At 39.9% G+C, this 72089-nt stretch overlaps 1 protein-coding gene and 2 non-coding genes across 3 annotated transcripts; 2 read left to right on the plus strand and 1 right to left on the minus strand.

Annotated features, from left to right (window-relative positions):
* Positions 1 to 36048: 36048 nt before the first annotated feature.
* Positions 36049 to 36156, minus strand: LOC130948944 (small nucleolar RNA R71). The gene has a single exon (XR_009073300.1). It is a non-coding gene; the product is annotated as a small nucleolar RNA R71 (small nucleolar RNA).
* Positions 36157 to 43868: 7712 nt separating this feature from the next.
* LOC130947495 (small nucleolar RNA R71) lies at positions 43869 to 43976 on the plus strand. The gene has a single exon (XR_009072695.1). It is a non-coding gene; the product is annotated as a small nucleolar RNA R71 (small nucleolar RNA).
* A 19372-nt stretch (positions 43977 to 63348) lies between these two features.
* On the plus strand, positions 63349 to 65946 carry LOC130976395 (uncharacterized). Its single transcript, XM_057901254.1, has 4 exons — positions 63349 to 63429; positions 63628 to 63727; positions 64523 to 64596; positions 65755 to 65946. Exons 1-4 carry the CDS (start codon positions 63349 to 63351, stop codon positions 65944 to 65946), a joined length of 447 nt encoding a protein of 148 aa, XP_057757237.1.
* Positions 65947 to 72089: the final 6143 nt, after the last annotated feature.

Here is a 72089-nt window from a genome sequence, read left to right on the forward strand (position 1 = left end):
AATCAAATCTTTTTCAAAATCAATTTCTTTCCTTTTTCAAAGATACTTGCTAACAATTAATGATTTGATTGAACATTTCAAGTATGTTGCCTTTTCTGTTGAGAAAGGTTTAATGTTTGAATCATATCTTTTCTTGTTAGGCAAGTCATTAATTTTTAAAATCAAATCTTTTTAAATTGTTTTTCAAATCATATCTTCTCAATCACATCTTTTTCAAAAAAAGTTTTCAATCATATCTTCTTCAAAATCTTTTTCAAAATGTTTTTAAAATCTCTTACTTAATTTTCGAAAAATCTCTTTCCCTCTTCTCACATCCTTCTATTTATGGAGTACCACTCCTCCTCAATGCACAATTCGAACTCTATCTCACTAAGTTCGAATTCTTCTACCTCTTCCTTCTATTTTTCTGTTCTTCTAACACCTCAAGGAATCTCTATACTGTGACATAGAGGATTCCACATTTTCTTGTTCTTTTCTCTTTCATATGAGCAGGAGCAAAGACAAAAGCATTCTTGTTGAGGCTGACCCTGAACCTGAAAGGACCTTGAAGCGAAAGCTAAGAGAAGGTAAGGCACAACTCTCTGTAGAGGACCTAACAGAAATCTTCAAAGAAGAAGAACCCATGGCAGCCGAAAATAACAACAATGCCAACAATGCAAGGAAGGTGCTGGGTGACTTTACTGCACCTACTCCCGACTTCTATGGGAGAAGCATCTCTATCCCTGCCATTGGAGCAAACAACTTTGAGCTTAAGCCTCAACTAGTTTCTCTAATGCAACAGAATTGCAAGTTCCATGGACTTCCATTGGAAGATCCTCATCAGTTTTTAGCTGAGTTCTTGCAAATCTGTGACACTGTCAAGACTAATGGGGTTGACCCTGAGGTCCTTTTGCTGTAAGAGACAGAGCTAGGATATGGTTGGACTTACAACCTAAAGACAGTCTGAACTCTTGGGAAAAGCTAGTCAATGCCTTCTTGGCAAAGTTCTTTCCACCTCAAAAATTGAGTAAGCTTAGAGTGGAAGTCCAAACCTCCAGACAGAAGGAAGGAGAATCCCTCTATGAAGCTTGGGAAAGATACAAACAATTGATCAGAAAGTGTCCCTCTGACATGCTTTCTGAATGGAGCATCATAGGTATTTTCTATGATGGTCTCTCTGAACTATCCAAGATGTCTTTGGATAGCTCTGCTGGAGGATCTCTTCATCTGAAGAAGACGCCTACAGAAGCTCAAGAACTAATTGAAATGGTTGCAAATAACCAATTCATGTACACTTCGGAAAGGAATCCTGTGAACAATGGGACAAATCAGAAGAAAGGAGTTCTTGAGATTGATACTCTGAATGCCATACTGGCCCAGAACAAGATATTGACTCAGCAAGTCAATTTGATTTCTCAAAGTTTGTTTGGAATGCAAAATGCACCAGGCAGTACTATGGATGCTTCATCTGAAGAAGAAGCTTATGATCCTGAGAACCCTTCAATGGAAGAGGTGAATTACATGGGAGAACCCTATGGAAACACCTATAATTCTTCATGGAGAAATCATCCAAATCTCTCATGGAAGGATCAACAGAGACCTCAACAAGGTTTCAACAACAATAATGGTGGAAAAAACAGGTTTAGCAATAGCAAGCCTTTTCCATCATCTTCTCAGCAACAGACAGAGAGTTCTAAGCAGAGCCACTCTGACTTAGCAACCATGGTCTCTGATCTAATCAAAACCAATCAAAGTTTCATGACTGAAACAAGGTCCTCCATTAGGAATTTGGAGGCACAAGTGGGACAGCTGAGCAAGAAAATTACTGAACTCCCTCCTAGTACTCTTCCAAGCAATACAGAAGAAAATCCAAAAGGAGAGTGCAAGGCCATCAACATGGCTGAATTCAGAGAGGAGAAAGAGGCAGTGAACGCCACTGAGGAAGACCTCAATGGGCGTGCACTGACCTCCAATGAGTTCCCTAATGAGGAACCATGGGAATCTGAGGCTCAAAATGAGACCATAGAGATTCCACTGGACTTACTTCTGCCATTCATGAGCTCTGATGAGTATTCTTCCTCTGAAGAGGATGAGTATGTAACTGAAGAGCAAGTTGCTAGATACCTTGGAGCAATCATGAAGCTAAATGACAAGTTATTTGGTAATGAGACTTGGGAGGATGAACCCCCTTTGCTCACCAAAGAACTGGATGACTTGTCTAGGCAGAGATTACCTCAAAAGAGACAAGATCCTGGGAAGTTTTCAATACCTTGTACCATAGGCACCATGACCTTCAAGAAGGCTCTGTGTGACTTAGGGTCAAGTGTAAACCTCATGCCTCTCTCTGTAATGGAGAAGCTAGGGATCTTTGAGGTACAAGCTGCAAGAATCTCACTAGAGATGGCAGACAATTCAAGAAAACAAGCTTATGGACTTGTAGAGGACGTTTTGGTGAAGATTGAAGACCATTACATCCCTACTGATTTCATAGTCCTAGAGACTGGGAGGTGCATGGATGAATCCATCATCCTTGGCAGACCCTTCCTAGCCACAGCAAAGGCTGTGATTGATGTTGACAGAGGAGAATTAATCATTCAAGTGAATGAAGAATCCTTTGTGTTTAAGGCTCAAGGATATCCCTCTGTCACCATGGAGAAGAAGCATGAAGAGCTTCTCTCAAAACAGAGTCAAACAGAGCCCCCACAGTCAAACTCTAAGTTTGGTGTTGGGAGGTTCCAACATTGCTCTGAGTATCTGTGAGGCTCCATGAGAGCCCACTGTCAAGCTACTGACATTAAAGAAGCGCTTGTTGGGAGGCAACCCAATGTTATATTTTATCTATTTTCCTTTGTTATTTTCTGTTTTTTTGTAGGTTGATGATCATGAGAAGCCACAAAATCAATTGAAAAAGCAAAAACAGAATGAAAAACAGAAAGAAAAACAGCACACCCTGGAGGAGAACTTGCTGGCGTTTAAATGCCAGTGAGGCTAGCAGATGGGCGTTTAACGCCCAGTCTGGCACCATTCTGGGCGTTTAACGCCAGAAAGGGGCACCAGACTGGCGTTAAACGCCAGAAAAGGGCAAGCACTTGACGTTAAACGCCAGAAATGGGCACCAGCCCGGCGTTTAATGCAAGAATTGGCATGAAGTGCATTTTTGCACGCCACTTGGTGCAGGGATGACTTTTCCTTGACACCTCAGGATCTGTGGACCCCACAGAATCCCCACCTACCCCACCACCCTCTCTCTTCTTCACCCATTCACCAATCACCTCAATACCTCTTCCCCAAAAACCCTTCACCTATCAAATCCCATCTTTCTCTTCACCACTCACATCCATCCTTCATAATATCCCACCTACCTCACCATTCAATTTCAAACCACTTTCCCTCCCAAACCCACCCATAATGGCCGAACCCTACCCCTCTCTTCACCCCTATATAAACCCATCTTCACTCCTTCATTTTGACACACCCTACACACTACTTCTTCCCCTTTTGGCCGAACCACAAAGCCATCTCCCTCTCCTCTATTTCTTCTTCTTCTACTCTCTTCTTTCTTCTTTTGCTCGAGGACGAGCAAACCTTTTAAGTTTGGTGTGGTAAAAGCATTGCTTTTTGTTTTTCCATAACCATTTATGGCATCCAAGGCCGGAGAAACCTCTAGAAAGAGGAAAGGAAAGGCAAAAGCTTTCACCTCCGAGTCATGGGAGATGGAGAGATTCATCTCAAGGGTGCATCAAGACCACTTCTATGAAGTTGTGGCCTTGAAGAAGGTGATCCCCGAAGTCCCTTTTAAACTCAAAAAGAGTGAATATCTGGAGATCCGACATGAGATCCGAAGAAGAGGTTGGGAAGTTCTTACCAACCCTATTCAACAAGTCAGAATCTTAATGGTTCAAGAGTTCTATGCCAATGCATGGATCACCAAGAACCATGATCAAAGTGTGAACCCGGACCCAAAGAATTGGCTTACAATGGTTCGGGGGAAATACTTAGATTGTAGTCCGGAAAATGTAAGGTTGGCATTCAACTTGCCCATGATGCAAGGAGATGAACATCCTTACACTAGAAGGGTCAACTTTGATCAAAGGTTGGACCAAGTCCTCACTGACATTTGTGAAGAGGGCGCCCAATGGAAGAGAGATTCAAGAGGGAAGCCGGTTCAACTGAGAAGGCATGACCTCAAGCCGTGGCTAGGGGATGGTTGGAGTTTATCCAACGCTCAATCATTCCCAATAGCAACCGGTCCGAAGTTACTATAGACCGGGCCATCATGATTCATAGTATCATGATTGGAGAGGAAGTGGAGGTTCATGAGGTTATAGCCCAAGAACTCTATAAGGTGGCGGACAAGTCCTCTACCTTGGCAAGGTTAGCCTTTCCTCATCTCATTTGTCACCTCTGTTATTCAGTTGGAGTGGACATAGAAGGAGACATCCTCATTGATGAGGACAAGCCCATCACTAAGAAAAGGATGGAGCAAACAAGAGATCCTACTCATCATGAAATCCCTGAGATGCCTCAAGGGATGCACTTTCCTCCACAAAACTATTGGGAGCAAATCAACACCTCCCTAGGAGAACTGAGTTCCAACATGGGACAACTAAGGGTGGAGCACCAAGAACATTCCATCCTCCTCCATGAAATTAGAGAAGATCAAAGAATCATGAGAGAGGAGCAACAAAGACAAGGAAGAGACATTGAGGAGCTCAAGCACTCCATAAGACCTTCAAGAGGAAGAACAAGCCGCCATCACTAAGGTGGACCCGTTCTTTAATCTCCTTGTTCTTTATTTTCCTGTTTTTCAAATTTTATGCTTATGTTCATCCATGTTTGTGTCTTGTGATCATTAGTGTCTTAGTGTCTATGCCTTAAAGTTATGAATGTCCTATGAATCCATCACCTTTCTTAAATGAAAAATGTTCTTAATTGAAAAAGAGAAGAATTGCATAAATTTTGAATTTTATAACAGATTAATTATTTTGATATGGTGGCAACACTTTTGTTCTCTGAATGTATGCTTAAACAGTGCATATGTCTTTTGAATTTGTTGTTCATGAATGTTAAAATTGTTGGCTCTTGAAAGAATGATGAAAAAGGAGACATGTTACTGAGGATCTGAAAAATCATAAAAATGATTCTTGAAGCAAGAAAAAGCAGTGAATACAAAAAAAAAGCGAAAAAAAAAGAAGAAAAGAAAAGAAAGACGAAAAAAGAAAGAGAAAAGGAAAAAGAAAGAAAAAGAAAGAAATAAAGTTGTGATCCAAGGCAAAAAGAGTGTGCTTAAGAACCCTGGACACCTCTAATTGGGGACTCTAGCAAAGCTGAGTCACAATCTGAAAAGGTTCACCCAATTATGTGTCTGTGGCATGCATGTATCCGGTGGTAATACTGGAAGACAGAGTGCTTTGGGCCACGGCCAAGACTCATAAAGTAGCTGTGTTCAAGAATCATCATACTTAACTAGGAGAATCAATAACACTATCTGGATTCTGAGTTCCTAAAGAAGCCAATCATTCTGAATTTCAAAGGATAAAGTGAGATGCCAAAACTGTTCTGAGGCAAAAAGCTAAAAGCCCCGCTCATCTAATTAATACTGATCTTCATAGATGTTTTTGGAATTCATTGCATATTCTCTTCTCTTTATCTTATTTGATTTTCAGTTGCTTGGGGACAAGCAACAATTTAAGTTTGGTGTTGTGATGAGCGGATAATTTGTACGCTTTTTGGCATTGTTTTTAGTATGTTTCTAGTAGGATTTAGTTAGTTTTTAGTATATTTTTATTAGTTTTTAGTTAAAATTCACTTTTCTGGACTTTACTATGAGTTTTTGTGTTTTTTTGTGATTTCAGGTATTTTTTGGCTGAAATTGAGGGACCTGAGCAAAAATCTGATTCAGAGACTGAAAAGGACTGCAGATGCTGTTGGATTCTGACCTTCCTGCACTCGAAGTAGATTTTCTGGAGCTACAGAAGCCCAATTGGCACGCTCTTAACGGCGTTAGAAAGTAGACATCCTGGGCTTTCCAGTAATATATAATACTCCATACTTTGCCCAAGATTTGATGGCCCAAACCGGCGTGCAAAGTCACCTTCAGAATTCCCAGCGTTAAACGCCAGAACTGGCACCAAAGTGGGAGTTAAACGCCCAAACTGGCACAAAAGCTGGCGTTTAACTCCAAGAAGAGTCTCTACACGAAAATGCTTCAATGCTCAGCCCAAACACATACCAAGTGGGCCCGGAAGTGGATTTTTATGTCATTTACTTATCTTTGTAATTCTTAAGCTACTAGTTCTCTATAAATAGGACCTTTTACTATTGTATTTTTCATCTTGAGATCTTTGAATCTTTTGATCACTTTAGATCTGAGATCACGTTTTGGGGGCTGGCCTCACGGCCATGCCTAGACCTTGTTCTTATGTATTTTCAACGGTGGAGTTTCTACATACCATAGATTAAGGTGTGGAGCTCTGCTGTACCTCGAGTATTAATGCAATTACTATTGTTCTTCTATTCAATTCAGCTTGTTCTTATTCCAAGATATTCATTCGCTCTCAAGAACTTGATGAATGTGATGATTATGTGACGCTCATCATCATTCTCACTTATGAACAAGTGACTGACAACCACTTCTGTTTTACAAGCAAACAAGGCTCTAATGTTTATCTCTTGGGTTTTTTAACCGGAATCTTCATGGTATAAGCTAGAATTGATGGTGGCATTCAAGAGAATTCGAAAGGTCTAAACCTTGTCTGTGGTATTCTGAGTAGGATTCAATGATTGAATGACTGTGACGAGCTTCAAACTCGCGATTGTGGGGCGTTAGTGACAGACGCAAAAGAATCACTGGATTCTATTACGACATGATCGAGAACCGACAGCTGGATAGCCATGCCGTGACAGGGTGCGTTGAACATTTCCACTGAGAGGATGGGAGGTAGCCATTGACAACGGTGAAACCCTTGCATACAGCTTGCCATGGAAAGGAGTAAGAAGGATTGGATGAAGACAGTAGGAAAGCAGAGAGATGGAAGGGACAAAGCATCTCCATTCGCTTATCTGAAGTTCTCACCAATGAATTGCATAAGTATCTCTATCCTTATCTTTATGTTTTATTCATAAATCATTCATAACCATTTGAGTCTGCCTGACTGAGATTTACAAGATGACCATAGCTTGCTTCATACCAACAATCTCCGTGGGATCAACCCTTACTCGCGTAAGGTTTATTACTTGGACGACCCAGTGCACTTGCTGGTTAGTTGTGCGAAGTTGTGTTTATGTCATGGTATTGAGCACCAAGTCTTTGGGGCCATTACTAGGGATTATTTGAGTTGTGAAAAGTAGTGATCACAATTTCGTGTACCAAGGTCCAAAGAAGAGGTTGGGAAGTTCTAACCAACCCCATCCAACAAGTCGGAATCTTAATGGTTCAAGAGTTCTATGCCAATGCTTGGATCACTAGGAACCATGATCAAAGTAAGAACCCGAACCCAAAGAATTATCTTACAATGATTCGGGGAAAATACTTAGATTTTAGTCCGGAAAATGTGAGGTTGGCGTTCAACTTGCCCATGATGCAAGGAGATGCACGCCCCTACACTAGAAGGGTCAACTTTAATCAAAGGTTGGACCAAGTCCTTATGGACATATGTGTGGAAGGAGCTCAATGGAAAAGAGATTCCAAAGGCAAGCCGGTTCAACTAAGAAGGCTGGTCCTCAAGCCTGTGGCTAGAGGATGGTTGGAGTTCATCCAACGCTCCCTCATCCCCACTAGCAACCGATCTGAAGTTACTGTGGATCGGGCCATCATGATTCATAGCATCATGAATGGAGAGGAAGTAGAAGTTCATGAAGTCATCTCCCTTGAATTCTACAAAATAGCCGATAAGTCATTTACTTTGGCAAGGCTAGTTTTTCCTCATCTTATTTGCCATCTATGTTACTCAGCTGGAGTTATCATAGAAGGAGACATCCTCATTGAGGAGGACAAACCCATCACTAAGAAAAGGATGGAGCAAACAAGAGAGCCCACTCATGGAACCCAAGAAACGCATGAGGAAGCTCATCACCAAGAAATCCCGGAGATGCCTCAAGGGATGCACTTTCCTCCCAACAACTATTGGGAACAACTCAACACTTCCTTAGAAGATTTGAGTTACAATGTGGATCAATTAAGGGTGGAACATCAAGAGCACTCCATCATTCTCCATGAAATTAGAGAAGATCAAAGAGCAATGAGGGAGGAGCAACAAAGGCAAGGAAGGGACATAGAAGAGCTTAAGGACATCATTGGTCCTTCAAGAAGAAGACGCCACTAAGGTGGATTCATTCCTTGTTCTTATTTTTTCTGTTTTTTGTTTTTATCTATATTTTGTGTCTCTACTTTATGATCATTAGTATGTAGTAACTATGTCTTAAAGCTATGAATAAATTCCATAAATCCTTCACCTCTCTTAAATGAAAAATACTTCTAATTCAAAAGAACAAGAAGTACATGAATTTAGAAATTATCCTTGAATTTAGTTTAATTATATTGATGTGGTGACAATACTTTTTGTTTTCTGAATGAATGCTTAAACAGTGCATATTTTTAATCTTGTTGTTTATGAATGTTAAAATTGTTGGCTCTTGAAAGAATGATGAACAAAGAGAAATACTATTGATAATCTGAAAAATCATGAAATTGATTCTTGAAGCAAGAAAAAGCAGTGAAAAAGCAAAAGCTTGAAAAAAAATTTGGCGAAAAAAAAAGAAAAAGAAAAAGAAAAAGCAAGCAGAAAAAGCCAACAGCCCTTAAAATCAAAAGGCAAGGGTAAAAAGGATCCAAGGCTTTGAGCATCAATGGATAGGAGGGCCCAAGGAAATAAAATCCAGGCCTAAGTGGCTAAATCAAGCTGTCCCTAACTCTGAGTTCCTATAGAAGCCAATCATTCTAAACTTCAAAGGAAAAAGTGAGATGCCAAAACTGTTCAGAAGCAAAAAGCTACAAGTCCCGCTCATCTAATTAGAATTAATATTCATTGATATTTTGGGATTTATAGTATATTCTCTTCTTTTTATCCTAATTGATCTTCAGTTGCTTGGGGACAAGCAACAATTTAAGTTTGCTGTTGTGATGAGCGGATAATTTATACGCTTTTTGGCATTGTTTTTAGGTAGTTTTTAGTATGATCTAGTTACTTTTAGGGATGTTTTTATTAGTTTTTATGCTAAATTCACATTTCTGGACTTTACTATGAGTTTGTGTGTTTTTCTGTGATTTCAGGTATTTTCTGGCTGAAATTGAGGGACCTGAGCAAAACTCTGATAAAAGGCTGACAAAGGACTGCTGATGCTGTTGGAATCTGACCTCCCTGCACTCAAAATGGATTTTCTAGAGCTACAGAACTCCAAATAGCGCGCTCTCAATAGCGTTGGAAAGTAGACATCCAGAGCTTTCCAGCAATATATAATAGTCTATACTTTATTCGTAATTAGATGACGTAAACTAGTGCTCAACGCCAATTCCATGCTGCATTCTGGAGTCAAACGCCAGAAACATGTCATGAACCAGAGTTGAACGCCCAAAACATGTTACAACTTGCGTTCAACTCCAAGAGAAGCCTCAGCTCGTGGATAGATCAAGCTCAGCCCAAGCACACACCAAGTGGGGCCCGAAAGTGAATTTATGCATCAATTACTTACTTCTGTAAACCCTAGTAGCTAGTTTAGTATAAATAGAACTTTTTACTAGTTTATTAGATGTCTTGGACTATCTAGTTCTTTTGACCATTCGGTCTTTCATGGGGGCTGGCCATTCGGCCATGCCTGGACCTTCATCACTTATATATTTTCAACGGTGGAGTTTCTACACACCATAGATTAAGGGTGTGGAGCTCTGCTGTACCTCAAGTTTCAATGCAATTACTACTATTTTCTATTCAATTCCGCTTGTTCTTATTCTAAGATATTCGTTGCACTTCAACATGATGAATGTGATGATCCGTGACACCCATCATCATTCTCACCTATGAATGCATGACTGACAACCACTTCCGTTCTACTTTAGGCCGGGCGCATATCTCTTGGATTCCTTAATCAGAATCTTCGTGGTATAAGCTAGAATTGATGGCGGCATTCATGGGAATCCGGAAAGTCTAACCTTGTCTGTGGTATTTCGAGTAGGATTCCGGGATTTAATGACTGTGACGAGCTTCAAACTCGCGATTGCTGGGCGTGATGACAAACGCAAAAGAATCAAGGGATTCTATTCCAACATGATCGAGAACCAACAGATGATTAGCCGTGCTATGACAGAGCATTTGGACCATTTTCACTTAGAGGATAGGATGTAGCCATTGACAACGGTGATGCCCTACATACAGCTTGCCATGGAAAGGAGTAAGAAGGATTGAATAAAAGCAGTAGGAAAGCAGAGATCCAACAGGGACACAGCATCTCCATGCACTTATCTGAAATTTTCACCATTGAATTACATGAGTAACTCTATCTTTATTTCATGTTTATTATTTATTATTATTCGAAAATCCATAACCATCTATTATCTACCTGACTGAGATTTACAAGGTGACCAAAGCTTGCTTCATACCAACAATCTCTGTGGGATCGACCCTTATTCACGTAAGGTATTACTTGGACGACCCAGTACACTTGCTGGTTAGTTGTGCGGGGTTGTGACAAAGTGTGATTCACGTTTAAGAGCACCAAGCCTTTGGAGCCATTGTTGATGATCACAATTTCGTCCACCACAATGCAAGTGGGTCTGAAGTTGGGAGCATTCCTACTCCACCTAGTGTCGCTTAATCTACACCAGAAGAATCAACAAGGGGAGGAGAAACAAATACCAATCCAGCTTCAAGTGATGCTCCTTCTTTGGCGACAGCAGCACAATCTGGCCAGTCAGGTAAAAGAAAGTCTACTAGACCCCCTTCTATTGTTTGGGATCACTTCAAAAAAATAATGAGGAAACTAAGGCTCAATGTAAGTATTGTTTGAAATGGTTACAATGTCATAGTCGTAGGGATGGGACCTCTAACCTAAAAAAATATATTGGAACTTGTGCGAAGAACCCGGAAAATCATGTTGATAAAAAATAGAAAACTCTTGTGTTCACAAATTATAATTTAGAGGAACCACCAACATTAAAGGCAGTAGACTTTAATCAAGATCGGTGTAGGCTTGCACTTTGTAAGATGGTGATAATTGATGAGCTTCCATTTAGGTTTGTGAAAAATATTGGTTTTAGGAGATTTGTGGTGAAATGCAACCTCAATTTAAGATTCCGAGTCGTATGCAGTTGCTAGGGATTGTATGCAGTTGTATGTAGAGGAAAAAACCAAACTTAAGTCCCTTTTGGAGCTGAATCATCAGATGGTTTCTTTAACTACTGATACTTGGACGTCTGTTCAAAATATGAACTATATGTGTGTAACAGCTCATTATATTGATGATGTGTGGGCATTGAATAAGAAGATCATGTCTTTTAATTTGACTGCTGATCATACTGGTGTTACCATAGGAAAAGCTCTAGAGAAATGTTTAAAAGATTGGGGTATTCGAAAACTTTGTACTGTAACTGTGGATAATGCTAATACAAACTTTGTTGCTGTGAATACTTTGGTTAAAATCATGCGAGAATGGAATGGTTGTACTATGTTGGGTGGGAAATTCGTTCATTTGAGATGTGCTTCCCATATTTTAAATTTGATTGTTTGTGATGGTTTGAAAGATCTACAGTCATCTACTGCTAGGATTAGAACTTCTTGTAAGTTTGTGAAGTCATCTCCTTCTAGGTTAGCAACCTTTAGGAGGCGTGCACATGAGGCAAACATTACAAGTCGACAAATGATTATTCTTGATGTGATGACGAGGTGGAATTCTACTTATATGATGTTGGAAGTGGCCGAAAATTTTGAAAAGGCATTTGCTCGTCTTGCTAGGGAAGATGCTCATTTTGAAAGATACCTTGAAGATGATGGAGGGCCTCCTAGTGATGAGGATTGGAGTAAAGCTCGTATCTTTATACGTTTTTTACAAATTTTCTATCATGCAACACTTTCATTCTCTAGTTCTTTGAATGTCACTTCAAATACTTTTTTCCATGTATTGTGTAAGATTTTATGCACTTTGAATAAATGGATTATGAGTGATGATTTAGTGTTGAATGGAATGGCAACAACGATGAAGGCTAAATTTGATAAGTATCGGGATGATTCTGATCATTCTTATACTTCTACTCCTTTGCCTTCAGTGAACAAGCCATCTCTAAACTATCTATTACTTGTTGCTGTTTTTCTTGATCCGCGGTATAAATTAGAATATATTCAGTTTACTTTGTCTGAGATGTATGGTCAAGGTGAGAAATCTTCAAGGATCTTTAGAAAAATGAAAGATATTATTGCTAAATTGTTTGAGCAATATAGCATATGGAATCTGCGACCCCCTGAAGACACTCAAGATGCTAGCATTTCTTCGGATACTACACCAAATCCTAGTGTAGGGATGAGTGAGAATGATAGTATTACAATTGAAGATCCTATGAGCAAGTGTAAGCAAACTCAAAGGATAAAATTAAGTGAGTTGAAGAAAAATGAAATGGATAGGTATTTGGAAGATGAAGTGGCAGAAAATTTTAGTGGATTTGATATATTGAGGTGGTGGAGAGGAAAGACATTGAGGTATCGTGTTCTCTCTTGTATGGCTAGAGATATATTAGCCATTCCTGTTTCTACTGTGGCATCTAAGTCAGTTTTTAGCACGGGAGGTCGTGTCCTTGACCCTTATCGTAGTTGTTTGAGTCCCACCACTATAGAGGCGTTAATTTGCACTCAAAATTGGTTGAAGCCTGCTAAGATATTGGTTGAGCTTGATGAAGGAGATGCCGCTGTTGATTCAGGTATATAATGAATTAGTTCATTTGTATTTTAATAATTATTATTCATTTTTTGTCTTTCATTTTAGAGCCTTGACATACCATGACATATTTTGTTATTGTTGAATTGAATAGAATTTTCTGGAGTTACTAGTGTCAGAGATCCTGAAGTTCAAAGTGGAATGCAATCTCATCAACCATCTTAGGTATTTAATAGTGCTTGTATTGTATTGGTATATAATAATTTATTATTCTAACATATTTTACTAATTTTTCTCACTTTTTATTTCTTAATAGGAATGAATGCTTGCTGATATAGTGTCAATTGGAAGACTGGAAGATATATATCAATTGGAACTTGTTGAGTTGCTGTTTTAGTATTTTTAGTATGCTGGGATTGCTGTTTTAGTATGATTTATTGTAATGAATTGTTGAGTTGCTGTTTTAATAGTATGTTAAATTACTGATTTAATGTGTTGTTTCACCAAGTGTTGTCATAAATTTTATGATATTTTATTTTTAATTTTTAATTGTTGAGTTGCTATTTTATTTTTAATTTTTAATTTTATGATATTTATGGACTTTTTTTCAAAAACAGACAAAATCACAAAAACAGGGCCTTAAAACAAATATTTTATTACACGGATATATCCGATATCCGATATTCAAATCCGATCCGCATATCGGATCGGATCCGACCTAAAAAAATGCGGATATGGTATCCGATCCGATCCGATGGGAGCAGTGCAGATCGGATAGAATTTTAGCCTATATCCGATCTGATCTAATCCGTGTGCAGCCTTAACCAACTCATAGGCACCATAGAATTGGCCCTAAAATAAACTAAGGCGCGGGGTGTCCCTTTTCTAAATAACCATAATATATATATTACAACTTATAATAATAATAATAATAATAATAATAATAATAATAATAATAATAATAATAATAATAATCATCATCATCATCATAATAATAATAATTGTTGTGGATCTGGCTCACGGATCCCGCGTCCGGAACAGTTTCCGAACCCAGACACCGGGGTTCGACCCACTTCGACATTCTAGAACGTTCAAAACCGGTCCACTAGAGCTCCTAATCGACAATCGAATTCAAATACCTCACTTATCTTAACCAAATAAGATAAGATAAGATAATTACCATCATCTATAAAAAGGGCAGCCCCAGGCAAATGTCATTCACTCTTCACACCTTTTACCTCTCAGATCTATTCTAACTTGAGCATCCGAGTATCTTTGTAGGTACCACCCCCATTGCTCCAGTCAAATAATCTGGCATCTGCCTCGACCCACAAGTTTTCAATCCATCTTTCAACCCATACCAAAGACATCTTGTACAATAACAACAACAACAACGACGCTGGCCGTCCAAACTAAGTACATTAATAATATATAAGATAAGAAGCGTTTCAGGTGAGTCAATCTCTTTTAACGGCAGACCAGTATACTATTAGCTGATACCATTGAGATTTAATATAAAAGAGTTCAAAGGCTTAGATTAAAAGACAGAGTACCGCTGTGAATTCAGAGGTAATTGGATTAGAAGATGTTGAGTTTGAATATGGTGGAGATGTTGTTAATGCCAAGGTTTCCTAAAGAAAGGGTGTATTCCCTTTAGTTGGAAGACATTAAGGCAATAGAGGAGGCAAGAGGATGTTTTAGTTCCCTTATTTTCTAGCCCTTTAAATTAAGTCTATTAAAATTTGTTGGATTTTTTTATAAATAAATAATTTAAATATTTTATTTATGAATATAAATAATTTATAGTATATTTATTATTTTTTATTTTTTTTAAATATTTTGTGTACACTATAAACGAATTAAAATTACTTATATTTTGTTTACCGTGTAAACGAAATATATAAAAATTTAAAAAGTACATAACGAGATATATGTATAATGACAAAAAAAATTACAATTAAAATAATATATATGGTATGATTTAGATCGATTTATAAAATAAAAAATGATACAATTTATTAATATTTAGATAAAATTAGATAAATTTACAAGTAAAATTTAATTTAATCTAATTTGATAAAAAAATCTATATAAAAAATATAATTTATTATTATTTATAGCAAATTAGATCAATTTATAAAAAAATTTAGATATAATATAATTTAAATTAAACAAAATAAAATTTAGAAATAAATTGGTACTACTGCGTTGATGACCTCATTTCTAGAAAATATAACTCCAAGTAGTTTTTTTAGAGAAGTCAATAATAACTACTTTCCCACTCATAAATGATTTTTATCCCACGTTATAACATATTTTTTATATTTAAATAGTTAACTTTTTTAACAAAATTAAATAAACGATTAATCTCTCCCACAAATTTACAAACCTTTTATTTTTTCCTAACATTTTCAATTTAAATTTAAAACTTAGTATTCATAAGAGCACATAAAAAATTTTGGTCAAAATTTTTAAATTTTTTATATATACAAACTGTTACATAGGTAACCTGAGCTAGGTGGATTGGGCTGGAAGGATTGGCCCAAGTGTTAATAGAAGGTGGTCTCCGACTTGGTTCACATCTGGGAGCCGCCGTCCGAGTTGTGTGTGTGAAGAAATGGGGGGTGGTACATGCAAAGACACTCCGATGCTTAAGTTAGCAAGGGGTTTAGCAGGTTTAGAATGTATTGGAATTTAGAGATACTTGAGGGGTGTCAGGGTATATATAGTGGTGATCCAATAACCACCGTTGGAGTAGTTCCACTTCTGAATGTGGATAACCGTCCCTTTATCTTAGGGTTGTTGAGATATTGCTCCTAGAAGTGGGTTGAGAAATTTTAGGGACAGTTATTTATTTGAATAAGTGTTATCTGCCAGCTCATCTCTAACCTGACCTCTTTGGGGAGGAGTCTATGTCGAGCCCGATCTCTTTAGAAGAGGTCGGGTGGGTGGTGAAGGCCAATCTTTGGATTGGGCCTTTTTGGTTTATTTGGACCTGAGCCATAGTGTTGGGCCAGAGTATTGGTGTGCGACATTGTGATCACTACTTTTCACAACTCAAATAATCCCTAGTAATGCCCCAAAAACTTGGTGCTCAATACCATGGCATAAACACAACTTTGCACAACTAACCAGCAAGTGCACTGGGTCGTCCAAGTAATAAACCTTACGCGAGTAAGGGTCGATCCCACGGAGATTGTTGGTATGAAGCAAGCTATGGTCACCTTGTAAATCTTAGTCAGGCAGACTCAAATGGGTATAGATGATATATGAATAAAACATGAAGATAAAGATAGAGATACTTATGTATATCATTGGTGAGAGCTTCAGATAAGCGTATGAAGATGCTGTCCCTTCCGTCTCTCTGCTTTCCTACTGTCTTCATCCAATCCTTCTTACTCCTTTCCATGGCAAGCTTATGCAAGGGTTTCACCGTTGTCAGTGGCTACCTCCCATCCTCTCAGTGGAAATGTTCAACGCACCCTGTCACGGCACGGCTATCCATCTATCGGTTCTCGATCAGGCCGGAATAGAATCCAGTGATTCTTTTGCGTCTGTCACTAACGCCCCGCCCTCAGGAGTTTGAAGCACGTCACAGTCATTCAATCATTGAATCCTACTCAGAATACCACAGACAAGGTTAGACCTTCCAGATTCTCTTGAATGCCGCCATCAGTTCTTGCCTATACCACGAAGACTCTGATCTCACGGAATGGCTGGCTCGTTTGTCAGGCGAGCGCTCGGTTGTCGGGCGATCAACCATGCATCGTGTATCAGGAATCCAAGAGATATTCACCCAATCTAAGGTAGAACGGAGGTGGTTGTCAGTCACACGTTCATAGGTGAGAATGATGATGAGTGTCACGGATCATCACATTCATCAAGTTGAAGAACAAGTGATATCTTGGACAAAGAACAAGCGGAATTGAATTGAAGAACAATAGTAATTGCATTAATACTCGAGGTACAGCAGAGCTCCACACCTTAATCTATGGTGTGTAGAAACTCCACCGTTGAAAATACATAAGAACAAGGTCTAGGCATGGCCGAATGGCCAGCCTCCCAAAGTGATCAAAAGATTCAAAGATCTCAAGATGAAAATACAATAGTAAAAGGTCCTACTTATAGGAAACTAGTAGCCTAGGGTGTACAGAGATGAGTAAATGACATAAAAATCCACTTCCGGGCCCACTTGGTGTGTGCTGGGCTGAGCATTGAAGCATTTTCGTGTAGAGAATCTTCTTGGAGTTAAACGCCAGCTTTTATGCCAGTTTGGGCGTTTAACTCCCATTATGGTGCCAGTTCCGGCGTTTAACGCTGGGAATTCTGAAGGTGACTTTGAACGCCGGTTTGGGCCATCAAATCTTGGGCAAAGTATGGACTATCATATATTCTTGGAAAGCCCAGGATGTCTACTTTCCAACGCCGTTAAGAGCGCGCTAATTGGGCTTCTGTAGCTCCAGAAAATCCACTTCGAGTGCAGGGAGGTCAGAATCCAACAGCATCTGCAGTCCTTTTCAGTCTCTTAATCAGATTTTTGCTCAGGTCCCTCAATTTCAGCCAGAAAATACCTGAAATCACAGAAAAACACACAAACTCATAGTAAAGTCCAGAAAAGTGAATTTTAACTAAAAACTAATAAAAATATACTAAAAACTAACTAAATCCTACTGAAAACATACTAAAAACAATGCCAAAAAGGGTACAAATTATCCGCTCATCACAACACCAAACTTAAATTGTTGCTTGTCCCCAAGCAACTGACGATCAAATAAGATAAAAAGAGGAGAATATGCAATGAATTCCAAAAACATCTATGAAGATCAGTATCAATTAGATGAGCGGGGCTTTTAGCTTTTTGCCTCTGAATAGTTTTGGCATCTCACTCTATCCTTTGAAATTTAGAATGATTGGCTTCTTTAGGAACTCAGAATCCAGATAGTGTTATTGATTCTCCTAGTTAAGTATGACGATTCTTGAACACAGCTACTTATTGAGTCTTGGCCGTGGCCGAAAGCACTCTGTCTTCCAGTATTACCACCGGATACATACATGCCACAGACACATAATTGGGTGAACCTTTTCAGATTGTGACTCAGCTTTGCTAAAGTCCCCAATTAGAGGTATCCAGGGTTCTTAAGCACACTCTTTTTGCCTTGGATCACAACTTTATTTCTTTCTTTTTCTTTCTTTTTCTCTCTTTTTTTCATTTTTTTTTCGCCTCTTTCTTTTTTTTTTTTTTTGTATTCACTGCTTTTTCTTGCTTCAAGAATCATTTTTATGATTTTTTCAGATCCTCAGTAACATGTCTCCTTTTTCATCATTCTTTCAAGAGCCAACATTCATGAACCACAAATTCAAAAGACATATGCACTGTTTAAGCATACATTCAGAGAACAAAAGTATTGCCACCACATCAAAATAATTAAACTGTTATAAAATTCAAAATTCATGCAATTCTTATCTTTTTCAATTAAGAACAATGTTTATTTAAGAAAGGTGATCGATTCATAGGACATTCATAACTTTAAGGCATAGACACTAAGACACTAATGATCATAAGACACAAACATAGATAAACATAAAGCATAATTTTTGAAAAACAGAAAATTAAAGAACAAAGAGATTAAAGAACGGGTCCACCTTAGTGATGGCGGCTTGTTCTTCCTCTTGAAGGTCTTATGGAGTGCTTGAGCTCCTCAATGTCTCTTCCTTGTCTTTGTTGCTCCTCTCTCATGATTCTTTGATCTTCTCTAATTTCATGGAGGAGGATGGAATGTTCTTGGTGCTCCACCCTTAGTTGTCCCATATTGGAACTCAATTTTCCTAGGGAGGTGTTCAGTTGCTCCCAATAGTCTTGTGGAGGAAAGTGCATCCCTTGAGGCATCTCAGGGATCTCATGATGAGAGGGGTCTCTTGTTTGCTCCATCCTTTTCTTAGTGATGGGCTTATCTTCATCAATGAGGACGTCTCCCTCTATGTCAACTCCAACTGAATAACAGAGGTGACAAATGAGGTGAGGAAAGGCTAACCTTGCCAAGGTAGAAGACTTATCCGCCACCTTATAGAGTTCTTGGGCTATAACCTCATGAACTTCCACTTCTTCTCCAATCATGATGCTATGGATCATGATGGCTCGGTCTAGAGTAACTTCGGACCGGTTGCTAGTGGGAATGATTGAGCGTTGGATAAACTCCAACCATCCTCTAGCCACGGGCTTGAGGTCATGCCTTCTCAATTGAACCGGCTTGCCTCTTGAATCTCTCTTCCATTGTGCGCCCTCTTCACATGTGACTGTGAGGACTTGGTCCAAACTTTGATCAAAGTTGACCCTTCTAGTGTAAGGATGTTCATCTCCTTGCATCATGGGCAAGTTGAATGCTAACCTCACATTTTCCGGACTAAAATCCAAGTATTTCCCCCGAACCATTGTAAGCCAATTCTTTGGATCCGGGTTCACACTTTGATCATGGCTCTTGGTGATCCATGCATTGGCATAGAACTCTTGAACCATTAAGATTCCGACTTGTTGAATGGGGTTGGTAAGAACTTCCCAACCTCTTCTTCGGATCTCATGTCGGATCTCCGGATATTCACTCTTTTTGAGTGAAAAAGGTACCTCGGAGATCACCTTCTTCAAGGCCACAACTTCATAGAAGTGGTCTTGATGCACCCTTGAGATGAATCTCTCCATCTCCCATGACTCGGAGGTGGAAGCTTTTGCCTTCCCTTTCCTCTTTCTAGAGGTTTCTTCGGCCTTAGATGCCATAAATGGTTATGGAAAAACGAAAAAGCAACACTTTTACCACACCAAACTTAAAAGGTTTGCTCGTCCTCGAGCAAAAGAAGAAAGAAGAGAGTAGAAGAAGAAGAAATGAGGAAGAAGGGAGTGGCTTTGTGTTCGGCCAAAGAGGGGAAGAAGTGGTGTTTAGGTTGTGTGAAAATGAAGGGGTGAAGAAGGGTTTATATAGAAGAGGGGGGCTTCATGGTTCGGTCATGTATGGGTGGGTTTGGGAGGGAAAGTGGTTTGAATTTGAATGGTGAGGTGGGTGGGGTTTTATGAAGGATGGATGTGAGTGGTGAAGAGAAAGATGGGATTTGATAGGTGAAGGGCTTTTGGGGAAGAGGTGTTGAGGTGATTGGTGAATGGGTGAAGAAGAAAAGAGGGTGGTGGGGTTGGTGGGGATCCTTTGGGGTCCACAGATCCTGAGGTGTCAAGGAAAAGTCATCCCTGCACCAAATGGCATTCAAAATCACGTTTTGAGCCAATTCTGGCGTTAAACGCCAGGCTGGTGCCCATTTCTGGCGTTTAACGCCAGGTTCTTGCCCTTTTCTGGCATTTAACGCCAGTCTAGTGCCCCTTTCTGGCGTTAAACGCCCAGAATGGTGCCAGACTGGGCGTTAAACGCCCAACTGCTAACCTTACTGGCGTTTAAACGCCAGCAACATCTTCCTCCAGGGTGTGCTATTTTTCTTCCTGTTTTTCATTCTGTTTTTGCTTTTTCAATTGATTTTGTGACTTCTCATGATCATCAACCTACAAAATAAAATAAAATAACAAAAGAAAATAGATAAAATATAACATTGGGTTGCCTCCCAACAAGCGCTTATTTAATGTCAGTAGCTTGACAGAGGGCTCTCATGGAGCCTTACAGATACTCAGAGCAATGTTGGAACCTCCCAACACCAAACTTAGAGTTTGAATGTGGGGGTTCAACACCAAACTTAGAGTTTGGTTGTGGCCTCCCAACACCAAACTTAGAGTTTGACTGTGGGGGCTCTGCTTGACTCTGATTTGAGAGAAGCTCTTTATGCTTCTTCTCCATGGTGACAGAGGGATATCCTTGAGCCTTAAACACAAAGGATTCTTCATTCACTTGAATGATCAGTTCACCTCCATCAACATCAATCACAGCCTTTGCTGTGGCTAGGAAGGGTCTGCCAAGGATGATGGATTCATCCATGCACTTCCTAGTCTCTAGGACTATGAAATCAGTAGGGATGTAGTGGTCTTCAATCTTCACCAAAACATTCTCTACAAGTCCATGAGCTTATTTCTTTGAATTGTCTGCCATCTCTAATGAGATTCTTGCAGCTTGTACCTCAAAGATCCCTAGCTTCTCCATTACAGAGAGAGGCATGAGGTTTACATTTGACCCTAAGTCACACAGAGCCTTCTTGAAGGTCATGGTGCCTATGGTACAAGGTATGGAAAACTTCCCAGGATCTTGTCTCTTTTGAGGTAATTTCTGCCTAGACAAGTCATCCAGTTCTTTGGTGAGCAAAGGGGGTTCATCCTCCTAAGTCTCATTTCCAAATAACGTGTCATTTAGCTTCATGATTGCTCCAAGGTATTTAGCAACTTGCTCTTCAGTGACATACTCATCCTCTTCAGAGGAAGAATACTCATCAGAGCTCATGAAAGGCAGAAGTAAGTCCAATGGAATCTCTATGGTCTCATTTTGAGCCTCAGATTCCCATGGTTCCTCATTAGGGAACTCATTAGAAGTTAGTGCACGCCCATTGAGGTCTTCCTCAGTGGCGTTCACTTCCTCTCCTTCTTCTCCAAATTCGGCCATATTGATGGCCTTGCACTCTCCTTTTGGAGTTCAGTAACTTTCTTGCTCAGCTGTCCCACTTGTGCCTCTAAATTCCTAATGGAGGACCTTGTTTCAGTCATGAAACTTTGAGTGGTTTTGATTAGATCAGAGACCATGGTTGCTAAGTCAGAGGGGTTCTGTTTAGAATTCTCTGTCTGTTGCTGAGAAGATGATGGAAAAGGCTTGCCACTGCTAAACCTGTTTCTTCCACCATTATTGTTATTGAAACCTTGTTGAGGTCTCTCTTGATTCTTCCATGAGAAATTTGGGTGATTTCTCCATGAAGAATTATAGGTGTTTCCATAGGGTTCTCCTAGGTAATTCACCTCTTCCATTGAAGGGTTCTCAGGATCATAAGCTTCTTCTTCAGATGAAGCATCCTTAGTACTGCTTGGTGCATTTTGCATTCCAGACAGACTTTGAGAAATCAAATTGACTTGTTGAGTCAATATCTTGTTCTGAGCCAAAATGGCATTCAGAGTATCAATCTCAAGAACTCCTTTCTTCTGACTTGTCCCATTATTCACAGGATTCCTTTCAGATGTGTACATGAATTGGTTATTTGCAACCATTTCAATTAGCTCTTGAGCCTCTGTAGGCGTCTTCTTCAGATGAAGAGATCCTCCAGCAGAGCTATCCAAAGACATCTTGGATAGTTCAGAGAGACCATCATAGAAAATACCTATGATGCTCCATTCAGAAAGCATGTCAGATGGACACTTTCTGATCAATTGTTTGTATCTTTCCCAAGCTTCATAGAGGGATTCGCCATCCTTCTGTCTGAAGGTTTGGACTTCCACTCTAAGCTTACTCAATTTTTGAGGTGGAAAGAACTTTGCCAAGAAGGCATTGACTAGCTTTTCCCATGAGTCCAGGCTTTCTTTAGGTTGTGAGTCCAACCATATCCTAGCTCTGTCTCTTACAGCAAAAGGGAATAGCATAAGTCTGTAGACTTCAGGGTCTACCCCATTAGTCTTGACAGTGTCACAGATTTGCAAGAATTCAGCTAAGAACTGATGAGGATCTTCCAATGGAAGTCCATGGAACTTGCAATTCTGTTGCATCAGAGAAACTAATTGAGGCTTAAGCTCAAAGTTGTTTGCTCCAATGGCAGGGATAGAGATGCTTCTCCCATAGAAATCGGGAGTAGGTGTAGTAAAGTCACCCAGCACCTTCCTTGCATTGTTTGCATTGTTGTTGTTTTCGGCTGCCATGTCTTCTTCTTCTTTGAAGAATTCGGTCAGGTCCTCTACAGAGAGTTGTGCCTTAGCTTCTCTTAGCTTTCGCTTCAAGGTCCTTTCAGGTTTAGGGTCAGCTTCAACAAGAATGCCTTTGTCTTTGCTCCTGCTCATATGAAAGAGAAGAGAATAAGAAAATGTGGAATCCTCTATGTCACAGTATAGAGATTCCTTGAGGTGTCAGAGGAAGAAGAAAAATAGAAAGAAGAAGGAGAAGAATTCGAACTAATTTAGATGGAGTTCGAATTGTGCATTGAGAAGGAGTGATACTCCATAAATAGAAGGATGTGAGAAGAAGGGAAACAATTTTCGAAAATTAAGTAAAAGATTTTGAAAACATTTTGAAAAACACTAATTGATTTTCGAAAACCAAGAATAGAAAAGAAATCAAGTGATTTTTGAAAAAGATTTTGAAATTAGAAGTTAAAAAGATATTATTGAAAATTATTTTGAAAAAGATGTGATTAAAAAGATATGATTGAAAAGTTATGGTTTTAAAAAGATATGATTGAAAAGATATGATTTGAAAACAATTTTAAAAAGATTTGATTTTAAAAATTAATGACTTGCCTAACAAGAAAAGATATGATTCAAACATTAAACCTTTCTCAACAGAAAAGGCAACATACTTGAAATGTTCAATCAAATCATTAATTGATAGTAAGTATCTTTGAAAAAGGAAAGAAATTGATTTTGAAAACATTTGATTGAAAAGATATGATTTGAAAAAGATTTGATTTTGAAAAACTTTGAAAACTTGAAAAAAATTTGATTTTGAAAACAAAATCTTCCCCCTTGTTCCATCCTGGCGTTAAACGCCCAGAATGGTATCCATTCTGGCGTTTAACGCCCAAAATGCTACCTTTTTGGGCGTTAAACGCCCAACCAGGTACCCTGGCTGGCGTTTAAACGCCAGTCTGTCCTTCTTCACTGGGCGTTTTGAACGCCCAGCTTTTTCTGTGTAATTCCTCTGCTGCATGTTCAGAACCTTCAGTTCCCTGTACTATTGACTTGAAAATAGAACCAAGATCAAATAAACAATGCATGCAAGACACCAAACTTAAAATTAGACACTAGACTCAATCAAGAAACATAAAATATTTTTGGTTTTTTTTATTTTGAAAATTTTTTGTGCTTTTTTTTTTCGAAAATTATATGAACATAGAAAATGAAGGTTTCAGAATTCTCAATTTGAATTCCAGGAATCATTGCAATGCTAGTCTAAGACTCCGGTCCAGGAATTAGACATGGCTTCACAGCCAGCCAAGCTCTCAAAGAAAGCTTCGGTCCAAAACACTAGACATGGCCAATGGCCAGCCAAGCCTTAGCAGATCATTGCTCCAATAGTAAGATTGATGGAAATCAACAAGCTATTGTGATGATCAGTTGAAACCTCGGTCCAATAAGATTAGACATGGCTTCTCAGCCAGCCAGATTTCAACAGATCATCATGAAACTCTAGAACTCATTCTTAAGAACTCTGAAGAAAAATACCTAATCTAAGCAACAAGATGAACCGTCAGTTGTCCATACAAAAACAATCCCCGGCAACGGCGCCAAAAACTTGGTGTGCGAAATTGTGATCACTACTTTTCACAACTCAAATAATCCCTAGTAATGGCCCCAAAAACTTGGTGCTCAATACCATGGCATAAACACAACTTTGCACAACTAACCAGCAAGTGCACTGGGTCGTCCAAGTAATAAACCTTACGTGAGTAAGGGTCGATCCCACGGAGATTGTTGGTATGAAGCAAGCTATGGTCACCTTGTAAATCTTAGTCAGGCAGACTCAAATGGGTATAGATGATATATGAATAAAACATGAAGATAAAGATAGAGATACTTATGTATATCATTGGTGAGAGCTTCAGATAAGCGTATGAAGATGCTGTCCCTTCCGTCTCTCTGCTTTCCTACTGTCTTCATCCAATCCTTCTTACTCCTTTCCATGGCAAGCTTATGCAAGGGTTTCACCGTTGTCAGTGGCTACCTCCTATCCTCTCAGTGAAAATGTTCAACGCACCCTGTCACGGCACGGCTATCCATCTGTCGGTTCTCGATCAGGCCGGAATAGAATCCAGTGATTCTTTTGTGTCTGTCACTAACGCCCCGCCCTCAGGAGTTTGAAGCACGTCACAGTCATTCAATCATTGAATCCTACTCAGAATACCACAGACAAGGTTAGACCTTCCAGATTCTCTTGAATGCCGCCATCAGTTCTTGCCTATACCACGAAGACTCTGATCTCACGGAATGGCTGGCTCGTTTGTCAGGCGAGCGCTCGGTTGTCGGGCGATCAACCATGCATCGTGTATCAGGAATCCAAGAGATATTCACCCAATCTAAGGTAGAACGGAGGTGGTTGTCAGTCACACGTTCATAGGTGAGAATGATGATGAGTGTCACGGATCATCACATTCATCAAGTTGAAGAACAAGTGATATCTTGGACAAAGAACAAGCGGAATTGAATAGAAGAACAATAGTAATTGCATTAATACTCGAGGTACAGCAGAGCTCCACACCTTAATCTATGGTGTGTAGAAACTCCACCGTTGAAAATACATAAGAACAAGGTCTAGGCATGGCCGAATGGCCAGCCTCCCAAAGTGATCAAAAGATTCAAAGATCTCAAGATGAAAATACAATAGTAAAAGGTCCTACTTATAGGAAACTAGTAGCTTAGGGTGTACAGAGATGAGTAAATGACATAAAAATCCACTTCCGGGCCCACTTGGTGTGTGCTTGGGCTGAGCATTGAAGCATTTTCGTGTAGAGAATCTTCTTGGAGTTAAACGCCAGCTTTTATGCCAGTTTGGGCGTTTAACTCCCATTATGGTGCCAGTTCCGGCGTTTAACGCTGGGAATTCTGAAGGTGACTTTGAACGCCGGTTTGGGCCATCAAATCTTGGGCAAAGTATGGACTATCATATATTGCTGGAAAGCCCAGGATGTCTACTTTCCAACGCCGTTAAGAGCGCGCCAATTGGGCTTCTGTAGCTCCAGAAAATCCACTTCGAGTGCAGGGAGGTCAGAATCCAACAGCATCTGCAGTCCTTTTCAGTCTCTGAATCAGATTTTTGCTCAAGTCTCTCAATTTCAACCAGAAAATACCTGAAATCACAGAAAAACACACAAACTCATAGTAAAGTCCAGAAAAGTGAATTTTAACTAAAAACTAATAAAAATATACTAAAAACTAACTAAATCCTACTGAAAACATACTAAAAACAATGCCAAAAAGGGTACAAATTATCCGCTCATCAAGTATGAACAATGCTCCTACACGAGTCCGATCTCTTTGCTTATGAGTTGGATTCGAGTATTAATTGAACTCGGGTTTGTCCTAGTAGGAAACCGACATGATTTTAAATTTTTCAACCGTCGTGTCTAATCAAACGTCGCGTCCGTTGGGGTTTCAAATGTACACGTGGGAGCAGTTACATTGGTAACGACGCGTTTCTTTAATGACCGCGTTAGTTTACCATTGTGCCCTTGTCATGTTATAAATACTTTTTCCTCTCTTTTCTTTATTTTCTTTCGTCTCTGAAGTTTCTTGCCTGTACTTCTCACTTTCTCTCATTCAAAATACGAGTTGGTTGCCCCGGGTCTTGAAGACCGGGTTTGTTTCGAGAGGGTTGCTGATTTTGACACACTTTTTCTTTATGTATGATTGCCTCTTTACTCGTCTGGGGGTTTCTTTGCCTTTTTCTAATTTTGAAATGGGGGTGTTGTCTCACTGCCGAGTTGCTCCTACCTAGCTTCACCCCAACTCTTGGGGTGTCATGAAATTTTACCAACTTGTCAGCCGAGAGCTAGAGTTCCTGACTTCTTTAAAGATCTTTTTCTATCTTTTTCATCTGACCAAGCCATTTAGCGCTCAAAATAATAAACAACAGTGGGTATCTTTTCGGGCCATTCAGGGTCGGAAAGATTTTTCTATTTTTGACGAATCTTTCCATGACTTCAAAAACTTTTTCTTCAAAGTGCAAGCTATAGAGGGTCACCATCCATTTTTCCTTGATGAAAATAATTGTCCCCGATTTCCTCTTTATTGGTTGGAAGCCTCCTCTGTAGAGAAGTATGGCCTGGATGACTTGGACGAGGTTGAGGAGGCCATAGTGGGGTTTTTCCAAGAAGTTTGGGAGAGAGCCCTAACCTGGATACTAAGAAGTTTATTCTGGGTTCTCCGAGTTTCGTACAGACCCAACTAGGTAGCTTTTTTTTGTAATTGTTTCTGAAGGTTCTTGACTTGTTGTGTTCTCCGATTTGTTAGTTGATTGTTTTTTTTTTGTCTTTCCTTTTCAGAAATGTTGAAAAGTGGATCCAATGCTGCTTATTAGAAGGTCCAGGAGGCCAAGAAGAAGGCTCGGGTCCGAGCTGATGCTGCTAAAGTCGGGACTATTGGTGCTCCTCCTCCTCCTCATGACTCAGGGACCTCCTCTCGTCCAATCTTGGTAACCTCTTCCTCTGCTTCTCCTCTTCCTCCTCATATCCCCCCAGTCCGACCTCCCTCCGAACCTGAAAAAAAGAAATGCAAGACCTTAGAGTCTGGCTCTTCTCCTTCTGGAGAGGCCAACTTTGATGGTCCTAAGTTCATTCGAAAGCACATCTTTCCTCATATCTAAATTGCTATGGATGATGCTTTCCTTCGAAATCATCTTCAAATTATGGTTTGAGGAGGCATTCGGACTGCTGGAGTCTGCACTGCTCTTCTTGATATCCTGGACAAAACTCCTTTGAGTTCTTTGGGCTCTTCCCAAAAATCTGTAGAAGAACTTCAGGAGAGGATTGTCCTTCATCAAGAAGAAGAGAAGAGGCTTCAGGGGAGGTTGTATGGATGAAGGATGAGCTGGCCCGGCTTCAAGAGAGGGAGAAGAAGCTAATGGGTCAGTGTGCTACGGCGGAGGGTTTGAAGGAGAAGGCGGAGCAAAATTACGTCTGGCTCTTCTCTGAAAATATTGACCTTCAGAAGCAGCTGGAGTTAAACCAGGAGGCCTATCAGGAGCTGGAGGATTCAATAGTTGAGAGTTCGGAGGAGGCTTGGAGAGTTTTTAAGGAACAAGTCGGAGTCATTGCTCCTGCCTTGGACCTTTCTCCTCTTCATCCTGACAAGATCATTGTTGATGGAGCTATTGTCTCCCCTCCTCGCCCTGAGATGGACTCTGAACTGAATACTCATGGGCAAAAGATTGTTGAGTCTCTTCCTTGTGAGGAGCAATAGGAGGGATTCCTGCCGAGTTCTTTAGAGGTTCCGACTTCAGCTGCTGAGGACACTACTCCGACTCCCTCGACCTCAGCAGTAGATCCGAGCTCCTCTCCTCTGGATGACCCCCAATATTCTTTCCCAATGATTTTTGCTATGTTAGGGCCTGACTTATGGGCCCTTTTCTCGAAAAATTTATTTTTCATGTTTTTTATGTGGTGGTGGTTCTTTGACATTTTCGGCCTTTTATGGCCGTTACAAAAAATTTCTTTCTTTGGCTTGCCCTTTTTTGGATAAGGGCTTTTAAGAGATATTTTTGCATGTGCATGCTTCGTTGTGATGTTTTGTGAGATTTTTATGAAAAACCTATTGAAAAAAATCTTTTTACTAGGTAGGCTGTTTTTGTCTAAGTTACCGTAAGGTTTTCTCGAAGATTTGAAACAGCCTTTGCCTTTGAGGGATTTTTCTTATCTCTTTTGTATTCCTCACATATTCAATTTTTGCTTATTAAATTTCATAACTTAGGTTATTTTCGTGATGTATTTCGATTCTTCTCGGGTTTTTCGACTAGTAGGTCATTTTAGTGATAATACTCTCTAGTTATTATGATCGTCTTCATAACCTCTTTACATCAATTTGTACCTTATTGTTTTATCTTGCCGACCACTTAGGTCGGGCATGGGATTTTCACATTTTTTCGAGCTTAAGTCAGTGCATTTCATAGAGCAATAATGGCGATAATGGAATTATAAAAAGACAGAATAAAATCTTTATTTATTGATGGAGGTAACTTTTGATCTTAGCTACTAAGGGATTTTAAGACTTGTCAACCCTTAGCCCCCACTTTGATGTCTCGTTAAAACCCCTTCAAGAAAACCCTCTTTCGGGAAAAAAATCATGAAGTCGGGAAAAAGAGTACATTGGGGAATGGAGTTTGCTTCTAGCTATAGTACCTCTTCATGTTACAAGCATGCCACGACCTTGGAAGCTCGGTGCTGCTGAAGTCGGAGACCTTGTAGTATCCCTTTCCTAGGACTTTACTTATCTTGTATGGTCCTTTCCAATTAGCAGCGAGTTTTCCTTCCCCCGACTTGTAACGCCGATGTCATTTCTGATCAGGACCAAGTCGTGTGAGGTAAAGCTTCTTCGAATGACTTTCTTGTTATATGTATTTGTCATCTTTTGCTTCAGCGCGGCTTCCTTTATCTGGACTTGCTCTCGGACTTTAGGGAGTAGTTCAAGTTCTTCTTTGTGTGCCTGAATGATGCCAACCTCGTCATAGAATCTCACCCTTGGACTTTGCTTGTTGATTTCAACTGGTATCCTGGCTTCTATGCCATAAGCAAGTCGGAAGGGTGTTTCTCCTGTGGTAGACTGAGGTGTAGTCCGATATGCCCATAGTACTTAAGGGAGTTCTTCAGCCCAAGCTCCCTTTGCATCTTGCAACCTTTTCTTTAATCCAGGCAGTATAACTTTGTTGGTTGCCTCAACTTGCCCATTTGCTTGTGGGTGCTCAACTGAGATGAACTGATGTTTGATTTTCATGCTAGCTACCAAATTTCTGAAAGTAGAGTCGGTGAACTGAGTTCTGTTATCAGTGGTGATGGAATGGGGAATTCCATACCTTGTAATGATATTTTTGTAGAGGAACTTCCGACTTCTCTGGGCTGCGATAGTGGCCAATGACTTTGCTTCGATCCACTTTGTAAAGTAGTCCACTCCCACTATTAGGTACTTCACTTGTCCAGGTGCCTTGGGGAAGGGTCCGAGTAGGTCCAACCCCCATTTTGCAAAAGGCCTTATGCTGATAAGTTCCTCGGGGGAAGCGACATGGACGTTAGCATGCATTTGGCATGGTTGACACTTTTTCACAAATTCGGTGGCGTCTTTCTGCAAGGTGGCCAATAGAATCCAGCTCGGATGACTTTCCTAGCAAAGACCTTGCTCCGAGATGGTTTCCGCAGATACCATTGTGCACTTCCTCCAAGACTTCTATTATCTTTGAGGTCGGGACGCACTTTAACAATGGTGTTGATATTTCTCTTTTATAGAGGATATTCTTCACTAAGGTGTAGTTTTGTGCCTCCCTCCGGATTTTCTTGGCCTATTTTTCTTCTTTGGTAGGATGTCGAATTTCCTGTATCGATCAAGGGAGTCATCCACCTGAGGTCCAACCCGGATAACTCTAGGACATCTAGTTTAGCCTCTGTTTTTGTGACAGAGGGTTCTTGGACAGTTTTCTGAATCAGGCTTCTATTATTCCCTCCTAGTTTAGTGTTTGCTAACTTGGAAAGGGCATCTACTCTGCTGTTGAGGTCCCGAGTTATGTGTTTGACCTCGGTCTCTGAGAACTGCCTAAGATATTCCAAGGTTTTGTCTCTAAGTACGTCTTCATATTGGGGTCTTTAGCCTGATTAGGGGTGGCAATATGTACCCTACCCGCGGGTACCCAACCCGACCCCACCCGATCGGGTAGGTTGCCAACCCGATCCGTAGCGGGTAGGGTAGGGTGCGGGTAGGGTTCTCGTGCAGGTTGAGCCTCAACCCTACCCGACCAACCCGCACTCTGTATAAGTTTATGTTATATACTTATATAAAAATATGTTTTAAGTGGATGTTGAATCAAAGACCTCTCACTAAATGCAAAAGATCCTTAACCACTAAAAGAAAATCATTAATTGATAATTTAATTTTTTTTTACATAAAAATCAGTTCTATTTTAAATTATCATCAAGTTATATAATAATGTTGTATATTTTTTGTAACCCATGGGTAGGATCGGCTACCCGCGGGTTAAAAGCGGATAGGATTAGGGTTGGGATATTCTCAACTCGCGGGTAGGGTAGGGTTGAGATATTCTCAACTCGCGGATAGGGTAGGGTAGGGTTGGGATATTCTCAACTCGCGGATAGAATTAGGGTTGGGATATTCTCAACCCACTTCCAATTTTGTTGGAAGAACCATCCACATACAACTCCCAAGTTATAGAGGCTTCCTCTTGGTCACCTGCATATTCTGCCATGAAGTCAGTGAGATATTGAGCTTTAATTGCTGTCCGAGTTTCATACCTGAGGTCAAACTCGGATAGCTCTATGGCCCATTGAACCATGCTTCCCGTAATATCTGTTTTTTGAAGAATTTGTTCATGGGCTGGTTCGTTCGAACTCTTATTGTGTGAGCTTGAAAATAGGGTCGTAGTCTTTGAGACGCCACTATTAAGGCATATACAAACTTCTCTAGTTTTTGGTACCTTAACTCGGGGCCTTGTAGAACCTTACTGGTGAAATACACTAGATGCTATCTGACCTCGTCTTTCCGTATTAGAGCTGATGCTACAGCCTTGTTAGCTACGGACAAATACAGGATAAGTTCTTCCCCGACTTTAGATCCGGTCAGAACGGAAGGTTGGCTTAAAAACCTTTTGAACTCTTGGAAAGCTTCTCGCATTCTGGAGTCCATTCGAACTAGCATTCTTTTCTTAGTAGAGAGAAAAGTGGCAGGGATCTTAATGCTAATCCTACTAAGAACCTGGAGAGAGCTGCAAGTTGGCCATTCAACTGTTGGACCTCTCATAAGCAAGTCGGAATTTTCATTTTTAGGACCACTCTACATTTGTCGGGATTAGCTTCTATCCCCCTTTGTGGTAGCATGAACCCTAAAAATTTTTCATCCTCTACTGCGAAGGTGCACTTTGTGGGATTCAATCTTATCCCGTGCGTCCTTATGGTGTTGAAGACTTGTGAGAGATTGATCAAAAGGTCGGCCTCATCCTTGGTTTTTACTAACATGTCATCCACATATACCTCCATTAAACTTCCAAGGTGAGGGGCAAACACCGTATTCATCAGCCTTTGATATGTGGCTCCTGCATTCTTTAACCCAAAAGGCATAACCACATAGTAATAATTTGCTCTAGGTGTGATGAAGGATGTTTTTTCTTGATCCAGATTGTACATCAGAATTTGGTTGTATCCCGAGTATGCATCCATGAACGACAAGTATTGATATCCTGAGCTGGAATCTACTAGGGTATCAATGTTTAGGAGAGGATATGGGTCTTTTGGACACGCCTTGTTCAAGTCGGTATAGTCGATGCACATCCTCCACTTGCCGTTTAATTTCTTGACTAGCACTACATTTGCTAGCCAAGTCGAATATTGGACCTCTCTGATGAAGCCGACTTCCAGGAGAGCTTGTATTTGCTCTCCGACCACTTGAGCTCGTTCAGGGCCGAGCTTCCATCTTCTCTGCTGAACAGGTCGTGATCCGGGGTATACCGATAGTTTGTGCGCCATGAGCTCGAGATCTATCCCGGTCATGTCGGAGGCTTTCCAAGTGAAGAGGTTTGAATTCTCCTGTATGAGTGATGAGCGGATAATTTGTATGCTTTTTGGCATTGTTTTTAGTATATTTTTAGTATCTTTTAGTTAGTTTTTATTACATTTTTATTAGTTTTTAGTTAAAATTCACTTTTCTGGACTTTACTATGAGTTTGTGTGTTTTTCTGTGATTTCAGGTATTTTCTGGCTGAAATTGAGGGATCTGAGCAAAAATCTGATCCAGAGACTCAAAAGGACTGCAGATGCTGTTGGATTCTGACCTCCCTGCACTCGAAGTGGATTTTCTGGAGCTACAGAAGCCCAATTGGCGCGCTCTCAACGGCGTTGGAAAGTAGACATCCTGGGCTTTCCAGCAATATATGATAGTCCATACTTTGCCCAAGATTTGATGGCCCAAACAGGCGTTCAAAGTCACCTCAAGAAATTCCAGCGTTAAACGCCGGAACTGGCACCTAAATGGGAGTTAAACGCCCAAACTGGCATAAAAGCTGGCGTTTAACTCCAAGAAGAGTCTCTACACGAAAATGCTTCATTGCTCAGCCCAAGCACACACCAAGTGGGCCCGGAAGTGGATTTTTATGTCATTTACTCATCTCTGTACACCCTAGGCTACTAGTTTTCTATAAGTAGGACCTTTTACTATTGTATTTTCATCTTGGGATCTTAGATCATCTTTAGGTCTTTGAATCTTTTGATCACTGGGAGGCTGGCCTCACGGCCATGCCTAGACCTTGTTCTTATGTATTTTCAACGGTGGAGTTTCTACACACCATAGATTAAGGTGTGGAGCTCTGCTGTACCTCGAGTATTAATGCAATTACTATTGTTCTTCTATTCAATTCCGCTTGTTCTTTGTCCAAGATATCACTTGTTCTTCAACTTGATGAAGGTGATGATCCGTGACACTCATCATCATTCTCACTCATGAACAAAGTGACTGACAACCACTCTTGTTCTACAAGCAATCAAAGCTCTAGTGAATATCTCTTGGATTCCTGATAACACGATGCATGGTTGATCGCCTGACAACCGAGTGCTCGCCTGACAAACGAGCCAGCCATTCCGTGAGATCAGAGTCTTCGTGGTATAGGCGAGAACTGATGGCGGCATTCAAGAGAATCCGGAAGGTCTAACCTTGTTTGTGGTATTCTGAGTAGGATTCAATGATTGAATGACTGTGACGTGCTTCAAACTCCTAGCAGGCGGGGCGTTAGTGACAGACGCAAAAGGATCGATGGATTTTATTCCGACCTGACCGAGAACCGACAGCTGATTAGCCATATGCTGTGACAGAGCATGGGAACATTTTCACTGAGAGGATGGGAGGTAGCCACTGACAACGGTGAAACCCTACATGAGCTTGCCATGGAAAGGAGTAAGAAGGATTGGATGAAGACAGTAGGAAAGCAGAGAGACGGAAGGGAAGGCATCTTCATTCACTTATCTGAAGCTCTCACCAATGATATACATAAGTATCTCTATCTTTATCTTTATGCTTTATTCGTTTATCACTATACCCATTTGAGTCTGCCTGACTGAGATTTACAAGGTGACCATAGCTTGCTTCATAGCAACAATCTCCGTGGGATCGACCCTTACTCGCGTAAGGTTTATTACTTGGACGACCCAGTGCACTTGCTGGTTAGTTGTGCGAAGTTGTGTTTATGCCATGGTATTGAGCACCAAGTCTTTGGAGCCATTACTAGGGATTATTTGAGTTATGTAAAAGTAGTGATCACAATTTCGTGCACCAAGTTTTTGGCGCCGTTGCCGGGGATTGTTCAAGTTTTGAGCAAGCTTTTGGTCCGGTAACATCAGTGCCAAAGTTCTGATCCGGCAACAGCACCAAGTTTTTGGCGCCGTTGCCGGGGATTGTTTGTGTATGGACAACTGACGGTTCATCTTGTTGCTTAGATTATGTATTTTTTTTTAGAGTTCTTAAGAATGAATTCTAGTGTTTCATGATGATCTGTTGAAATCTGGCTGGCTGAGAAGCCATGTCTAATCTTATTGGACCGAGGTTTCAACTAATCATCACAATAGTTTGTTGATCTCTATCAATCTTGCTATTGGAGCAATGATCTGCTAAGGCTTGGCTGGCCATTGGCCATGTCTAGTGTTTTGGACCGAAGCTTTCTTTGAAAGCTTGGCTGGCTGTGAAGCCATGTCTAGTTCCTGGACCGGAGTCTTAGACTAGCATTGCAATGATTCCTGGAAATTCAAATTGAGAATTCTGAAACCTTTATTTTCTATTTTCATATAATTTTCGAAAAAAGTACAAAAAAATTCACAAAATCATAAAAACCAAAAATATTTGATGTTTCTTGTTTGAGTCTAGTGTCTAATCTTAAGTTTGGTGTCTTGCATGCCTTGTTTATTTGATCTTGGTTCTATTTTCAAGTCAATAGTACAGGGAACTGAAGATTCAGAACATGCAGCAGAGGAATTACACAGAAAAAGCTGGGCGTTCAAAACGCCCAGTGAAGAAGGACAGACTGGCGTTTAAACGCCAGCCAGGGTACCTGGTTGGGCGTTTAACGCCCAAAAAGGTAGCATTTTGGGCGTTAAACGCCAGAATGGATACCATTCTGGGCGTTTAACGCCAGGATGGCACTAGGGGGAAGATTTTGTTTTTCAAATCAATTTTTTTTCAAGTTTTCAAAGTTCTTCAAAATCAAATCTTTTTCAAATCATATCTTTTCAATCAAATATTTTCAAAATCAATTTCTTTCCTTTTTCAAAGATACTTACTAACAATTAATGATTTGATTGAACATCTCAAGTTTGTTACCTTTTCTGTTGAGAAAGGTTCAATGTTTGAATCATATCTTTTCTGGTTAGGCAAGTCATTAATTTTTAAAATCAAATCTTTTTAAAATTGTTTTCAAATCAAATCTTTTTAAAATTGTTTTCAAATCATATCTTCTCAATCACATCTTTTTCAAAATAAGTTTTCAATCAAATCTTTTTAATTTCTAATTTCAAAATCTTTTTCAAAAATCACTTGATTTCTTTTCCACTTTGAATTTTCAAAAATTATCAATCAATTTTTCAAAATGTTTTTGACATCTTTTTAATTAATTTTCGAAAATTCTATTCCCTTCTTCCCACATCCTTCTATTTATGGAGTACTACTCCTTCTTAATGCACAATTCGAACTCTATCTAATCAAGTTCAAATTCTTCTACCCCCTTCTTCTATTTTTCTTTTCCTCTGACACCTCAAGGAATCTCTATACTGTGACATAGAGGACTCCACATTATTTGTTCTCTTCTCTTTCATATGAGCAGGAGCAGAGACAAAGGCATTCTTGTTGAAGCTGACCCTGAACTTGAAAGGACCTTGAAGCGAAAGCTAAGAGAAGCTAAGGCACAACTCTCTGTAGAGGACCTAACCGAATTCTTTAAAGAAGAAGAACCCATGGCAGCCGAAAACAACAACAATGCCAACAATGCAAGGAAGGTGCTGGGTGACTTTACTGCACCTACTCCCAATTTCTATGGGAGAAGCATCTCTATCCCTGCCATTGGAGCAAACAACTTTGAGCTTAAGCCTCAATTAGTTTCTCTAATGCAACAGAATTGCAAGTTCCATGGACTTCCAATGGAAGATCCTCATCAGTTTTTAGCTGAGTTCTTGCAAATCTGTGACACAGTCAAGACTAATGGGGTTGACCCTGAGGTCTACAGACTGATGCTATTCCCTTTTGCTGTAAGAGACAGAGCTAGAATATGGTTGGACTCACAACCTAAAGATAGCCTGGACTCTTGGGAAAAGCTAGTCAATGCCTTCTTGGCAAAGTTCTTTCCACCTCAAAAATGGAGTAAGCTTAGAGTGGAAGTCCAAACCTTCAGACAGAAGGATGGAGAATCCCTCTATGAAGCTTGGGAAAGATACAAACAATTAATCAGAAAATGTCCCTCAGACATGCTTTCTGAATGGAGCATCATAGGTATTTCTATGATGGTCTCTCTGAACTATCCAAGATGTCTTTGGATAGCTCTGCTGGAGGATCTCTTCATCTGAAGAAGACGCCTACAGAGGCTCAGGAACTAATTGAGATGGTTGCAAATAACCAATTCATGTACACTTCTGAAAGGAATCCTGTGAACAATGGGACAAGTCAGAAGAAAGGAGTTCTTGAGATTGATACTCTGAATGCCATACTGGCTCAGAATAAGATATTGACTCAACAAGTCAATTTGATTTCTCAAAGTCTGTCTGGAATGCAAAATGCACCTGGCAGTACTAAGGATGCTTCATCTGAGGAAGAAGCTTATGATCCTGAGAACCCTTCAATGGAAGAGGTGAATTACCTAGGAGAACCCTATGGAAACACCTACAATTCTTCATGGAGAAATCACCCAATTTTCTCATGGAAGAATCAAGAGAGACCTCAACAAGGTTTCAACAACAACAATGGTGGAAGAAACAGGTTTAGCAATAGCAAACCTTTTCCATCATCTTCTCAGCAACAGACAGAGAATTCTAAGCAGAACCCCTCTGACTTAGCAACCATGGTCTCTGATCTAATCAAAACCACTCAAAGTTTCATGACTGAAACAAGGTCTTCCATTAGGAATTTGGAAGCACAAGTGGGACAGCTGAGCAAGAAAGTTACTGAATTCCCTCCTAGTACTCTCCCAAGTAATACAGAAGAAAATCCAAAAGGAGAGTGCAAAGCCATAACCATGGCCGAATCTGGAGAGGAAAGAGAGGAAGAGGACACCACTGAGGAAGACCTCAATGGGCGTGCACCAACCTCCTCTGAGTTCCCCAATGAGGAACCATGGGAATCTGAGGCTCAAAATGAGACCATAGAGATTCCATTGGACTTACTTCTGCCTTTCATGAGCTCTGATGAGTATTCTTCCTCTGAAGAGGATGAGTATGTCACTGAAGAGCAAGTTGCTAAATACCTTGGAGCAATCATGAAGCTAAATGACAAGTTATTTGGAAATGAGACTTGGGAGGATGAATCTCCTTTGCTCACCAAAGAACTGGATGACTTGTCTAGGCAGAAATTACCTCAAAAGAGACAAGATCCTGGGAAATTTTCAATACCTTGTACCATAGGCACCATGACCTTCAAGAAGGCTCTGTGTGACTTAGGGTCAAGTGTAACCCTCATGCCTCTCTCTGTAATGGAGAAGCTAGGGATCTTTGAGGTACAAGCTGCAAGAATCTCACTAGAGATGGCAGACAACTCAAGAAAACAAGCTCATGGACTTGTAGAGAATGTTTTGGTAAAAGTTGAAGACCATTACATCCCTACCAATTTCATAATCCTAGAGACTGGGAAGTGCATGGATGAATCCATCATCCTTGGTAGACCCTTCCTAGCCACAGCAAAGGCTGTGATTGATGTTGATGGAGGTGAACTGATGGTGCACGAAATTGTGATCAATACTTTTTAATACACGAAATAATCCCCGGTAATGGCTCCAAAGACTTGGTGCTCAATACCATGGCATAAACACAACTTCGCACAACTAACCAGCAAGTACACTGGGTCGTCCAAGTAATAAACCTTACACGAGTAAGGGTCGATCCCACGGAGATTGTTGCTATGAAGCAAGCTATGGTCACCTTGTAAATCTCAGTCAGGCAGACTCAAATGGGTATAGTGATAAACGAATAAAGCATAAAGATAAAGATAGAGATACTTATGTATATCATTGGTGAGAGCTTCAGACAAGCGTATGAAGATGCCTTCCCTTCCGTCTCTCTGCTTTCCTACTGTCTTCATCCAATCCTTCTTACTCCTTTCCATGGCAAGCTTATGCAAGGGTTTCACCGTTGTCAGTGGCTACTTCCCATCCTCTCATTGGAAATGTTCAACGCACCCTGTCACGGCACGGCTATCCATCTGTCGGTTCTCAATCAGGCCGGAATAGAATCCAGTGATTCTTTTGCGTCTGTCACTAACGCCCCGCCCTCAGGAGTTTGAAGCACGTCACAGTCATTCAATCATTGAATCCTACTCAGAATACCACAGACAAGGTTAGACCTTCCGGATTCTCTTGAATGCCGCCATCAGTTCTCGCCTATACCACGAAGATTCCGGTTAAAGAATCCAAGAGATAAACACTAGAGCCTCGAATGCTTGTAGATCAAAAGTGGTTGTCAGTCACTTTGTTCATGAGTGAGAATGATGATGAGTGTCACGGATCATCACATTCATCAAGTTGAAGAACAAGTGATATCTTGGACAAAGAACAAGCGGAATTGAATAGAAGAACAATAGTAATTGCATTAATACTCGAGGTACAACAGAGCTCCACACCTTAATCTATGGTGTGTAGAAACTCCACCGTTGAAAATACATAAGAACAAGGTCTAGGCATGGCCGAATGGCCAGCCTCCCAAATGATCAAAAGATTCAAAGACCTAAAGATGATCTAAGATCCCAAGATGTCAAATACAATAGTAAAAGGTCCTACTTATAGAAAACTAGTAGCCTAAGGTGTACAAAGATGAGTAAATGACATAAAAATCCACTTCCGGGCCCACTTGGTGTGTGTTTGGGCTGAGCAAATGAAGCATTTTCGTGTAGAGACTCCTCTTGGAGTTAAACGCCAGCTTTTATGCCAGTTTGGGCGTTTAACTCCCATTTAGGTGCCAGTTCCGGCGTTTAACGCTGGAATTTCTTGAGGTGACATTGAACGCCGATTTGGGCCATCAAATCTTGGGCAAAGTATGGACTATTATATATTGCTGGAAAGCCCAGGATGTCTACTTTCCAACGCCGTTGAGAGCGCGCCAATTGGGCTTCTGTAGCTCCAGAAAATCCACTTCGAGTGCAGGGAGGTCAGAATCCAACAGCATCTGCAATCCTTTTGAGTCTCTGGATCAGATTTTTGCTCAGATCCCTCAATTTCAGCCAGAAAATACCTGAAATCACAGAAAAACACACAAACTCTTAGTAAAGTCCAGAAAAGTGAATTTTAACTAAAAACAAATAAAAATATACTAAAAACTAATTAGATCATACTAAAAACATACTAAAAACAATGCCAAAAAGCGTACAAATTATCCGCTCATCACAACACCAAACTTAAATTGTTGCCTGTCCTCAAGCAACTGAAGATCAAATAAGATAAAAAGAAGAGAATATGCAATGAACTCCAAAAATATCTATGAAGATCAGTATTAATTAGATGAGCGGGGCTTTTAGCTTTTTGCCTCTGAATAGTTTTGGCATCTCACTTTATCCTTTGGAATTCAGAATGATTGGCTTCTTTAGGAACTCAGAATCCAGATAGTGTTATTGATTCTCCTAGTTAAGTATGATGATTCTTGAACACAGCTACTTATTGAGTCTTGGCTGTGGCCCAAAGCACTCTGTCTTCCAGTATTACCACCGGATACATACATGCCACAGACACATAATTGGGTGAACCTTTTCAGATTGTGACTCAGCTTTGCTAGAGTCCCCAATTAGAGGTGTCCAGGGTTCTTAAGCACACTCTTTTTGCCTTGGATAACAGCTTTATTTCTTTCTTTTTCTTTCTCTTTTTTTTCGGTTTTTTTTTCTCGTTTGCTTCTTTTTTTTTGTATTCACTGCTTTTTCTTGCTTCAAGAATCATTTTTATGATTTTTCAGATCCTCAGTAACATGTCTCCTTTTTCATCATTCTTTCAAGAGCCAACATTCATGAACCACAAATTCAAAAGACATATGCACTGTTCAAGCATACATTCAGAGAACAAAAGTGTTGCCACCACATCAAAATAATTAAACTATTATAAAATTCAAAATTCATACAATTCTTTTCTTTTTCAATTAAGAACAGTTCTTAAGAAAGGTGATGGATTCATAGGACATTCATAACTTTAAGGCATAAACACTAAGACACTAATGATCATAAGACACAAACATGGATGAACATAAAGCACAATTTTTGAAAAACAAGAAAATAAAGAACAAGGAGATTAAAGAACGGGTCCACCTTAGTGATGGCGGCTTGTTCTTCCTCTTGAAGGTCTTATGGAGTGCTTGAGCTCCTCAATGTCTCTTCCTTGTCTTTGTTGCTCCTCTCTCATGATTCTTTGATCTTCTCTAATTTCATGGAGGAGAACGGAGTGTTCTTGGTGCTCCACCCTTAGTTGTCCCATGTTGGAACTCAATTCTCCTAGGGAGGTGTTAATTTGCTCCCAATAGTCTTGTGGAGGAAAGTGCATCCCTTGAGGTATCTCAGGGATCTCATGATGAGAGGGGTCTCTTGTTTGCTCCATCCTTTTCTTAGTGATGGGCTTGTCCTCATCAATGGGAGTGTCTCCTTCTATGTCAACTCCAACTGAATAACAGAGGTGACAAATGAGATGAAGAAAGGCTAGCCTTGCCAAGGTGGAAGACTTGTCCGCCACTTTATAGAGTTCTTGGGCTATAACCTCATGAACTTCCACTTCTTCTCCAATCATGATGCTATGAATCATGATGGCCCGGTCTAGAGTAACTTCGGACCGGTTGCTAGTGGGAATGATTGAGCGTTGGATAAACTCCAACCATCCTCTAGCCATGGGCTTGAGGTCATGCCTTCTCAATTGAACCGGCTTGCCTCTTGAATCTCTCTTCCATTGTGCGCCCTCTTCACATATAACTGTGAGGACTTGGTCCAACCTTTGATCAAAGTTGACCCTTCTTGTGTAAGGATGTTCATCACCTTGCATCATAGGCAAGTTGAATGCTAACCTTACATTTTCCGGACTAAAATCCAAGTATTTCCCCCGAACCATAGTAAGATAATTCTTTGGATCCGGGTTCACACTTTGATCATGGTTCTTGGTGATCCATGCATTGGCATAGAACTCTTGAACCATCAAGATTCCGACTTGTTGAATGGGGTTGGTAAGCACTTCCCAACCTCTTCTTCGGATCTCATGGCGGATCTCCGGATATTCACCCTTTTTGAGTGAAAAGGGGACCTCGGGGATCACCTTCTTCAAGGCCACAACTTCATAGAAGTGGTCTTGATGCACCTTTGAGATGAATCTATCCATCTCCCATGACTCGGAGGTGGAAGCTTTTGCCTTCCCTTTCCTCTTTCTAGAGGTTTCTCCGGCCTTGGGTGCCATAAATGGTTATGGAAAAACAAAAAGCAATGCTTTTACCACACCAAACTTAAAAGGTTTGCTCGTCCTCGAGCAAAAAAAGAAAGAAGAGAGTAGAAGAAGAAGGAATGAGGAAGAAGGAGATGGCTTATGTATTCGGCCAAGGAGGGGGGAGTGGTGTTTAGGTTGTGTGAAAATGAAGGAGTGAAGAAGGGTATTTATAGGAGAGAGGGAAGATGGGTTTCGGCCATTATGGGTGGGTTTGGGAGGGAAAGTGGTTTGAATTTGAAGGGTGAGGTTGGTGGGGTTTTATGAAGGATGGATGTGAGTGGTGAAGAGAAAGATGGGATTTGATAGGTGAAGGGGTTTTGGGAAGAGGTAATGAGGTGATTGGTGAATGGAGGAAGAAGAGAGAGAGTGGTGGTGGGGTTGGTGGGGATCCTGTGGGGTCCACAGATCCTGTGGTGTCAAGGAAAAGTCATCCCTGCACCAAATGTTGCTCAAAATCACGTTTTGAGCCATTTCTGGCGTTAAACGCTGGGCTGGTGCCTATTCCTGGCGTTTAACGCCAGGTTCTTGCCCTTTTCTGGCGTTTAACGCCAGTCTGGTGCCCCTTTCTGGCGTTAAACGCCCAGAATGGTGCCAGACTGGGCGTTAAACGCCCAACTGCTAGCCTCACTGGCGTTTAAACGCCAGTGAATTCTTCCTCCAGGGTGTGCTGTTTTTCTTCCTGTTTTTCATTCTGTTTTTGCTTTTTCAATGGATTTTGTGACTTCTTATGATCATCAACCTACAAAAAACATAAAATAACAAAAGAAAATATATAGAATATAATCATTGGGTTGCCTCCCAACAAGCGCTTCTTTAATGTCAGTAGCTTGACAGAGGGCTCTCATGGAGCCTCACAGATACTCAGAGCAATGTTGGAACCTCCCAACACCAAACTTAGAGTTTGAATGTGGGGGTTCAACACCAAACTTAGAGTTTGGTTGTGGCCTCCCAACACCAAACTTAGAGTTTGACTGTGGGGGCTCTGTTTGACTCTGAATTGAGAGAAGCTCTTCATGCTTCTTCTCCATGATGACAGAGGGATATCCTTGGGCCTTAAACACATAGGATTTTTCATTCACTTGAATGATCAGTTCACCTCCATCAACATCAATCACAGCCTTTGCTGTGGCTAGAAAGGGTCTGCCAAGGATGATAGATTCATCCATGCACTTCCCAGTCTCTAGGACTATGAAATCAGAAGGGATGTAATGGTCTTCAATCTTCACCAAAACATTCTCTACCAGTCCATAAGCTTGTTTTCTTGAGTTGTCTGCCATCTCTAGTGAGATTCTTGCAGCTTGTACCTCAAAGATCCCTAGCTTCTCCATTACAGAGAGAGGCATGAGGTTCACACTTGACCCTAAGTCACACAGAGCCTTCTTGAAGGTCACGGTGCCTATGGTACAAGGTATTGAAAACTTCCCAGGATCTTGTCTCTTTTGAGGTAATTTCTGCCTAGACAAGTCATCCAGTTCTTTGGTGAGCAAAGGAGGTTCATCTTCCCAAGTCTCATTTCCAAATAACTTGTCATTTAACTTCATGATTGCTCCAAGGTATTTTAGCAACTTGCTCTTCAGTGACATACTCATCCTCTTCAGAGGAAGAATACTCATCAGAGCTCATGAATGGCAGAAGTAAGTCCAATGGAATCTCTATGGTCTCATTTTGAGCCTCAGATTCCCATGGTTCCTCATTAGGGAACTCATTGGAGGCTAGTGCACGCCCATTGAGGTCTTCCTCAGTGGCGTTCACTTCCTCCCCTTCCTCTCCATATTCGGCCATGTTGAGAGCCTTGCACTCTCCTTTTGGATTTTCTTCTGTATTAATTGGAAGAGTACTTGGAGGGAGTTCAGTAACTTTCTTGCTCAGCTGACCCACTTGTGCCTCCAAATTCCTAATGGAGGACCTTGTTTCAGTCATGAAACTTTGAGTGGTTTTGATTAGATCAGAGACCATGGTTGCTAAGTCAGAAGAGTTTTGCTTAGAATTCTCTGTCTGTTGCTGAGAAGATGATGGAAAAGTCTTGCCATTGCTAAACCTGTTTCTTCCACCATTATTGTTGTTGAAACCTTGTTGAGGTCTCTCTTGATTCTTCCATGAGAAATTTGGGTGATTTCTCCATGAAGAATTATAGGTGTTTCCATAGGGTTCTCCTAGGTAATTCACCTCTTCCATTGAAGGGTTCTCAGGATCATAAGCTTCTTCTTCAGATGAAGCATCCTTAGTACTGCTTGGTGCATTTTGCATTCCAGACAGACTTTGAGAAATCAAATTGACTTGTTGAGTCAATATCTTATTCTGAGCCAATATGGCGTTCAGAGTGTCAATCTCAAGAACTCCTTTCTTCTGACCAGTCCCACTGTTCACAGGATTCCTTTCAGAAGTGTACATGAATTGGTTATTTGCAACCATTTCAATTAGTTCTTGAGCTTCTGTAGGCGTCTTCTTCAAGTGAAGAGATCCTCCAGCAGAGCTATCCAAAGACATCTTGGATAGTTCAGAGAGACCATCATAGAAAATACATATGATGCTCCATTCAGAAAGCATGTCTGAGGGACATTTTCTGATTAATTGTTTGTATCTTTCCCAGGCTTCATAGAGGGATTCACCATCCTTCTGTCTGAAGGTTTGGACTTCCACTCTAAGCTTACTCCATTTTTGAGGTGGAAAGAACTTTGCCAAGAAGGCATTGACTAGCTTTTCCCAAGAGTCCAGGCTTTCTTTAGGTTGAGAGTCCAACCATATTCTAGCTCTGTCTCTTACAGCAAAAGGGAATAGCATCAGTCTGTAGACCTCAGGGTCAACCCCATTAGTCTTGACTGTGTCACAGATTTGCAAGAACTCAGCTAAAAACTGATGAGGATCTTCCATTGGAAGTCCATGGAACTTGCAATTCTGTTGCATTAGAGAAACTAATTGAGGCTTAAGCTCAAAGTTGTTTGCTCCAATGGCAGGGATAGAGATGCTTCTCCCATAGAAATTGGGAGTAGGTGCAGTAAAGTCACCCAGCACCTTCCTTGCATTGTTGGCATTGTTGTTGTTTTCGGCTGCCATGTGTTCTTCTTCTTTGAAGAATTCGGTTAGGTCCTCTACAGAGAGTTGTGCCTTAGCTTCTCTTAGCTTTCGCTTCAAGGTCCTTTCAGGTTCAGGGTCAGCTTCGACAAGAATGCCTTTATCTCTGCTCCTGCTCATATGAAAGAGAAGAGAACAAGAAAATGTGGAATCCTCTATGTCACAGTATAGAGATTCCTTGAGGTGTCAGAAGAACAGAAAATTAGAAGAAGGAGGTAGAAGAATTCGAACTTTGATTAGATAGAGTTCGAATTGTGCATTAAGAAGGAGTAGTATTCCATAAATAGAAGGATGTGGGAAGAGAGGAAGAAGATTTTCGAGAATTCAATTAAAAAGATTGTGAAAACATTTTGAAAAACACTTAATTGATTTTCGAAAATAAGAGTGGGGAAGAAATCAAGTGATTTTTGAAAAAGGAAAAAAAATTTGAAATTAGAAGTTAAAAATATTTGATTGAAAACTTATTTTGAAAAAGATGTGATTGAGAAGATATGATTGAAAAGATATGAATTGAAAACAATTTTAAAAAGATATGATTTGAAAAACATTTTAAAAAGATTTGATTTTAAAAAATGATGACTTGCCTAACAAGAAAAGATATGATTCAAACATTAAACCTTTCTCAACAGAAAAGGCAACAATCTTGAGATGTTCAATCAAATCATTAATTGTTAGTAAGTATCTTTGAAAAAGGAAAGAAATTGATTTTGAAAACATTTGATTGAAAAGATTTGATTTGAAAAAGATTTGATTTTGAAAAACTTTGAAAACTTGAAAAAAATTGATTTTGAAAACAAAATCTTCCCCCTTGTGCCATCCTGGCGTTAAACGCCCAGAATGGTATCCATTCTGGCGTTTAACGCCCAAAATGCTACCTTTTTGGGCGTTAAACGCCCAAACAGGTACCCTGGCTGGCGTTTAAACGCCAGTCTGTCCTTCTTCACTGGGCGTTTTGAACGCCCAGCTTTTTCTGTATAATTCCTCTGCAGTATGTTCTGAATCTTCAATTCTTTGTATTATTGACTTGAAAAGACACAAATTAAAAATATTTTTGGATTTTTAATAATCAAAATGCAACAAGAATCAAATAACAATGCATGCAAGACACCAAACTTAGCAGTTTGTATACTACTGACACTATATGAGACACATAAACACTCAAGTCAAAAGAATTCAAAGATCAGAGTAAGAAATCATCAAGAATTACTTGAAGATTCTTAAGACACATGAATGAATGCATGCAATTGACACCAAACTTAAGATGAGACACTAGACTCCAGCAAGAAACATCAAATATTTTTGGTTTTTATGATTTTGTGAATTTTTTTTTTTTTTTTGCTTTTTTTTTCGAAAATTATATGGAAATAGAAAATAAAGGTTTCAGAATTCTCAATCTGAATTTCCAGGAATCAGTGCAATGCTAGTCTAAGACTCCGGTCCAGGAATTAGACATGGCTTCACAGCCAGCCAAGCTTTCAAGGAAAGCTTCGGTCCAAAACACTAGACATGGCCAATGGCCAGCCAAGCCTTAGCAGATCATTGCTCCAATAGCAAGATTGATAGAGATCAACAAACTATTGTGATGATTAGTTGAAACCTCGGTCCAATCAGATTAGACATGGCTTCTCAGCCAGCCAGATTTCAACAGATCATCATGAAACACTAGAATTCATTCTTAAGAACTCTGAAGAAAAAATACCTAATCTAAGCAACAAGATGAACCGTCAGTTGTCCATACACAAACAATCCCCGGCAACGGCGCCAAAAACTTGGTGCACAAAATTGTGATCAATACTTTTTAATACACGAAATAATCCCCGGTAACGGCTCCAAAGACTTGGTGCTCAATACCATGGCATAAACACAACTTCGCACAACTAACCAGCAAGTGCACTGGGTCGTCCAAGTAATAAACCTTACGCGAGTAAGGGTCGATCCCACGGAGATTGTTGCTATGAAGCAAGCTATGGTCACCTTGTAAATCTCAGTCAGGCAGACTCAAATGGGTATAGTGATAAACGAATAAAGCATAAAGATAAAGATAGAGATACTTATGTATATCATTGGTGAGAGCTTCAGACAAGCGTATGAAGATGCCTTCCCTTCCGTCTCTCTGCTTTCCTACTGTCTTCATCCAATCCTTCTTACTCCTTTCCATGGCAAGCTTATGCAAGGGTTTCACCGTTGTCAGTGGCTACCTCCCATCCTCTCATTGGAAATGTTCAACGCACCCTGTCACGGCACGGCTATCCATCTGTCGATTCTCAATCAGGCCGGAATAGAATCCAGTGATTCTTTTGCGTCTGTCACTAACGCCCTGCCCTCAGGAGTTTGAAGCACGTCACAGTCATTCAATCATTGAATCCTACTCAGAATACCACAGACAAGGTTAGACCTTCCGGATTCTCTTGAATGCCGCCATCAGTTCTCGCCTATACCACGAAGATTCCGGTTAAAGAATCCAAGAGATAAACACTAGAGCCTCGAATGCTTGTAGAACAAAAGTGGTTGTCAGTCACTTTGTTCATGAGTGAGAATGATGATGAGTGTCACGGATCATCACATTCATCAAGTTGAAGAACAAGTGATATCTTGGACAAAGAACAAGCGGAATTGAATAGAAGAACAATAGTAATTGCATTAATACTCGAGGTACAGCAGAGCTCCACACCTTAATCTATGGTGTGTAGAAACTCCACCGTTGAAAATACATAAGAACAAGGTCTAGGCATGGCCGAATGGCCAGCCTCCCAAATGATCAAAAGATTCAAAGACCTAAAGATGATCTAAGATCCCAATATGTCAAATACAATAGTAAAAGGTCCTACTTATAGAAAACTAGTAGCCTAAGGTGTACAAAGATGAGTAAATGACATAAAAATCCACTTCCGGGCCCACTTGGTGTGTGTTTGGGCTGAGCAAATGAAGCATTTTCGTGTAGAGACTCCTCTTGGAGTTAAACGCCAGCTTTTATGCCAGTTTGGGCGTTTAACTCCCATTTAGGTGCCAGTTCCGGCGTTTAATGCTGGAATTTCTTGAGGTGAATTTGAACGCCGGTTTGGGCCATCCAATTTTGGGCAAAGTATAGACTATCATATATTGCTGGAAAGCCCAGAATGTCTACTTTCCAACGCCGTTGAGAGCGCGCCAATTGGGCTTCTGTAGCTCCAGAAAATCCACTTCGAGTGCAGGGAGGTCAGAATCCAACAGCATCTGCAGTCCTTTTGAGTCTCTGGATCAGATTTTTGCTCAGATCCCTCAATTTCAGCCAGAAAATACCTGAAATCACAGAAAAACACACAAACTCATAGTAAAGTCCAGAAAAGTGAATTTTAACTAAAAACAAATAAAAATATACTAAAAACTAATTAGATCATACTAAAAACATACTAAAAACAATGCCAAAAAGTGTACAAATTATCCGCTCATCAACTGATCATTCAAGTGAATGAAAAATCCTATGTGTTTAAGGCTCAAGGATATCCCTCTGTCATCATGGAGAAGAAGCATGAAGAGCTTCTCTCAAATCAGAGACAAACAGAGCCCCCACAGTCAAACTCTAAGTTTGGTGTTGGGAGGCCACAACCAAACTCTAAGTTTGGTGTTGAACCCCCACATTCAAACTCTAAGTTTGGTGTTGGGAGGTTCCAACATTGCTCTGAGTATCTGTGAGGCTCCATGAGAGCCCTCTGTCAAGCTACTGACATTAAAAAAGTGCTTGTTGGGAGGCAACCCAATGATTATATTTTATCTATTTTCCTTTGTTATTTTATGTTTTTTTGTAGGTTGATGATCATAAGAAGTCACAAAATCAATTGAAAAAGCAAAAACAGAATGAAAAAAAACAGGAAGAAAAACAGCACACCCTGGAGGAAGAACTCACTGGCGTTTAAAAGCCAGTGAGGCTAGCAGTTGGGCGTTTAACGCCCAGTCTGGCACCATTCTGGGCGTTTAACGCCAGAAAGGGGCACCAGACTGGCGTTAAACGCCAGAAAAGGGCAAGAACCTGGCGTTAAACGCCAAGAATGGGCACCAGCCCGGCGTTTAACGCCAGAAATGGCTCAAAACGTGATTTTGAGCAACATTTGGTGCAGGGATGACTTTTCCTTGACACCACAGGATCTGTGGACGCCACAGCATCCCCACCTACCCCACCACCACTCTCTCTTTTCTTCCCCCATTCACCAATCACCTCATTACCTCTTCCCCAAAACCCCTTCACCTATCAAATCCCATCCTTCTCTTCACCACTCACATCCATCCTTCATAAACCCCACCAACCTCACCCTTCAAATTCAAACCACTTTCCCTCCCAAACCCACCCATAATGGCCGAACCCCATCTCCCCTCTCTCCTATAAATACCCTTCTTCACTCCTTCATTTTCACACAACCTAAACATCACTCCCCCCCCTCCTTGGCCGAATACATAAGCCATCCCCCTTCTTCATCATTTCTTCTTCTTCTACTCTCTTCTTTCTTCTTTTGCTCGAGGACGAGCAAACCTTTTAAGTTTGGTGTGGTAAAAGCGTTGCTTTTTCGTTTTCCATAACCATTTATGGCATCCAAGGCCGGAGAAACCTCTAGAAAGAGGAAAGGGAAGGCAAAAGCTTCCACCTCCGAGTCATGGGAGATGGATAGATTCATCTCAAGGGTGCATCAAGACCACTTCTATGAAGTTGTGGCCTTGAAGAAGGTGATCCCCGAGGTCCCCTTTTCACTCAAAAAGGGTGAATATCCGGAGATCCGCCATGAGATCCGAAGAAGAGGTTGGGAAGTGCTTACCAACCCCATTCAACAAGTCGGAATCTTGATGGTTCAAGAGTTCTATGCCAATGCATGGATCACCAAGAACCATGATCAAAGTGTGAACCCGGATCCGAAGAATTATCTTACTATGGTTCGGGGGAAATACTTGGATTTTAATCCGGAAAATGTAAGGTTAGCATTCAACTTGCCCATGATGCAAGGAGATGAACATCCCTACACTAGAAAGGTCAACTTTGATCAAAGGTTGGACCAAGTCCTCACAGTCATATGTGAAGAGGGCGCACAAGGGAAGAGAGATTCAAGAGGCAAGCCGGTTCAATTGAGAAGGCATGACCTCAAGCCCATGGCTAGAGGATGGTTGGAGTTTATCCAACGCTCAATCATTCCCACTAGCAACCGGTCCGAAGTTACTCTAGACCAGGCCATCATGATTCATAGCATCATGATTGGAGAAGAAGTGGAAGTTCATGAGGTTATAGCCCAAGAACTCTATAAAATGGCGGACAAGTCTTCCACCTTGGCAAGACTAGCCTTTCCTCATCTCATTTGCCACCTCTGTTATTCAGTTGGAGTTGACATAGAAGGAGACACCCCCATTGATGAGGACAAGCCCATCACCAAGAAAAGGATGGAGCAAACAAGAGACCCCTCTCATCATGAGATCCCTGAGATACCTCAAGGGATGCACTTTCCTCCACAAGACTATTGGGAGCAAATAAACACCTCCCTAGGAGAATTGAGTTCCAACATGGGACAACTAAGGGTGGAGCACCAAGAACACTCCATTCTCCTCCATGAAATTAGAGAAGATCAAAGAATCATGAGAGAGGAGCAACAAAGACAAGGAAGAGACATTGAGGAGCTCAAGCACTCCATAAGACCTTCAAGAGGAAGAACAAGCCGCCATCACTAAGGTGGACCCGTTCTTTAATCTCCTTGTTCTTTATTTTCTTGTTTTTCGAAAATTGTGCTTTATGTTTATCTATGTTTGTGTCTTATGATCATTAGTGTCTTAGTGTCTATGCCTTAAAGTTATGAATGTCCTATGAATCCATCACCTTTCTTAAGAATTGTTCTTAATTGAAAAAGAAAGAATTGCATGAATTTGGAATTTTATAACAGTTTAATTATCTTGATGTGGTGGCAACACTTTTGTTCTATGAATGTATGCTTGAACAGTGCATATGTCTTTTGAATTTGTGGTTCATGAATGTTGGCTCTTGAAAGAATGATGAAAAAGGAGACATGTTACTGAGGATCTGAAAAATCATAAAAATGATTCTTGAAGCAAGAAAAAGCAGTGAATACAAAAAAAAAAGAGGAAGCAAGCGAAAAAAAAAACGAAAAAAAAAAGAGAAAAAGAAAGAAAAAGAAAGAAATTAAGTTGTGATCCAAGGCAATAAGAGTGTGCTTAAGAACCCTGGACATCTCTAATTGGGGACTTTAGCAAAGCTGAGTCACAATCTGAAAAGGTTCACCCAATTATGTGTCTGTGGCATGTATGTATCCGGTGGTAATACTGGAAGATAGAGTGCTTTGGGCCACGGCCAAGACTCAATAAGTAGCTGTGTTCAAGAATCATCATACTTAACTAGGAGAATCAATAACACTATCTGGATTCTGAGTTCCTAAAGAAGCCAATCATTCTGAATTTCAAAGGATAAAGTGAGATGCCAAAACTATTCAGAGGCAAAAAGCTAAAAGCCCCGCTCATCTAATTAATACTGATCTTCATAGATGTTTTCGGAATTCATTGCATATTCTCTTCTTTTTATCTTATTTGATCTTTAGTTGCTTGAGGACAAGCAACAATTTAAGTTTGGTGTTGTGATGAGCGGATAATTTGTATGCTTTTTGGCATTGTTTTTAGTATGTTTTTAGTATCTTTTAGTTAGTTTTTATTACATTTTTATTAGTTTTTAGTTAAAATTCACTTTTCTGGACTTTACTATGAGTTTGTGTGTTTTTTTGTGATTTCAGGTATTTTCTGGCTGAAATTGAGGGATCTGAGCAAAAATCTGATCCAGAGACTCAAAAGGACTGCAGATGCTGTTGGATTCTGACCTCCCTGCACTCGAAGTGGATTTTCTGGAGCTACAGAAGCCCAATTGGCGCGCTCTCAACGGCGTTGGAAAGTAGACATCCTGGGCTTTCCAGCAATATATGATAGTTCATACTTTTCCCAAGATTTGATGGCCCAAACCGGCGTTCAAAGTCACCTCAAGAAATTCCAGCGTTAAACGCCGGAACTGGCACCTAAATGGGAGTTAAACGCCCAAACTGGCATAAAAGCTGGCGTTTAACTCCAAGAAGACTCTCTACACGAAAATGCTTCATTGCTCAGCCCAAGCACACACCAAGTGGGCCCGGAAGTGGATTTTTATGTCATTTACTCATCTCTGTACACCCTAGGCTACTAGTTTTCTATAAGTAGGATCTTTTACTATTGTATTTTCATCTTGGGATCTTAGATCATCTTTAGGTCTTTGAATCTTTTGATCACTGGGAGGCTGGCCTCACGGCCATGCCTAGACCTTGTTCTTATGTATTTTCAACGGTGGAGTTTCTACACACCATAGATTAAGGTGTGGAGCTCTGCTGTACCTCGAGTATTAATGCAATTACTATTGTTCTTCTATTCAATTCCGCTTGTTCTTTGTCCAAGATATCACTTGTTCTTCAACTTGATGAAGGTGATGATCCGTGACACTCATCATCATTCTCACTCATGAACAAAGTGACTGACAACCACTCTTGTTCTACAAGCAATCAAAGCTCTAGTGAATATCTCTTGGATTCCTGATAACACGATGCATGGTTGATCGCCTGACAACCGAGTGCTCGCCTGACAAACGAGCCAGCCATTCCGTGAGATCAGAGTCTTCGTGGTATAGGCGAGAACTGATGGCGGCATTCAAGAGAATCCGGAAGGTCTAACCTTGTCTGTGGTATTCTGAGTAGGATTCAATGATTGAATGACTGTGACGTGCTTCAAACTCCTAGCAGGCGGGGCGTTAGTGACAGACGCAAAAGGATCGATGGATTTTATTTCGGCCTGACCGAGAACCGACAGCTGATTAGCCATATGCTGTGACAGAGCATGGGAACATTTTCACTGAGAGGATAGGAGGTAGCCACTGACAACGGTGAAACCCTACATGAGCTTACCATGGAAAGGAGTAAGAAGGATTGGATGAAGACAGTAGGAAAGCAGAGAGACGGAAGGGAAGGCATCTTCATTCACTTATCTGAAGCTCTCACCAATGATATACATAAGTATCTCTATCTTTATCTTTATGCTTTATTCGTTTATCACTATACCCATTTGAGTCTGCCTGACTGAGATTTACAAGGTGACCATAGCTTGCTTCATAGCAACAATCTCCGTGGGATCGACCCTTACTCGCGTAAGGTTTATTACTTGGACGACCCAGTGCACTTGCTGGTTAGTTGTGCGAAGTTGTGTTTATGCCATGGTATTGAGCACCAAGTCTTTGGAGCCATTACTAGGGATTATTTGAGTTATGTAAAAGTAGTGATCACAATTTCGTGCACCAATGAGCCTTATCAACTTCTGCTTCAAGTCTTTTTTCAAGTGGGCTCCTATGTTAGTATTCTTTCCATCCTCCTTCCCGATCTGTACCTCTTTAGTTTTTCCCCCAGGCTGCGATCGTAATTATTCTTTAGCATGGATTCCCCCGAGCTCAATGGTATGAACTTCCTTGCCTTTACCTCTTAGGTTTAGACTTTCATTGTAGCATTTTCTCGCCAACTTCTGATCTCCTTTGATGGTTGTAATTCCATCTGGTGTTGGGAACTTCATGCAAAGGTGGGGGGGTAGATACCACTTCTCCAAGCCGATTTAGGGTTGTTCTGCTTATTAAGGCGTTATAGGCCGAACCCACATCAACGACTATGAAGTTGATGCTTAGAGTCTTGGATTTCATCCCCTTTTCAAAAGTTGTATGTATGGGTATGAATCCTAGTGGTTTTATGGGTGTATCCCCCCAGCCCGTATAGGGTATCAAGGTATGCTATTAACTCTTTTTCATCCAATCCCAGCTTATCAAATGCTGGTTTGAGCAGGATCAGCCGAGCTCCCCTAATCCACTAGGGTTCTGTGTAGATGGGCATTGGCGAGAATCATGGTAATCACCACCGGATCATCATGTCTGGGAACAATGCCTTGCCCATCTTCTTTGGTGAAGGAGATCGTTGGGAGGTCGGGCAGTTCACCCCCGACCTGATAGACTTCCTTCAGGTGCCTCTTGCGAGATGAGTTTGCGAGACCTCCTGCAGCAAACCCGCCTAAGATCATATGTATATGTCTTTCCGGGGTCTGTAGTGGCGGATCTCTTCGATCCTCCTCATCTCTTTTCCTCTTGCCATGATGATCTGACCTTTCCATGAGATATCTGTCAAGCCGACCTTCCCTGGCCAACTTTTCTATCACATTTTTTTGGTCGTAACAATCATTTGTTGAGTACCCATACAGCATATGGTACTCACAGTATTTGCTATGACTTCCCCCTTTTTTGTTCTTAATGAGCCGAGAGGGAGGTAGCCTTTCAGTGTGACAAATTTTCCTGTAGATGTCAACTAGGAAAACTCACAAAGGAGTATAAGAGTGATATCTCCTAGGTCTTTCGGACCTGACTTCTTTTTTCTTGGGCTCTCTCTCCTTCTCCTTTGATGAGTGAGAGTACCCAGGTCGCCAACTTGGTTCTCGCAGTCTAGCATTTTCCTCCACGTTGATATACTTTTCAGCTCTTTCTTGTATGTCACTTAAAGAATCGGATGCCTTTTTGGGATGGACTGAGAAAAAGGACCTTCTCAGAGTCTATTTACTAGGCCTATAATTACCGCCTCTGTGGGCAAGTCTTGAATCTCTAGGCACGCCTTGTTGAACCTTTCTATGTAGTCCCTCAGAGGTTCTCCGACCTCTTGTTTTACTCCCAAGAGACACGGTGCGTGCTTGACTTTGTCCTTTTGGATTGAAAATCGCATAAGAAACTTACGTAAGAGGTTGTCGAAACTGGTGACCGACCTTGGGGGGAGGCTATCGATCCACTTCATTGCTGCGTTTGTCAGAGTTATCAGAAAGGCTTTGCAACAAGTAGCATTAGAGGCATCGGCTAGGTACATCTGACTTTTAAAGTTGCTCAGGTGATGCTTTGGGTCGGTGGTCCCGTCGTACAGATCCATGTCGGGGGCTTTTGAAGTTCCTTGGAACTTTCGCCCTCATTATATCTTTATTGAATGGATCTTCTCCTCCCAAAGGGGAATCTTCTCGGTCACTGCGAGAGTTTTTACGTCGAAGGTTGGATTCCAATCTTAAGAGCTTCTCTTCAAGCTTTTTTTGTCGCTCGACCTCCCTTCTTAGGTTTCTTTCTACTTCTCACTGTCTCTCCATTTCTTGCTCCAGCTATTCTAGCTGTCCCTGATGGCCATGAAGTAGCCCCAGGAGGTCAACGGCATGAGGTTGTCCCACCTCCCCTTTTTTGGTTTGTTCGCTTCAGATGGGATCCCCTTCGGATCCTTCACCCCTCGGAGGCCTTCTCTATGCTAGTTACCAGCCCCTTGTAAAGTGATTATAGCTCTGTCGTTGTTACTAGCGTCTTGGTTTTCTTTCTCAGATTCAGACACGGTGTTTCTGTCTTTGTTCAGGCCGTCCACCATCATGCGTTAATCTTCCAGGTCCTCGGCAACGGCGCCAATGTTATGTATGTAACCTGAGATAAGTGGATTTGGCTGGAAGGATTGGCCCAAGTGTTAATAGAAGGTGGTCTCCGACTTGATTCACGTCTGGGAGGCGCCGTCTGAATTGTGTGTGCGAAGGAATGGAGGTGGTACCTACAAAGACACTCTGATGCTTAAGTTAGCAAGGGGTTTAGCAAGTTTAGAATGTATTGGAATTTAGAGATACTTGAGGGGTGTTAGGGTATATATAGTAGTGATCCAATAACCACCGTTAGAGTAGTTCCACTTCTGAAGGTGGATAACCGTCCCTTTATCTTAGGATTGTTGAGATATTGCTCCTAGAAGTAGGTTGAGAGATTTTAGGGGCAATTACTTATTTGAATAAGTGTTATCTGCCAGCTCATCTCTAGCCCGACCTCTTTAGAAGAGGTCGGGTGAGTGGTGAAAGCCAATCTTTGGATTGGACCTTTTTGGCTTATTTGGACCTAGGTCATAGTGTTGGGTCAGGGTATGAACACAAATCTTATACTTTGGTCAAAATTTTTAAATTTTTTATGTACTCTTTTAAATATTAATTTTTTTAATTTTTATGTGCTCTTTTAAGAGGAGTATTCATTTTTTATCTAATATTTCTAAATTTTTAAATTTTTTATGTATTCTCTTGAGTATTACTTTTTAAATTTAAATTATATATATTTTAAATTTTATTTGTTGCATGGTCATTTATTATATTGAGAATGTCAAAAAAATAAAAGATTTATAAGTTTGTAGGAATGATTAACTATTTAGGATCATGTAATTTTATAACATTGGGAAATAGAAAATACTTAAAATTAGAACAAGGAGAGTAGTTATTAATGACTTAAACTAGGTCTCGTAAATTACAACAATGTCAATTTACAACTAATTTTTTAATTAAATTTATATTATATTTAAATTTTACTTATAAATTTATTTAATTTGATTCAATAATAATAAATTGTATTATTTTTTATTTTGTAAATCAATCTAAATCAAAATATTATTTTAATCATAACTTTTTTAATAATATATATATATATATATATATATCTCACCATTAGAGCCCAGCTCTTTTTTTAGTCCATCTTTCAATAAGTTGCTGTCCACTTCTCTCTCATTTTGAAGCTGTCCATTATCGTCTGTGACACTATAAATGAAGGATACAATGTCATTCTAATCCGAGCTATATAAGAAACTAATAGCTGACACCTAATCTTACTTGAAGCACTGAAATACTATTTTCATGATTGTTTCACCTGAAACGTTTTCTATAAGATATAACATATAGTATATATTTTACATAATAATCATTAACGTATGTATATTGTATATACTATATAATTAATAACGTATATAATAATAATAATAATAATAATAATAATAATAATAATAATAATAATAATAATAATAATACACTACAATAAATTTGGTAGATAGCGGCGAAAATTTTGCAGCGGTTTTACAAAATCGCCGCCAAATGACATATTGCGGCACATATCGCGGCGGTTAGTGGCGATGCTTCAATCAGGATTGTATTTAGCGGCAGCTTTTCAGCGAACTGCCGCTATCTGTAATGTCGAGTGACTCATCATGTTATATTTTGCGGCGGTTTTTATTCCAACCGTCGCAAAATACGTATAACGACATATTTCATTGGTTTCCTTTAATAACAATTATCTGGGTATAATCTAGTTAATTTAAGACTACTATTTTAGCCTACATATGGTTTAATCATTGTTACTTAATTTGGTAACACTTTTTTTAGATCTGTTTTACGTAAAAAATTTCACAAATTAAATAAGCTATATATGTTAACTCATGTGAACACATTTACCAATAAGATTTCCTCGTTTACTTTGTTGTCATTTAAATTTGCATTCAAACATAAATGTAAAATAAGAAAATATAGTCATAGTCTGATTTTATAAAGTTAAAATAAAGTTGTAACGAGAATATATTAAAGTTACTTCTCTTTGAAGTTATGCTTTACTAAACATAAATCAGGAAACTCTAAGAGTAGATAAACATGTAAACCTGCGACCCAAATCATTAAATTAAGGGAATCAACGTAACTCTTATAATAAAAAATTAAAATTTCTCTCCAACATCTTATTGACCTGGCGAAAAATTAATAATTAAAAATATTTTTTACAAGTCATTAAAAATTCAAAACTTTATAATTTTACCAAAATTATATTTTTAAATTTTAAATTTTTTATTTTATTGATTTGTTGAGCATTTATTAAAATAAAAAATTTAAAATTCTTTTAATAACAATCTTAACTTGTATTTTTAGATATAAGAATTCGTAATAACTGAATTTAAAATTAATTAATATTTTATCAAAATTAAATACTAAATAGAATAAAAATATTTTTATATGAAAACCAATCAATCATCTGCATATTATCATAGTTAATAGATTCAATAATACTAACTGACCAACAAAATATAATATTTTTGGCAAATATTTCACTAATTTTAAATATTAAAGACTAAATTCTAAATTTTAATAAATATTTCTAGAAAATATTTGATTTTTAATAATTTATAAAAAAATATTTATAATTATTATTTTGTTTTATTTATGATTGAATGCATTATGAATATTATTAAATGTACTCTTTATTGTACTCTTTGTATATGCTTGGATCATATATAAATAGATGTAAATTAATTCGATCTACTATGGTCCAAAATTAATTCGAAGCAGACCTATTCGAATTACTATGGACGTCCTAGCGTGCATAATTCGAATCACCTTGATTCGATCTACCTTAAGACTACATGCAAGCATAATTCAAATTGGACAAATTCGAATTACAAGCATTACTACTACTTCGAATAGGACTAATTTAAATTAGCGTTGGTTTGTCTAATTCGAACGAGACTGATTCGAATTACATAAGAATGTACTTTTGGGAGATCCTGGTAATGTTTTTCAGTTTACTAGAATTGTGTAATTTGGTCCTCCATTTGATTTAATTGTGCATTTTACCCAATATATAAGGTGCCTATAATAACTATGATCAGATATAAAGTATACAACAAAAAATTGTGTGGCAATCAAATGTGTTCATATAATATATATAATTAGAAAAAGTCTAGGGGGCCAGCAACTTTATAGAATTTTGGCCAGCATGTAACATCAATCTAGTAAACTGGATTAAATCTAACATCAATCTCACACCATTAACTCATTATTGATGGCTATTTGATGGCTACTAATTACAAAAATTACTGGGCCCCTAGCATTGCTCATATAATTATTAGCGCTATATACATCGAAGAGTCATTTGGCTTGGTGGTAACATGACATTCCTTCTTCTAGGTTCCAGGTTCGAGCTTTACATAGAGTTGATATTCTATGGGTGGAAGCGCGGGTTTAGTGATTGAGTCGATTGGACCATTGGACCACCGGTTGGTCTGATTCTAATAACTATGAACGGAAATACTGAAATTTGGCGGCGGTTTAAAACCGCTGCAAAATAAATGCTGTTTTCGTTTATTTGCTATTTAGTGGCGGTTACAAACCGTCGTGAAATTGATAGACGTTCAACGGTGGTTATTCCAGCGATTGAATAAAACTGCCGCTATCTATTTAGCCACGCCCCATCTTCCGGCGTTTCCTTAAACTGCCGCGAAATGTTTTGCAGCAGTTTAAAACCGTCGCTAAATGGCTCCAGAAATCGCCGCTAAGTGTTGCTTTTGTTGTAGTGATGATGATGATGATGATAATAATAATAATAATAATAATAATAATAATAATAATGAGAAGAATGTAATTTATAAAAAGTATAGAATTAAAACGTAACTAATGCAAAAATTTTGAAATTAATTAAAGTATAATATTATTGTAATATTAGTAAAAATTCAGATAGTTAAATTATAATTAATTAAAGTTTATGAACTAAATTACAATTAGTTAAAATTTTGAAATTAAACGTAAGTTATAAATTAATATTAGAAATTAAAAAGTGTAAAAAGAATTGAAGTATAGGTTGAAGTAAGTAACGTAAAATTTAAGAATATAATAGTAATTATAATAAAAGACGTAGAAAGATAATTTAGTATCCTAAATTCTAGAGATTTTTCATCAAACACTAAGAAAAAGGCTCAAAAAGAGGTTTATAATTACTTATAATACTAAAAAAAGATTAAAAATATTAAGAGAAGACATTAATATAAGAGAAAAGAAAAATAAGATTACTAGAAGCGGGTTATGCCCTAAAAGATCTAAGTGAGGTAAGTGAAAATGACTAAGATTGATTAAGAATATAAAAGAAAATAGAAAAAGAATAATGACACATAAGAATAAATGATAGAAAAATGGATATCAAAAAATATAATTGAGAGAAAAGAATAAAAGAAAAAGAGAAATTAAGAGGAGTTATAGTAATTGAGAACTAGTAATTAAAAGGAACGGTTAAGTAAAAAGAATCAGAGAAATGAATTAAAAAGGATTTATAGAAAAGAAAAACTGATAGGTAAATATTGATTGGGTCTTGGTGCCGATTGTATAGTAGGAACGCCCATAAATTGAGAGCTGCTTTCTAGGGGTGTGCATATCTGTAGAAAAAGGGTTAAAAGTCAATTGATGTGGTTTCAGCCATACGACTTATATGCAATTGATGCAACTGGAAAGCCATATCTGGAACTTATGCACAGATAATGTTGGACTGTAGGGTGTAAACCGACACATGAGCTCATGGCTTGTATAGGACAGACATGCATCATACTTGTTTGCCGCATATTTTTCTTAATGTATATTTTGTATGTGTGTGTTGTAAAACCCAGTTAATTATTGGCTAATTAATCCATAAATGAGAATTTATTCTAGAAAGACAAAAATGTGATTTTTATGGCTTAATATGATGGAGGAGTTTGAGACGAGAATTTCGGTACCAATTTTATAGAAATCGGATCAAGATTGGACCGAACGGGCCAAACCAGACCAATCGGACCCAAAGTGGGCCCTTGGCCCAACTAAACTAAACCAAAACCCTAGTTTTCAGCACTCTCTCTCTTCACAACACTCTAATTCACGCTGAAATGATGGAGAGCAAGGGAAAAACACTCTCTCAAGTTCTCTCCATTGGTTGATCTTCAAACCACCATAACTTTTGATCTAGAGCTCCGATTGCCGCACCGTTTACGGCCACGCGTTCACCGCGGAGAGCTCTACAAAATCCATACAACCAATCTTGAGGTAAGCCTCAGTTTGCTCTTCGAATTTCCAGCTTTGATTTCAAGTTTCATGAGCAAAAATGTTGAGATTTTGGACTCTTTGATGTTATAGGACCTAACTCTCTTGAAGGAGAAGATTAATCTTGTCTCCTTGGACCTTGGGTGTGGTAAGATTCTCAACCATAGTGTAATTTTTTATTCTATGATGTTTGGGTATTGAGATGTTGTGTATGGGTATGATGATTGTGGCTTAGGTTGTGTATAAGTGAATATTTGAGACTTTGAAAAGCTTGAAGAGGGTTTTGTATGCAAAAATCTGTTCTTGGAGGTGTTGAAACCTTGAGAGCTTGAGAAAAAGTGGTTTGGAAGTGCTCCGGTTGAGCTTGGGAAATCGGCTAAGGTATGGTCTCGATTTCTGGTATCTAATATATAATGTGGTAGAAAATACTTAGGCTAGAGGCCGTAAGATAGGCATTGAATTGTTGATGTTGTTGAATGGTTGAGATATATGATGTGGTCATATATGTGATGATAATTATTGATGCCTTGATGACATGAGGTATGAGAAATATGCATGTTGTGATATATACTTGATGATTGATTAAGGTTGAATTGTGGGTGAAACCATGTTGATGGTGAGTATGTTATTGATTATGTGCAATGATGGTTAATTGGAAATGGTGTTGTTGAAAATTGGCATGATGAAGAGTAAATGATATGTAAATGTGTTTGAGTTTGAGCCACTTGGGTGAAGTGGATTAAAATGGTGGGATGATGTTTTGAAAATTATGGTAAAGTGTTAAAGTGAGAGTTGAGGAGGCTTGATGTTGTCTTTGGTATATTTTGATTGATTTCAAAAAGAGATGAAATTGGCATATTTTGGTTGATTTTAAAAAGGATTGAAAATGGCTTGTTTCGAAAATGGCACTTTGTGGTTTTGTATGAAAATATAATTTTTGGGCATACTTTGATGGGACATAACTTGGACTACGGATCCCCGTTTTGTACCAAACTTAATTAGAAATGCAATTGGGTCCGGGATGTCCATACTGTTTGAAGAACGGGCGGAAAATGATTTAAAATGAGAAAGTTATGTACGTCGAAAGATTGAGGGTTGAATCTGTGAATTCTGCAGCTTTTAACTTAGAAATATTTTTAGCAGAATGACCACCCACGCGTAGGTGTCCTTGACGCATACGTGTCATTTTTCAAGATGGCACCATCCACGCGTGCGCGTCATGTGCGCGTGCGCGTCGATGTGCTGAAATGGTTGCGCAGCCATTTTTCCGAGAGTTGTGCCAGAGTTGTGCTGGTTTTGTGCTTGGGGCACAAATGTACCCGCGCATACGCGTGGCTGACGCGTACGCGTTGTTTGCTATTTTTTCAATCCACGCGTCCGCGTGAATGATGCATACGCGTCGGTGAGCTTTGTGGCCATCCACGCGTGCGCGTGACCCTGTTTTTATCCTAAAGTTGATTTTTGAGTTTAAAAGCCAAATTTCATACTTCTAAGCCTCCGATCTCACCACTTATGTCTTAAATCATTATGATATACCTAGCAATGAGAAAAGGAGCTAGTGAATGTGGTAACTTGCGAGTGAAACAAGGGAAAAATGAATGATAAATGAGGATAAGAGATGATTATATGAGACGCGGAGGATGACGGTGGAAGTGCTTGTTATGCCATGGGCCGAAGGGCCGTAATTGTTAATGAATAGACTGGTTATGGATTTAACCGTGAGCCGGATGACTAGATTATTGCCGTGTTACGGCAGAGCCATGATTATGGCTAAGAATAAATGCATATATGCTATTGAATGAATTGTGAATGTTGCACTTTCACTGTTGGAGATAAGAGTTTCCCTGGTAGAAAGTAGTGACTAGCCACCACGCGCTCCAGGTTAAGACTCGAAGCTCTTTTGACCCTATGTCGTCAGGGTGGCCGGGCATTGTGAAAGCCCCGGATAAGCTCACCCCCATAAATATTCACCAGTGAGGGTGATGGATATGTATCATGATTATGATCAAATTTATATTGAGTATAACTCGAGTTGGGGAGACACGACAAAGGGACAGTCCAATGGTTAGCTACCAGGACTTGTCGGGTTAGCTCTATAACCGACAGATGATATCATCAGCCATTAGGGACAGGCATTCATCATATGCATACTATGTGAATTGTTTGAGATTGCTTATTTGACTGCATATTAGTCGCTATTTGTCTAAATGCCTTATATGTTCCTAATTGTATATCTCTTGTCTGAAATAACTGTGTTTGTCATATTATACTCCTGCTGGTGGTTGGGAGGTCTGAAGGAATTGGAAAGGGAAGTATTAGTTAGACTGAAGGATCTTTAGTCAGTTGCCACTTATAGTTTAGCTTGTTTATAAGCTTTGATTTTATCTGGAGGAAGTTCTAGGATTGCCTTTGGCTTTCCTCTATTATTACATGTTTTATATGTGGGAACTGTTACCATGCTGGGAACCTCTGGTTCTCACCCATGCGGATTTTGTGGTTTTCAAATGCAGGACGTAAGGTTTCTCGCTGAGACATGCTGAAGACTTCTGGATTAGCAAATATCCTTTGTTCTCAGGACTTTGTTTTGGTTTATATGTCTTGCTTAGATACTTCTTTCTCCATTAAATAATACAAACTGTGATGACTCCTCTTAAAGGGGATTTTGGAGAATAGGTTTTCTGCATTTGTGTCCCTTTGGGTTTCCTTGGGCTATCTTATTCTATTTAGATGTATATATTGCTATGCTCGGACCGGTTATCTTCGCAATCGAATTTTGAGTTTTGATATTCCTGTTTTTGACACTCTTTTGTATATATATAATCTCATGTTAGTTTATTCTTGTTCGTTACGTTATCGATCGGAGTGTTGCGCTTTTCGAGTTACGATTTTTGTTGTACCCCCTTTTCTTCAACGGCTCCTAGTTATAATTATTATTCACATTACTATATGTACTAAATTTTTATTTTAGAGGTCGTAATACCTTGTCATCTCTGAATTATGACTTAAGCATAAGACTCTATATGGTAGGGTGTTACATTATGGTATCAGAGCAGTTCGTTCCTGTAGAGCCTGAGGGACGGACTGACTATGTTTCTGTGCAATCTCTGTATGTGAGTTATGTGCTATTAGTATATCTGCTTGATATAATTGGCATAAACGTTCATGAGCATGCATTTGGGACTTTGAAGCACTAGACTTTCGATATTGAGACTGATCAACTTAATATCGATTGTTTGGTGTGTATAGGGACCAAATGGCGCTTCGTGGACGCGGTAAAGGCCGTGGGAGAGGTTGTACTAATGCTCGTGTGCTGGAGATTAACCCTAATGACCTGGTGAACTTTATGACTACGTTGGAGAACATGGCTGCTGCTATGCAAGCCACTGTTGAGGCTCTTGGTCAATAGATGAACAACCATGGCAATGACGGAGGCGGAGCTTAGGGCCTGATGACATTGGCAAACTTCTTGAAGGTTAATCCACCTAAGTTCAAGGGAACTACTAGCCCGACTGAAGCCGATACATGGTTTCAGGCTATGGAGCGAGCACTACAAGCGCAGGTGGTGCCTGAAGGACAGCGTGTTGAGTTTGCTACCTATTTGCTCACTGGTGAAGCATCGCATTGGTGGCAAGGTATCCGATGTCTTCTGCAGTAGGGTGATGACTATATCACCTGGGATGTCTTCCGAGAGGAGTTCTATAAGAAGTACTTTCCGACTTCTGCTAGGACGGCCAAGGAGCTTGAATTACTGCAGCTGAAGTAGGGTACTATGTCCGTATCTGAGTATACTGACAAGTTTGAGGAGCTGTTCAGGTTCTCTCGTATGTGTCAAGGGACTCTGGTGGAATATAAGGAATGGAAGTGTGTTAAGTATGAAGGAGGACTCTGAAGCGATATTTTCAGTTCAGTGGGACCAATGGAGATTAGGACTTTCTACGAGTTGGTGAACAAGTGTAGGATTGCTGAAGAGTATGTGAAGAAGGCAACTGCTGAGAAAGAAAGTCACAAGGGATCATTCCCACAGAACCGAGGAAAGAACTTTGCACCTAGAGGTCCGCCTTTCAAGCGGGAAGGTTCTTTTAAGAGGCCCAACAACAACAACTCCCAAGGGAAAAGGTTTGGGAAGCAGCCTCAGAATGAGCAAGCTTGTACTAGGTGTGGAAGTCACCATCTGGGAGCACCATGCAAGGCCGGATGGAGTTTGTGCTACAATTGTGAAAAGGCAGGGCATAAAGCCACAAATTGTCCGGAGAAGCAGAAGTAAGGTGCTAGGAAAGCACAACAGACTGGTCAGGTGTTCACCACCTCAGCTATAGATGCCGAAGGATCCGAGACACTTATCCGAGGTAACTGTGAAATGGCTGGTCAAACTTTAAATGCTTTATTTGATTCTGGAGCAACACATTCATTTATTGCATTTGAAAAAGCTAGTGAGCTAGGCTTGAAGATTGTAGTTTTAGGTTATGACCTAAAGGTGTATAATGCTACTCATGAAGCCATGGTAACTAGGCTAGGATGCTCGCAAGTTTCCTTTAGGTTCAAGCAGCGTGATTTTGTCCATAATTTAATTTGCTTGCCGATGATCGGTCTTGATCTTATCTTGGGATTGGACTGGTTATCTAAGAACCATGTCCTGCTCGATTGTTCTACAAAGTCGGTATACTTTATGCCGGAAGATACAGAAGAGCCGGTCGTGGTGAATAATTATTACTTGAATTCGATGATGGTAAACTGTTTCGGAATCAAATGTCAGGGTATCCTGTTGTTAACCGCGGGTGTTTCGGGTGATGATCAAAGGTTGGAACAGATTCCGGTAGTGTGTGAGTTTCCGGAGGTGTTTCCCAATGATATTGATGAATTTTCACCTAACCGAGAGGTTGAGTTTGCTATTGAATTGGTGCTTGGGGCGGGACCAATCTCAAGTGCTCCTTATAGAATGTCACCGTTAGAGATGGCCGAGCTAAAGTCTCAGTTAGATGATTTGTTGGGTAAGAACTTTATCTGACCAAGTGTTTCCTCGTGGAGTGCTCCAGTGTTACTGGTAAAGAAGAAAGATGGGAGTATACGGCTCTGTGTGGATTACAGGAAGCTGAATAAGGTCACAATAAAGAATAAGTACCCATTGCCGAGAATTGATGATCTCATGGATCAGTTACAAGGAGTTGGGGTTTCTCCAAGATCAATTTACGATCCGGTTATCACCAGATAAGGGTGAGGGGTGAGGATATTCCTAACCACTTTCAGGACTCGTTATAGTCATTACGAGTACACTGTAATGTCCTTTGGGTTGACAAATGCTCCTGCAGTATTCATGGATTATATGAATAGAGTGTTCCGTCTGTTTCTAGATAAATTCGTTGTTGTCTTCATTGACGACATACTGATTTACTCCAAGACTGAAGAAGAGCATGCAGAACACTTGAGGACCGTGTTGCAGATTCTAAAGGAGAAGAAACTCTATGCGAAACTGTCTAAGTGTGAGTTTTGGAAAAGTGAGGTGAAGTTCTTGGGTCACGTGGTAAGTAAGAAGGGAATAGCCATAGATCCAGCTAAGGTGGAGACTATGATGGATTGGAAGCAACCAACCACAGTAACTGAGATAATGAGTTTTCTGGGCTTAGCTGGCTACTACTGAAGGTTCATCAAAGGCTTTTTGCAGTTAGCTTTGCCATTGACAAAGTTAACCCGCAAGGACACACCATTTGTTTGGACTACCGAGTGTGAGGAGAGGTTTCAAGCATTGAAGAAAAAGTTGACCACTACACCTGTGTTGGTGTTACCTGAGCTGAACGAACCATTTGAGGTGTACTGTGATGCCTCATTAAAGGGTCTAGGGTGCATGCTGATGTAGCATCATAATGTGGTGGCGTATGCCTCACGACAGTTGAGACCTCATGAAGTTAGTTACCCTACGCACGATTTGAAACTCGCTACAGTTGTGTTTGCCTTGAAGGTGTGGAGGCATTATCTCTTTGGGATTAAGTTCCAAGTCTTCTCCGATCACAAGAGCTTAAAATATCTCTTTGATCAAAAAGAGCTTAATATGAGGCAGATGAGGTGGATGGAATTATTGAAGGACTACAACTTTGAGTTGAATTACCATCCGGGAAAGGAGAATATAGTGGCGGATGCGTTAAATCGGAAGTCGTTGTATGCGGCTTGGATGATGCTTCAAGAAGAAAAGTTGCTTGAAGAATTCGATAGTCTAAAAATTGGTGCTCGAGAAGTATCTGCAACTCTGTGTTTGAGCCGATTAGAAATCTCAAGTGACTTTAAGTCCGAACTCCTAAAGGCTCATGAAAATGATGAAGCGTTATGGAAGGTGTTACTGGCTATTGAGCAAGGAAAACAGTGGAGAGTGTCGGAAGAAAAAGATCGGTTATGGAGATTTAATGGTAGGATCATTATGCCGGATGTTGGCACTTTGCGGCAAGATATCTTAAAGGAGGCACACAAAAGCGGATTCTCCATTCACCCGGGAAGTACTAAGATGTACCATGATTTAAAGGCGATGTTTTGGTGGCCGGGTATGAAGAATGATGTGGAGGAACATGTTTCAAAGTGCTTAACTTGTCAAAAGGTAAAGATTGAACATCAAATACTTTCCGGGATGTTGCAACCTTTAGAGGTTCCACAATGGAAGTGGGAAAGTATTGCAATGGACTTTGTGTCGGGATTGCCAAGGACTAGGGCTGGTTTTGATGCTATCTGGGTGGTTGCGGACCGACTGACGAAGTCAGCTCACTTTTTACCCATTCGGATGACTTACACCCTTGAGGAGCTAGCACGGTTATACATAAAGGAAATTGTGAGACTTCATGGTGTACCTGCTACTATAATCTCTGATAGAGATCCTTATTTCACTTCGAGGTTTTGGGGTGCATTTCAGAAAGCTTTCGGAACCCAATTAAGCTTGAGTACAGCTTACCATCCTCAAACAGATGGTCAATCTGAGAGGACGATCCAAACACTAGAGGATATGTTGAGAGCTTGTGTTTTGGACCAACTAGTAAGTTGGGATCAGTATATGCCGCTAGTGGAGTTTGCATACAATAATAGTTACTAAGCGAGCATCTGAATGGCTCCGTATGAGGCTCTATATGGGAGCAAATGTCAATCTCCACTATGTTGGTATGAAGCTGGAGAGAAAGGCTTGTTGGGGCCGGAGATGATAGCTGGGACAACTGAACAAGTCAAGAAGATCCGAGACAGGATGCTTATGGCGCAGAGTCGTCAAAAGAGTTACGCCGACCAGCGGTGGAGGCCTTTGGAATTTGAGGAAGGAGACCATGTTTTCTTTAAGGTTACTCCAACTACAGGAGTAGGTAGGGCGATTAAGGCAAAGAAGCTGAATCCTCGATACATTGGTCCATTTCAAATCCTGGAGAGGGTCAGACCGGTGGCGTATCGAATGGCTTTACCACCTCATCTTTCGAACCTGCACGATGTGTTTCACGTGTCACAGCTTTGGAAGTACACTCCTGATGCTAGTCATGTGTTGGAACCTGAATCGGTTCAGTTAAGAGAAGATTTGACGCTTCTAGTGGCTCCGGTTAGGATTGATGATACTAGTATCAAACGGTTACGTGGAAAAGATGTTTCATTAGTCAAAGTGGCATGGAGTCGAGGCAGTGTTGAGGAACACACTTGGAAACTTGAGTCGGAGATGCGAACGGATTATCCGCACTTATTCAAAGGTAATGGAATTTGAATTTTGTGGGCAAAATTCCCAATTAGGTGGGTAAAATGTAAAACCCGGTTAATTAATGGCTAATTAACTCATAAATGAGAATTTATTCTAGAAAGCCAAAAATGTGATTTTTATGGCTTAATATGATAGAGGAGTTTGAGATGAGAATTTTGGTACCAATTTTATATAAATCGGACCAAGATTGGACCGAACGGGCTAAACCGGACCAACCAGACCCAAAGTGGGCCCTTGGCCCAACTAAACTAAACCAAAATCCTGGTTTTCAGCACTCTCTCTCCTCACAACACTCTAATTCACGCTGAAATGGTGGAGAGCAAGGGAAGAACACTCTCTCAAGTTCTCTCCCTTGGTTGATCTTCAAACCACCATAACGTTTGATCTAGAGCTTCGATTGCCGCACCGTTTATGGCCATACATTCACTGCGGAGAGCTCTACAAAACCCATACAACCAATCTTGAGGTAAGCGACAGTTTGCTCTTCAAATTTCCAGCTTTGATTTCAAATTTCATGAGCAAAAATGTTGAGATTTTGGGCTCTTTGATATTATAGGACCCAACTCTCTTGAAGGAGAAGATTAATCTTGTCCCCTTGGACCTTGGGTGTGGTAAGATTCTCAACTCTAGTGTAATTTGTTGTTCTATGATGTTTGGGTATTGAGATATTGTGTATGGGTATGATGATTGTGGCTTAGGTTGTGTATATGTGAATATTTGAGACTTTGAAAAGCTTGAAGAGGGTTTTGTATGCAAAAATCTGTTCTTGGAGGTGTTGAGACCATGAGAGCTTGAGGAAAAGTAGTTTGGAAGTGCTCCGGTTGAGCTTGGAAAATCGGCTAAGGTATGGTCTCGGTTTCTCGTATCTAATATGTAATGTGGTAGGAAATACTTAGACTAGAGGCCCTAAGATAGGCATTGAATTATTGATGTTGTTGAATGGTTGAGATATATGATGTGGTCATATATGTGATGATGATTATTGATGCCTTGATGACATGATGTTTGAGAAATATGCATGTTGTGATATATGCTTGATGATTGATTAAGGTTGAATTGTGGGTGAAACCATGTTGATGGTGAGTATGTTATTGGTTATGTGCAATGATGGTTAATTGGAAATAGTGTTGTTGAAAATTGGCATGAGGAAGAGTAAATGATATATAAATGTGTTTGTATTTGAGCCACTTGGGTGAAGTGAGTTAAAATAGTTGGATGATGTTTTGGGAATTATGGTAAAGTGTTAAAGTGATTGTTGAGGAGGCTTGATGTTGTCTTTGGTATATTTTTATTGATTTCAAAAAGGGATGAAATTGGCATGTTTTGGTTCATTTTAAAAAGGGTTGAAAATGGCTTGTTTTGAAAATGGCACTTTGTGGTTTTGTATGAAAATAGGGTTTTTGGGCATACTTTGACAGGACATAACTTGTACTACGGATCCCTGTTTTGTACCAAACTTGTTTAGAAATGAAATTGGATCTGGGATGTCCATGTTGTTTGAAGAACGGGCGGAAAATGATTTAAAATGAGAAAGTTATGTCCGTCGAAAGATTGAGAGTTGAATTTGTGAATTTTGCAGCTTTTAACTTAGAAATATTTTTAGCAGAATGACCACCCACGCGTAGGTGTCCTTGACGCATACGTGTCATTTTTCAAGATGGCACCATCCACGCGTGCGCGTCATGTGCGCGTGCGCGTCGATGTGCTGAAATGGTTGCGCAGCCATTTTTTTGAGAGTTGTGCCAGAGTTGTGCCGGTTTTGTGCTTAGGGCACAAATGTACCCGCGCATACGCGTGGCTGACGCGTGCGCATCGTTTGGCTATTTTTTCAATCCACACGTCCGCGTGAATGACGCATACACGTCGGTGAGCTTTGTGGCCATCCACGTGTGCGCGTGGCCCAATTTTTATCCCAAAGTTGATTTTTGAGTTTAAAAGCCAAATTTCATACTTCTAAGCCTCCGATCTCACCACTTATGTCTTAAATCATTATGATATGCCTAGCAATGAGAAAAGGAGCTGGTGAATGTGGTAACTTGCGAGTGAAACAAGGGAAAAATGAATGATCAATGAGGATCAAAGATAATTATATGAGACGCGGAGGATGGTGGTGGAAGTGCTTGTTATGCCATGGGCCGAAGGGCCGTAATTGTTAATGAATAGGCTGGTTATGGATTTAACCGTGAGCCGGATGGCTAGATTATTGCCATGTTACGGCAGAGCCATGATTATGGCTAAGAATAAATGCATATATGCTGTTGAATGAATTGTGAATGTTGCACTTTCACTATTGGAGATAAGAGTTTCCCTGGTGGAAAGCAGTGGCTAGCCACCACGCGCTCCAGGTTGAGACTCGAAGCTCTTTTGACCCTATGTCGTCAGGGTGGCTGGGCATTGTGAAAGCCCCGGATGAGCTCACCCCCATAAATATTCACCAGTGAGGGTGATGGATATGGATCATGATTATGATCAAATTTATATTGAGTATAACTCAAGTTGGGGAGACACGACAGAGGGACAGTCCAATGGTTAGCTACCAGGACTTGTCAGGTTAGCTCTATAACCGACAGATGATATCATCAGCCATTAGGGACAGGCATTCATCATATGCATACTATGTGAATTGTTTGAGATTGCTTATTTGACTGCATATTACTCGCTATTTGTCTAAATGCCTTATCTGTTCCTAATTGTATATTTCTTGTCTGAAATAACTGTGTTTGCCATATTATACTCCTGCTGGTGGTTGGGAGGTCTGAAAGAATTGGAAAGGGAAGTATTAGTTAGACTGAAGGATCTTTAGTCAGTTGCCCCTTATGGTTTAGCTTGTTTATAAGCTTTGATTTTATCTGGAGGAAGTTCTAGGATTGCCTTCGGCTTTCCTCTATTATTACATGTTTTATATGTGGGAACTGTTACCATGCTGGGAACCTCTGGTTCTCACCCATGCAGATTTTGTGGTTTTCAGATGCAGGACGTGAGGTTTCTCGCTGAGGCATGCTGGAGACTTCTGGATTAGCGAAGATCCTTTGTTCTCGAGACTCTGTTTTGGTTTATATGTCTTGCTTAGATACTTCTTTCTCTATTAAATAATACAAACTGTGATGACTCCTCTTAGAGGGGATTTTGGAGAATAGGTTTTCTGCATTTGTGTCCCTTTGGGTTTCCTTGGGCTATCTTATTCTATTTAGATGTATATATTGCTATGCTCGGACCGATTATCTTCGCAACTGGATTTTGAGTTTTGATATTCCTGTTTTTGACACTCTTTTGTATATATATAATCTCACGTTAGTTTATCCTTGTTCGTTACGTTATTGATCGAGTGTTGTGCTTTTCAAGTTACGATTTTTGTTGTACCCCTTTTCTTCAACGGCTCCTAGTTATAATTATTATTCACATTACTATATGTACTAAATTTTTATTTTAGAGGTCGTAATACCTTGCCATCTCTGAATTATGACTTAAGCATAAGACTCTGTATGGTAGGGTGTTACATGTGTGCTTTCCTTATTGTTTCTATATTATATATTTTCTGTTTGTTTACTATTTTTCTGCATTTTCTGTTTATCTGCTATTTTCTATATTTTATGTTCAAGTACGATTATTTGGTAATAATAAAGAATGAATGAACTTAACTAACAATTCTGACCTTACTAAAAACTCCCAAGTTTTAACCTCTTTTCCTTTACCCCTTCGGATAGAGATCCAATAGCCCAATAATAACGTATGATCGTGCGGAGAGGTGATGGATGATATCTTGTATTTTGACGACGTTTAACTGGACCCAAATTTTGAAGACCTAGAATGTTATTTCTTCATCTTTAAACAACAACGCGCGTAACAACTTGGAGAGAAATAGAAAAGCAATTTAATTAATCAAAGGTGAAACTTAGGGGTGTGTGAGATTATTGTGAATACTCTTCTGTCTAAATATTCTTTCTTCTCATCTGATTGAATTCTTCTTCTCTTCGTAATATGCGAATGTATTTTGAAATTGCAGGTGGAACAACCACTTTTATACATACAATTTACTATATTAATTGAGACATTCATTTTTCATTCTTTGTAACCGAGTTTCTGAACTTCATTATTTCAACCTCCATATATTCATTCATTTTGCAATCATATTAATGTTGGTTAGATATTAGTTTAGAAATTTACAAGTTATAAAACTCAAATTTTGTCAATAGTATAGTTTTAAATTGGCAAATAATCTTATCAAAATTTAATAAAATTGTCACAATTCAAATCAAATAAACGAGAGTTTTAAATTACGAGTTATTCTC

The sequence above is a fragment of the Arachis stenosperma genome, chromosome 1 (genome assembly GCF_014773155.1).
Source record: "Arachis stenosperma cultivar V10309 chromosome 1, arast.V10309.gnm1.PFL2, whole genome shotgun sequence".
NCBI lineage: Eukaryota > Viridiplantae > Streptophyta > Magnoliopsida > Fabales > Fabaceae > Arachis > Arachis stenosperma.

Bases quoted from the DNA above. Each gene is read 5' to 3' on its own strand.
- LOC130976395 (XM_057901254.1), top strand. From the start codon at position 63,349: ATGGCGCTTCGTGGACGCGGTAAAGGCCGTGGGAGAGGTTGTACTAAT. The intron at 63,430-63,627 runs GTGAACTTTATG...ACATGGTTTCAG, and splicing joins AGATTAACCCTAATGACCTG to GCTATGGAGCGAGCACTACA. The intron at 64,597-65,754 runs GTAACTAGGCTA...GGCTTTTTGCAG, and splicing joins ATGCTACTCATGAAGCCATG to TTAGCTTTGCCATTGACAAA.